This window comes from Trachemys scripta, chromosome 1, assembly GCF_013100865.1.
Source record: "Trachemys scripta elegans isolate TJP31775 chromosome 1, CAS_Tse_1.0, whole genome shotgun sequence".
Lineage (NCBI taxonomy): Eukaryota > Metazoa > Chordata > Testudines > Emydidae > Trachemys > Trachemys scripta.
In genome coordinates this window covers 90,225,791-90,297,149 of record NC_048298.1, presented here as the reverse complement: position 1 = coordinate 90,297,149, position 71,359 = coordinate 90,225,791, and the positions used below count along the sequence as shown (strand labels likewise).

General features: G+C 45.3%; 2 protein-coding genes across 3 annotated transcripts in view; one reads left to right on the top strand and one right to left on the bottom strand.

Annotated features, from left to right (window-relative positions):
• Window positions 1-16,128, bottom strand: part of ENTHD1 (ENTH domain containing 1) — a 64,601-nt gene extending 48,473 nt beyond the window's left edge. Inside the window, 2 exon segments of the mRNA XM_034757874.1 lie at window positions 10,343-10,552; window positions 15,777-16,128. Of these exon segments, the coding sequence (XP_034613765.1) occupies window positions 10,343-10,552; window positions 15,777-16,125 (559 nt within the window). The 5' untranslated portion in view covers window positions 16,126-16,128.
• A 6,221-nt stretch (window positions 16,129-22,349) lies between these two features.
• Window positions 22,350-62,130, top strand: GRAP2 (GRB2 related adaptor protein 2). Of its 2 annotated transcripts, XM_034776119.1 has the most exons (9): window positions 22,350-22,419; window positions 22,499-22,570; window positions 44,172-44,274; window positions 47,168-47,259; window positions 55,458-55,577; window positions 56,824-56,992; window positions 58,979-59,113; window positions 60,642-60,761; window positions 61,212-62,130. In XM_034776119.1, exons 3-9 carry the CDS (start codon window positions 44,197-44,199, stop codon window positions 61,389-61,391), a joined length of 894 nt encoding a protein of 297 aa, XP_034632010.1. In that variant the 5' UTR covers window positions 22,350-22,419; window positions 22,499-22,570; window positions 44,172-44,196; the 3' UTR covers window positions 61,392-62,130. The 2 variants fall into 2 exon arrangements, with proteins under 2 accessions (XP_034632010.1, XP_034632001.1); XM_034776110.1 differs by having other exon boundaries at window positions 22,374-22,570.
• Window positions 62,131-71,359: the final 9,229 nt, after the last annotated feature.

The window sequence follows — 71,359 nt, the reverse complement described above, 5'->3', positions numbered from 1 at the left end:
CTTCTTCAGATGCAAGACATCTTGCATCTGAAGAAGTGAGGTTCTTACCCACGAAAGCTTATGCTCCCAATACTTCTGTTAGTCTCAAAGGTGCCACAGGACCCTCTGTTGCTTTTTACAGATTCAGACTAACACGGCTACCCCTCTGATACTTGGCCAACCTAATCATTTCAAATGATGATTTGTGAGCAAAGTCTAAATGAGCTCTCCCTGACAGCTAATGATGAGCTGGGGGGAGAGGCTTCAGGACCAGATTGTATTTACATTCACACCTAATCTACCTCAGTATCCAGCAAACAGAGCTGTGTCGCCCAAGTGATAGATTTTGGCTGGGGTTGGGTTACAAATCATTTGAATGTGGGGTGGGGAGGGGGAAGGGGCGGGGAATGAAATGTTGTTCTTATTGTATGAGTAAAGGGTAGTAGAACTGTACCTAGCCTGTGCTGATTGAGGGCATTTAGAGAGAGGGTGGGGACCTGTCCCTCTCCACTGTTTAAAGACAGAGCTGATTAGGCTCCATAGATCGTCTTTTGTTCTGTTAAGTGACCACTGCAGCTGAAATCACTGATGATCAGGTCTAAGTGCTTAGTCCTGCTATGGGGACAGTGTTCCTCTGGGTACAGTGTTTTTGTGTAAAAGACAACCTAGACTGCACTAGCAGCGCGGTTCCCCCACTGAGAGCTCACATTGTTGCTATCTTGAGAGGTCATTATGTTGGGGAGTTTTTGTACTAAACATTTTTATTATTATAATTAATTTTTACATAAGAATGGTCATACTGGGTCAGACCAATGGTCCATATAGCCCAGTATCCTGTCTTCCAACAGTGGTCAAGGCCAGGTGCTTCAGAGGGAATGAACAGAACAGGTAATCATCAAGTGATCCATCCCCTGTTGCCCATTCCCAGCTTCTGGCAAACAGGCTAGGGACACTCAGAGCATGGTGTTGCATCCTTCCCCACCCTGGCTAATAGCCACTGATGGACCTATTCTCCAGGAATTTATCTAATTCTTTTTTAATCCTGTTATAGTTTTGGTTTTCACAGCATCCCCTGGCAAAGAGTTCCACGGGTTGACTTTATGTTGTGTGAAGAAGTACTTCCTTTTTTTTTTTTTTTTTTAAACCTGCTGTCTATTAATTTCATTGGGTGACTGCTAGTTCTTGTGTTATGTGAAGGATTAAATAACATTTCCTTATTTACTTTCTCCACACCAGTCAAGATTTTATAGACCTCTATCATATCCCCCCTTAGTCATCTCTTTTCTAAGCTGAAAATTCCCATCATTTTAATTTTTCCTCCTGTTTCATACCCCTAATCATTTTAGTTGCCCATCTCTGTACCTTTTCCATTTCCAATATATCTTTTTGGGGATGGGGTGACCAGATCTGCACACAGTATTCAAGGTGTATACGTACCATGGATTTATATAGAGGCAATATGGTATTTTCTGTCTTATTATCTATCCCTTTCTTAAAAAAGCAAAGGTTTCAGAGTAGCAGCCGTGTTAGTCTGTATCCGCAAAAAGAACAGGAGTCCTTGTAGCACCTTAGAGACTAACACATTTATTTGAGCATAAGCTTTCGTGGGCTACATCCGAAGAAGTGGGCTGTAGCCCACGAAAGCTTATGCTCAAATAAATGTGTTAGTCTCTAAGGTGCCACAAGTACTCCTGTTCTTTTTAAAAAAGCAAACAGAATGTTGGGAATCATTGACTGCCGCTGCACATGGAGTGGATGTTTTCAGAGAACTATCCACAATGACTCCAAGATCTCTTTCCAGCTAATTCAGACTCCTTCATTTTGTATGTATAGTTGAGATTGTTTTCCAATGTGTTTTACTTTGCATTTATCAACATCGAATTTCATCTGCCCTTTTTGTTGCCCAGTCACCCAATTTTGTGAGATCCCTTTGTAACTCTTCGCAGTCTGCCTGGGACTTAACTATCTTGAATAGTTTTGTATCATCTGCAAATTTTGCCACCTCACTCTTTACCCATTTTTCCAGATCATTTATGAGTATGTTGAACAGTAATGGTCCCAGTACTGACCCCTCAGGGATACCACTATTTATCTCTCTCCATTCTGAAAACTGATAATTTATTCCTACCCTTTGTTTCCAATCTTTTAACCAGTTACTGATCCATGAGAAAACGTTCCCTCTTATCCCATGATGGCTTACTTTCCAAAAGTCAATTTAAATTAAATACATTTTTTTTAATTTATCTATTTTTAGAAATCTAGATCTGTTATGTGTTTTGGTGTAACCTGCATTATCCTTGTTAAATTTGCATTATCCTAACAAAACATTTACTTTATTCATATCTCTTTTATATATCTCATCAGTCCTGACACTCACACACACCCCCGTAAATTTGGACACACCCCCTGATTTCAATTCCTGGGGAAACCACTGCATCCCAGTAATCCCTGTGCTTCTGTCTGCATTTGGCACCATCTTTCAATGGTTTGTGTACTGCACACTCTGCCTCTTTGGTCTGCAGGAATGGATCCCGCACTGTTGACCAATACGCTGCTCGCTGTGACTAACACGTCACAAGTGGCAGTGGAGTTATTCCTTAAACTACAAAGGCAAGAGGAGTGCAACATTGATCTCGCCACGCATAATAGCTACGACATGAGATTGCTTGTGGCATTCACAGAGATGCTGACCACAGTGGAACGCCCCTTTTGGGCTCGGGAAACAAGCACTGAGTGGTGGGATCACATCATCATGCATGTCTGGGATGACGAGCAGTGGCTGCAGAACTTTTGGATGAGGAAAGCCACATTCTTGGGACTGTGTGATGAGCTCGCCCCAGCCCTGCGGCGCAAGGACACAAGACTGAGAGCTGCCCTGTCGTTGGAGAAGCGCATGGCAATTGTACTGTGGAAGCTGGCTACTCCAGACTGCTACCGATCGGTCGCTAACCAGTTCGGAGGGGGAAAGTCGACCCTTTGGACTCATGTTGATGGAAATGTGCAGAGGCATTAATCACATCCTGCTCTGAAAGACCGTGACTCTGGGCAACGTGTGTGACATTGTGGATGGCTTTGCACAAATGGGCTTCCCTAAATGTGGAGGGGCAATAGATGGCACGCATATTCCAATCCTGGCACCAGACCACCTACGCTGAGTACATTAATCAGAAGGAATATTTCTCAATGGTTCTCCAGGCTCTTGTGGATCACCATGGGCATTTCATGGACATTAATGCAGGCTGGTCTGGAAAGGTGCATGACGCTAAACTAGGAGGAGTGGTAGATACGCTGGAAGGTAGGGATAGGATACAGAGAGACCTAGACAAATTGGAGGATTGGGCCAAAAGAAATTTGATGAGGTTCAACAAGGACAAGTGCAGAGTCCTGCACTTAGGATAGAAGAATCCCATGCACTGCTATAAACTAGGGACCAAATGGCTAGGCAGCAGCTCTGCAGAAAAGGACCTAGGGGTTATAATGGATGAGAAACTGGATATGAGTCAACAGTGTGCCCTTGTTGCCAAGAAGGCTAATGGCATTTTGGGTTCTATAAGTAGGGGCATTGCCAGCAGATCGAGGGATGTGATCATTCCCCTCTATTCTGCATTGGTGAGGCCTCATCAGGAGTAGTGTGTCCAGTTTTGGGCCCCACACTACAAGAAAGATGTGGAAAAATTGGAAAGAGTCCAGTGGATGGCAACAAAAATTATTAGGGGGCTGGAGCACATGACTTATGAGGAGAGGTTGAGGGAACTGGGATTGTTTAGTCTGCAAAAGAGAAGAATGAGGGGGGATTTGATAGTTGCTTTCAACTACCTGAAAGGGAGTTCCAAAGAGGATGTATCTAGACTGTTCTCAGTGGTACCAGATGACAGAACAAGAAGTAATGGTTTTAAGTTGCAGTGGGGGAGGTTTAGGTTGGATATTAGGAAAAACTTTTTCACTAGGAGGGTGGTGAAGCACCAGAATGAGTTACCTAGGGAGGTGGTGGAATCTCTTTCCTTAGAGGTTTTTAAGATCAGGCTTGACAAAGCCCTGTCTGGGATCATTTAGTTGGGGGTTGGACTAGATGACCTCCTGAGGTTCCTTCCACTCCGGATATTCTATGATTCTATGATGCACGCATCTTTTGGAACACTGGCCTGTTCAGGAGCTGCAAGCAGGGACTTTATTCCCGGACCAGAAGATCACCATAGGGGAAGTCAAAATACCCATTGTGATCCTGGGAGACCCTGCCTACCCCTTAATGCTGTGGCTTATGAAGCCATACATGGGGCACCTTGACAGCAGCAAGGAGCAGTTCAACAACAGGCTGAGCAAGTGCAGAATGGCTGCTGAGTGTGCTTTTGGCCGTTTAAAGGCCCGCTGACGCTGCCTTTATGGGAGGCTGGACCTGGCCGATGACAATATTCCTATGCTTATAGCCACATCCTGTATGCTTCATAATATTTGTGAAGGGAAGGGTGAAAGCGTCACTCAGGGCTGGACCTCTGAGGCTCAGCACCAGGAGGCTAAATTTGAACAGCCAGAGACCCGGGCTATTAGAGAGGCATAGGATCAGGGATGCCTTGAGGCAGCAATTTGAAGCTGAAAGCCACTAATATTTGCTGCTATGCTCAGGAGTGTGGTGCTTGTAATGCTAGGAGGTGATTGTGGTTGGTGTAGATGATGCACTTTGAAGGTGTAAGAAAATTGCCTGTTGCTTTGCAGGGCTCTGTTTGCTTTCAATTAATGGAATAAAGATTGCTTTCAAACCAAAACAGTTCTTTTATTAAAAAACAACTGGAGGAGAGAGACAAACAAACAAAAATATGAGTCAACAGTGTGATGCTGTTGCAAAAAAGGCAAACATGATTCTGGGATGCGTTAACAGGTGTGTTGTGAGCAAGACATGAGAAGTCATTCTTCCGCTCTACTCTGCGCTGGTTAGGCCTCAACTGGAGTATTGTGTCCAGTTCTGGGCACCACATTTCAAGAAAGATGTGGAGAAATTGGAGAGGGTCCAGAGAAGAGCAACAAGAATGATTAAAGGTCTTGAGAACATGACCTATGAAGGAAGGCTGAAAGAATTGGGTTTGTTTAGTTTGGAAAAGAGAAGACTGAGAGGGGACGTGATAGCAGTTTTCAGGTATCTAAAAGGATGTCATAAGTAGGAGGGAGAAAACTTGTTCACCTTAGCCTTTAAGGATAGAACAAGAAGCAATGGGCTTAAACTGCAGCAAGGGAGGTTTAGGTTGGACATTAGGAAAAAGTTCCTAACTGTCAGGGTGGTTAAACACTGGAATAAACTGCCTAGGGAGGTAGTGGAATCTCCATCTCTGGAGATATTTAAGAGTAGGTTAGATAAATGTCTATCCGGGATGGTCTAGACAGTATTTGGTCCTGCCATGAGGGCAGGGGACTGGACTCAATGACCTCTCGAGTCCCTTCCAGTCCTAGAATCTATGAATCTATGAAAAACACTTCTGCACTGAGGGGGATGGGGGAAGGTCAGGTCCAGGTTAAAGATTTGTGTATGTCCAGGTATCATATCCAACCTTCTATTTAGAGTACAGTGCAGTGGGTACTGTGCTTCAGCAGGGCCAAACTGCAGAGCGACAGGTGTTGAGTGCAGTGGGTACTGGGAGTCCACAGGGCTGGATTGTGATGGGGCAGGAGTGGAATGCAGCAGGTACAGACTGGAGCAGGGCCGGCTCCAGGCACCAGCTTGTCAAGCAGGTGCTTGGGGTGGCCACTCCGGAGAGGGGCGGCACGTCCAGGTATTCGGCGGCAATTCGGCGGACAGTCCCTCACTCCGCCTGGGAGCAAAGGACCTCCCACTGAATTGCCGCCGCAGATCGCGATCGCGGCTTTTTTGTTTGTTTGTTTTTTGTTTTGTTTTGGCTGCTTGGGGTGGCCAAAACCCTGGAGCCGGCCCTGGACTGGAGCCAGGAGGTTGATAAGAGTGTGTTGGTAGTGTCTAGAGGGCACATGGGAAAGAGTTTTGCAACAGCGGCTGCAGGGGAGTGTGGGCGCGGAGCTGATTGGTTTGCAGTGCTAGTAGCACCTGGAGCGTGTCCGCTTGGCACTCCATAATGTTTAAGAGCCGCTCCATGGCTTCATTCTGGTTTGCTGCGATCTCCTTTCAGTCCCTCTTCTCACTGCCCCAACATTTCTTCAATTCTAGTTTTTCAGTTGCAGAGTGCCTCGTGACCTCACACAGAAAGTCCTCTTTAGTTCCTCATGGACAATTTCTAATTCTGTGCAGCCGTTCAGCCGCCGATAACAAAAAGGGAGGCTTGGCTCCCAAGGTCATCTCTGTGAAGCCAAAATACAACATTTTACAGAAGCAGTATTGTTTGTAACACAAAGACCACTGATTTAAAACACAGCCACTGTTCACACACCTGTCACTAACTGGCTGACCCCAGACGAGCACACATGAGCCACAAGACCCCCAAAATGGTGAGTAACTGCAGGGGCAGCAGGGGAAATCAGTGTTCCAGGACTGTACTGTACACTGGGCACGTGGCTCTTGCTGAGAGCCAGCACTGTAGGGGGGGCCTGATAATCATTCCTGTCCCCACATTTTCCACATGGAAGATATCTCGCTGCTGAGGATGAGCAGGGAATCAAGGGGGAGGGTCTTCTCCAAGATTGCGGCTTCTGCCCTGGCCCTTATGCGGCTCACCTGTGTGCAGCAATGCCTCCCCTCCACCCCCCCAGTGATGGCAGACTGGCACAGGAAAGTTACCTTTAATGGGGCAAGGAACAAAGCAGCTCTGCCAAAGAACCTGCAGCAGTGGATTGCCCAGTATCTCCATGAGAGTTTCCTGAAGATCGCTGAGGCAGATTCCCGTGAAGTGAGGGAGTCAAACAACACCTTGTTCCGTCACTCAGACTAGGCATGTGGTGGTACGCACATCATACAGACACAAGCCTGCTTTCTGCAACCCTCCTGCCCCCAACAACTTGCTTCAGCGATTGCCAAAATCAAAACCACTTACCAGGGGCCTCCTCTCCTGTTTGTGCTTCACCAAGATCCAACAGCTGTGACTGGCTAGGCTCCTCCAGAGTAGAAAAGAGCTCCTGGTTGCATGCATCTCTGGCCTCCGAGTCATCCTCTGCCTATGGGTCCCCCTCCCCCTCCACATCCTTGTCCAAGACTTCCTCCTCCTAGCTCAGTCCACTCTCGACTGGCACGTGAGCCACCAAAGTATCCACAGTGGCCTTCACAGTGGAGGTGGGGTCACCATCGAGTATCACGGCCAGCTTTTTCTAGAACCGGCAGCTCATGGGCGCAGCACCGGAGTGGCGGTTTGCCTCCCATGCCTTGTGGTAGGCATTCTGCAGCTCCTTCACTTTGACTCTGCACTGCAATGTGTCCCAGTCATGGCCCCTTTCTGTCATACATCATGAAATCTGTCCATAGGTATCATCATTCCTGTGGCTGGACCACAGCTGGGACTGGACAGCCTCCTCTCTCCAAATGCTGATGGGGTCCAGCAGCTCAGCATTGCTCCAAGCAGGGGATTGCCTGGTGCATGGAGCAGACATGATTACCTGGAAAGATGGGCTGAGACCACTGCATGCAAACAGGAAGGGGACTTTCAAAATTCCCAAGGAATTTAAGGGCTGAGGATGACGGTTGGTCACCTCAGGGCAGGGCAGTAGAGTTCAAACCAATGACCAGAGAGGCCAGAACAGGCATTTTGGGACACCTCCCGAAGGCCAATCGCAGTGTTGTAATCAACCAGGGTGTCTACACTAGCACCACAGCACTATAGCCCCGGCGCAGAAAGCTCTACGCCTCTAGGGGTTTTTTTTTTACAGCGCTGCAACTACGCAGTTTCTGTGCACTAAGTGGCTTGGGAATTACAATGCAGAAAACTGCTTTACTGCACAGAAACTTACCAGTGTAGACAAGACCTACGATTTCCAAAGGGATTTGAACTTCCATGTGAAATTTTGTATAGGTCCACAAATGAAAAAAGGTTGAGAACCACTGCATTAGAACAAATGTAAGAGTGGCGTCTCCCCTTGGTAATCAGCAGCTGGACTTGCTGTGCATGTAAGTCTTTCATGTGACAGCAGAGCAATGGTTCTCATTGGGACCCTTGTTAAGGTCTCCAGGCAATAGTTGCATCAGGTGGACCAATCTGAAACTCCCATGCCCGTAGGAGCTGGTATAATCTGCTGTCTGTTGGAAGTCATTCTTTGCATAGATACCACATTACACTTTGCTTATTCCCACAGTGACCAAGAATTGTAGCACTTCTGGTCGTCTGTGGTGTATCTGGACAGCATGAGATCTTGTATATTATATAGAGTGCATGTAAAATCCTGGAAAATTTAGGATGACAAGCAGAGTGAAAGGTGAAGCAGCAGACTGAATACTGTACATCTCTTGGCTTTGGTTGGTTTTGTACTGAAACAGCTGTTTTGCGGCGTAAACACTGGGAGCTAGGGGGAAAAAGCGGGCACACCGTGCGCTCAGAGGAGGAGGTGAAGGCGGAGGTGAGCTGGATGAGGGGGCAGGGAGCTGCCGGTGGGTGCGGAGCACCCACAGAGTCAGCGCCTATGCACAGGAGAGAGTCTATTTAAACCCCTGAGAGACCCCTCCATTTTGTCTTCAGCTGGCTCAAGAGATAGCATCTCCACCCTCAAGGATACCTGAGAGAAACTGGAACAAAGGCCAGTAACTACAGGAGGTGTGAGTGATTGCTGGACCCAGACTAGAAGGGGACTAGTCTGTAAAAGGAAGCTTACTGGAACACCTCTGAGGGTGAGGTTTTATCTGTATTCAGTTTTATTACTGTATTAGGCTTAGATTTGTGTGTTTTACTTGATTTTACTTGGTAATTCACTTTGTTCTGTCTGTTGCTACTTGGAACCACTTAAATCCTACTTTCTGTATTTAATAAAATAATTTTTTACTTATTAATTAACCCAGAGTATTTATTAATACCTGGGGGGGGCAAACAGCTGTGCATATCTCTCTATCAGTGTTATAGAAGGCAAACAATTTATGAGTTTACCCTGCATAAGCTTTATACAGGGTAAAATGGATTTATTTGGGGTTTGGACCCCATTGGGAGTTGGGCATCTGAGTGTTAAAGACAGGAACACTTCTTAAGTTGCTTTCAGTTAAGTCTGCAGCTTTGGGGCACGTGGTTCAGACCTGAGTCTGTGTTGGAGCAGACTGGCGTGTCTGGCTCAGCAAGACAGGGTGCTGGAGTCCCAAGCTGGCAGTGAAAGCAGGGGCAGAAGTAGTCTTGGCACATCAGTTGGCAGCCCCAAGGGGGTTTCTGTGATACAACCCGTCACAGACTTATTTACTTGTGGATGGATAGCCTTGTTGCTTTTTAGATTCTCATATATAATATGGATAAAGGCAGGGCTCAAACCTCTGAAAATAACTGTGCCTGTAGGCCATCTTTCTCCATTTGTTGGCATAGAGCCACATTGGTTTAGTTCACACCAGGGTACAGTCACCTTATTCACATGTTATTTCACTGTGGATACCATCTGACAGTTCAATCTGAAAGGAATGATCAGCCTGAACATTGGAGAATTTTTTTTAAAACACAGCCCAATTTAAAGAATCAACTTCTTCCTTTTTCCTATATATGTTGTACAGTTTGGATGAATTTCAGTAATCTCAAAACTGAAAGACTGACAGTACTGTCTGGAGTCAAGCATAATGCCACACAGGTGGTGTACTACTACTCCCTCTCTCTCACCTCTACCAGTGTGTTTCAATACTGATCTCTACAGGATTCCTGTTTGTTCCAGTTTTGCCATCTTGACCTTGGTTCTGGTAATGTACCTAAATTCTTACTCACTGCACCCTTTCCTATTTAAGTCCCTATATCCTTGCACTGCTCTGCTTGTTCCATAACACTGACAGGCTGCATTTCTTGCTATTCCAGTATTAGTACTCTCCATACCTCTCTGCCAATGCACCTCAGTGCTGACCTACAGCACTTCCTTGCTATTCCAATTCTGGGTCCCCTATGTACTTTTATCAAATTACCACCAGTATCCCCTGCTATTTCAGTCCTGAGTAAAGATTATCAATCATACCAAGCCATGCAAAATGGGGTGGAGATTGCCTGAGAAGGAGAAATGTTCACTAGTAAATACGTTAGAATACCACAAAACCCCAAAGTCCATTTCATTTGAGATTGACAAATGAAAGGGTAATGCAGAAAGACCCATCATTTTGCTCCTGCAAATTTCTCCTCCTCTCTTGTCTCTTAAGCCCCTTGCTACATCCTGCAGTGTAATCTTTGCGGATTGTTTACTAATGCGAAGCCCCACCTGTAGAACTGGCTAAAGTATTGGCACATCTAAATATGCAGTTTAAGCCTGAGATGCTTACGTTGGAGTTTGACTGAATCAGGAAGCTCTGGTATGGGCTCAGAGGCAGACATTGTTGGTAAACAGTCCTTGGTAATGGTCTTCTTAGGCAATAGCATTGCATAGGAGGTCCGCTGCCTAGTTCTGCGTGCTATCTCACGTTGGTTATGTAGCAGTTGGTCATCTGTTAACACGGCACTGACTTGCTTAGATTTTTCTCTGACGTGATAACCTGTTGAAGTAATTGGGTTTAGTTTAAAGAAAAGAAATACTTGGTAAATGTGTTAGGACCCCACCATCCCATTCTGTAACGAGGGCCAACTGGATATATCATGGGCCCCAGCAACTACAGAAAAGTGGAGAGGCTAAGGATGCTGAGCTGTTTATAACCATAGAACAATGAGTCAAGAAACCAAGATCTCAGTAAGCAGTTGTCTTTAGTAGATTTACGTTGTAAGCAGCTGACAAGAGGTTGAGACACTGCATGTGTGGTTCATAAACTGAAGTATGTTTTTAGGTTATGGTCTTTGAGGTTTTTCCTCCCTTTATTTCTTCCAAGGACCAGCTTTGTAGCAGCCCATTATTTTGGCTGAATGCTATTAGCAGGATGTTATTCCTTTGGTCAGAGAAGTGTTCAGGCAGAATTCCTCCTTGTCTCTTTGGTGCATTAGTATATTGTCTCTGGCAGGCCTTGCCAGTCCACGAACTCTGATCCTTCAGTATGGCAGTACAAAACACTGCCACCAGTAGGCTGGCACAAGTATGTAGGGTTTTTCCATTAAAATTTGGCTATGGTTGTGTGTAGTGACAGGGAGTATTAGTGTCAATGTGAGTTACAGGGAACAAGGAAAGAGACTGAAGTGCTTTTTATCTTCAATCTCTGGAAAAGATTGTCAAGCCCAAAAATGCTAGGAAGATGTCAAGGATTAAAGATCTCTCTCAGAAGAGACACAGTTATCCTATCAAAATGAATTTGTCTAGAGAGGGGAAAAGTCACACTTTTTGATATTCTTCTAAAAAATCTACTGTGTTTAGTATGTGTGTGAAACAACATCCCCAAACCACCAGCTGTAATGGAGTCAGTTCAATAAAGCTGTTGATTCTGCTTAGGAGACTCACAGGTCTGAATTCATTGAGGGGCTGGTACAGCAATGAAACTGAAAGGCCTATCAAATTAACTGTTTGAATCAGGAAAACAAACATAGAGACGACTGTATGTCATGATGATCCTTCTTATACTGGCAGGACCCTGGGACGTGGAAAGGACAAGGGAGTGTTGCTCCTCTTTCTGGAGTTTTGAGTGGGGAACCTTAACACATGACTCAATCCCTCTGATGGCAGGTAGCAGGCATTGGTGGACCTCTGTACTCCGTATCTTCTGTGTTTCTAGATCTATCTTACTGAGGCTCACATAATTATAAGAATCCAGTGTTAAGATGTCCTACTAATGTATATTGCTCTCTCTCCCCCAATAACTGCTTCCAACATTGAATTTGATAGCTACTCTAATCTCAAAGTTGTAATAGCCACCAAGTGAATTCTGTCCTGGGATTCTCCTAAGTAGAGTGACCAGCTTTATTTAATTTATTGTATTTGCAGCTGATAGTTTCTGGATGTTGTTTCTGTTAACTGGAGTGTCCAGGCACTGCAAACTGACATTACATCAGTCAGTCAGTGACTTTCCACTGGGTTTGTTCTGCGACTTGACCTGCATATCACCACAGACTTAAACAGTGGCGAGATTGAGACACTTTCTCCTTTGTTGAGACAGCTGTGAGAGTGTCACTGCAATCCTGATTGTCATGGGACAGTTCTAGTTTTCATAAATCTGAGTCCCATGACCCTCAGATTCTTGTAGTATGATTAAGTGGTCTTGAATTTATTTAATCTCATTCTCATATCAATATGAAATGAAGCAACATCATTATGCACGGCTGCAACATCATTACATGAAAACTGAGCTATAGCAGTGTCATGATTTAGCATCATGGTGTGATTATTTTGTCCTGCAGGACAGATACAAATAGTTGGCATTTCAAAGCCAGTAGGAGCAGTATTAAGCTTTTATCAGCTGGAATTCACTTTTACATACATCACATGGGAACATGAATTGCCCAGTGTGACAGGCCCATCACTGCCAATAATTCATCTAATTTACTATGGCAAGGTGGATGCATGGTCGGGTCTCAGAGCCAACAGGCCAGTAGCTTCATCTACCAGCTCATGCTGCTCCCAGCAGTGCTGCATTCTTACTAATAATTTAATCTTGTCTTTGAAGTTCAGCTCCTAGCAGTTTGCCTCCTTTTTCTCATTTTCTTTCACTTCTATTTAAAATTATAATGGTCCATTTCAACAAAATTAACTGTAATTTCATGGATCACCACATCAGGAATAAGTTTTATACATAATACTATAATCCATGTAGTTGTTTCCCCAAAAGCTAATTGACTTGAGCAATTCTGTCTCCTGTGTAAATAACCCTGGTTCTAGTTAAGAACTGTGTTATTTCAGGGGGGTTTTTTTGGTTTTAGTATTTTCTGGCAATTTTTAGTGGGTATGGCAATTTTGTTAAACAAAATATTTACCAAATATAACATGAGGGTAATAATATAACCTAGCTTTTATATTGTACTTTTCACCAGTAGATATCAAAGTACTTTACAAAGGAGGGTAAATATCATTATCCCCTTTTCACAGATGGGGAAACTGAGGTGCCAGGAGGTGAAGTGACTTGCCCAAGGTTACCCAGCAGGACAGTGGCTGAATCAGGTCTTCTGAGTTCCAGTCCAGTGTGCTGTCCACTAGGTCAGACTGCCTCCCATAGTTAATTTCATTTACTTTTAACTAACCCCTCCCCCCATGCTTTTATCAATGTTTCATTCTACATTACAATATACTTAAACTGGCTTTATTTATTTTTTTAATTAATTTAGTCCTCATGAAAGTTTCCAGACTGATAACACAGGTAAGTCTTCTATTTATATGTACAACAGGTGCATCATGGGCAGTGACAGGACAAGACTCCTACACTGCCCCACCAATATGTCATCAGTAATACCCTGGAAAAATCACTTTTAGGGCTAGATGATGGGAAGTTCGCTTATTGTGGCCTCTATTCAGTTTCACTGTCTCCCTGTTGAGATTGCCAGCCAGTGAATCAATTAGTATGAAATGGGGTGGTTCTTTTTGTAATATGGACACTTTTCTACTATGAATTGGACTGCAACTTCTAATTTATTTTACAAAGGTCACTAAACATATATTGGATGGTAAGAACTTTCAGTTGTTACCAACCTGTCCCAGACTGACTGGAATCAGAGACCTAGAGATTATGACGATAATAAAGATATATCCCAGTTCCCAATGCCATCATATTCTCCAACTGACTTTACTTTCATTATTCCTGAGTTGGGCCAGTGTACTCAAGTTTCGATGGCAAACATCAAGTGTTTACTTTAAATATGATAAATTTCACTGGCATACTGACCTGAAATCTATTAGTCTAGCATGATCCAATCCTGCACTAATAACAAATTTAATTATATTATTGTAACCATTATTTAGTTGCTTAATAACACATAAGAACAGCCATACTGGGTTAGACCAATGGTCCATCTAGCCCAGTATCCTGTCTTCCGACAGTGGTCAATGCCAGGTGCTTCAGAGGGAATGAACAGAACAGGTAATCATCAAGTGATCCATCCCGTGTCGCCCTTCCCAACTTCTGGCAAACAGAGGCTAGGGGCACTTCGAAGCATGGTTTTGCATCCCTGCCCATCCTGGCTAATAGCCATTGATGGGCCTATCCTCCATGAACTTCTTAACCAAAGCCTTTGTTATGCCATCTCAGGGCTAGATAATGTTTTCAACTACAGGCTGTAGTTCCTTCAGCATTTGCCTCTGAGTCACAGTATACTTGGCATACTACTGAGGGTATATCTATGCAGCAGTTGGAAGTGTACTTCCTAGAGCAGGTAGACAGCCATGCATTAGCTCTGTTCAAGCTCGCACGCTAAAAATAGCTGTGAGGCTGTGGGCTAGCTGCCCAAGCACAATCCTGAATGACCCCATGGGTACATGCTCAGATGGCTAGCCTGAGTTGCCACAGCCACACTGCTGTTTTTAGCACAATAATGTGACAGTCAGGCCCTACGGCTGCAAGAGGGTCCTGGAAGGCTGATATATTAGCTCAGAATGTTAAAGGCCCTTTTCCCTACAAGCTGAGAAGGGGTTACCTCAGGTCAATTAGGGCCACCTGAATCCAATTAAGTGCTGCCTGAGGCCTTTAAAAACCTCTCCTCTGGGAAGAGAGAGACAAGCTACTGTCAGGTTGCTGGAAGCAGGGAAACAAGGTCTTCCAGGCTGAGAGGCTGTGTTTCTTCCCATAGGAGAACAGCCAAACCCGAGTGCCTGCTGGGGGAAGGACTGACACCCCAGGGCAAGCAACAGGATGATACCCTGCCCCAGCGAGGAGGCAGGGAAAGGTATCCCATTTTGTTTTGTGTTTACGAGACTGTTTCCTTTCTGTTTGGTGAAGGATCACTCCTTAGGCTCACCCTGGCACCTACCCTGAAAACACAGCCAAAGAAGCACAGAAGGGGGAAGGCAAACACTGCCCAGAGTGGGGCCCGCCATTGCCAGAGGGAGAAGTGCTAAGTCTTTCGAGACGAAGGAGGTGCCTTGCCACAATAGCTTGAGCAGAACTAGCATGTGTCTGTCTACTGACACTGGGAAGCACTCTCTCAACTGCTATGTAGACATACCCTTCATGCCTTAAGAGGCACCACACTGAGCAGACATATCAGTTACACCACAGTCGTATTAATATTCTTATCTTCTGAGGTTTGTAGCTACATCGATGCTACCTCACTCACAGTCTTCTCCCCTTAGGTTTCCATATACTGTCAAGAGAATTTCTATGTGAAGTAGTACACCCTCATGGTCTAGACAGTATTTGGACCTGCCATGAGGGCAGGGGACTGGACTTGATGACCTCTCGAGGTCCCTTCCAGTCCTTGAATATCTACAATCTAACCTATTTCAATATATATTTTATAGGCAGGCATTATGGTATACTGTTGCTTATTCTCATCTCGCCATTTTTCAGAAATGGCAACTGCATGTAAATCTTCTCCCAATGCCAAGCACTCCACCTCATCCATATTTGCATTTAAACTTCTTTCAACAGTGCATAGGCACATGGGTTAAAATTCCGGCCTCTTCAACCTCAATGGGGCTGGGATTTCACCCTTTCTTTTTATTTGTGAGAGGTGGGAGCACTTTTATGTATCCTTTTTTTCTGCTAACATGGTAAATTGCTCCTCCATATCCCCTTCCTGACTTTTCCTTCAGTGCAGCCATAATTACTTGCTATATTTCCCCCAGCAATTAGTTTAAATAATCCCCCCAAAAACCTTCTTAATTTTAATTGACAGGCCTTGGCAAGCTACATTTACCTTGATCCTTTCCAGCTTCATCTATGTAATGAAAGTCCTTTAATGTCTGAATGTTAAAGAGCCCCTCTCGACCATGCTGAATGACTTTCTTTGATCCATTCTTGATGAGATAATCCAAGAGTGTGAGGGATTTATACACATGCCTCCAGTTCTTTCCCTGGTCATTCATCCTGTGCCATATCATGTTCATAATCTCCAAAAGAGAAACTGTATTGTATGTCAGGTCACTGATCTCTAACATTAGTGAACTAGAGGGACCCCATGGGTCATTAGAGGTTGCTTCCCTGACTTTGATCTCAGAATCAGAATAATTTTTCACAAAGTTCTTCATGTGCCTCCTGAGTGCCATGGAGATGACAGGTTGTTGTTCAGTTGATAAAGTTGGTAAGAGATGCCTGTGCTGCTGTCCCTGCCTAAGTGTTTTTAGTCTCCACCTCAGCAAACCACAATGACTCTGCAAATAAAACAATACAAGGAATAGATGTAATTGTTATCAACTCAAAATTTTGGAGGAAGAGGGGAAGGCTGATATAATTCTCAGTTTCTTAACAATATGGGCCAGCCAACATTGGGAGCACTATGGCCTTGGCTACACTCGCGGATTCACAGCGAGTGTAGTCGCGCCGCCAGCGCTGCGAGAGCTCTCTGAGGGGAATAGCTTGCAGCACTGCGAGTGAGCGTGCAGCGCTGCAGGCGCTGATTAAACTGGCGCTTTACAGCGCTGCACTCGCTGCGCTCGGGGGGGGTGTTTTTTCACACCCCTGAGCGCAGCAAGTGCAGCGCTGTGAATTGCCAGTGTAGCCAAGGCCTATGATTGCAATCATAGGGCATTACCTAAGGCATTACCTTCTCGCCCTACCTAGCCCAAAAGGGAGACCCATTTTACTTTTCCTTAGCCAGAAGTATGGCAACTATGATTAATGGCCACAAGGGTGAGAATACAGTGAGAGGGATACTTAGGTTCTCCTTAGGAAAGACTGCAGTAGGGCAACAAACTGGAAGAAAGGTGACCTTTGTTCTACTAATGGCCTTGTCATTAATTTGCTGACCTTGGGCGAGTCACTTAACCACTCTGTACTTCAGTTTACTCATCTGTATAAGTGTTAAATATAGTTATTAATGATCATTATTTATTATTAGGTGTTTATCAAGAATACTAAAGTCACGGGAGGTGGAAGAAAGGATAGAATATTTCATTATCCAGCAAGTTTAATTAAATCTAGACCATACCTTCCATTGTTAAACCAGAGCTCCAGGTCGCCTGTATGGTGCTCCTGTAGTTAGTACTTTGCGCACACATACAAGAGACCCAAGTTCAAATGCCAGATTCAGACTTGGGCCTGCAGAAGCTAAATTATACTGACGGGGCAGTGTATGCGTGCAGGGAGGAAAAAAGAAAGGGTCTCATGTCACTCTGCAGCGACCCTTCTCTCTTCTGCTCCTCTAAATAGGAGAGGGAGGGGAGAGGAAGGAAGAACAGGGTTCCATTTGCCTGAGGACTGCCCTGCTAAACTGAATAGAGTTTCTCTACGGATCATCTTGGGTCTGTCAGCTTTCACAGCTGGCATACGCAACAGGGGGGTGCATTTTAGTTGAGGCAGTGATAGCATGAAAAGGGAACACAGCCTCCAAACAATTTAAACAAAGCCTGTGAATTGTCAATTCACAGCTTTATGAGATGAACCCATCCCCCTCCCTTCTTTTCATTAGTTAGCATGAGGGAGGGTAGGTCTCTGCAGTTCCCGACTGAGTCACCAGCAAAGGCTGTCATGATCATGTATCAAATTGATTTCAAGCCCTGACAAGTGCCCAGCCTCAATGAGGGAGACAATCTGTAATCAGATTTTATGTGCACAAAAGGCAAAATATTAAAATTCATAACAAATGTGTTTGTTTTCCATCTTGCTTCCCCCCCATCCACCAACACCTTTGTCCAGTCTGACCTCTATCTATTTTGATTCATTCAATGTTTGATTTTTTTTAACACAGGGATAGGGATAGGCATGAATTTGAAGCAAAACACCAAAATGTTACCTTTTCAATTTTTAAAATAAAGAAGATAATTAACCTTTTTATCAAAGTATGCACAGCTTCAAGTAAGTTGAATAGAAAATATACTGGTTTAATTAAGATATTGTAGAAAGCGATAGCTGAAAATGCTGGGAACCTGGAGAGAAAAAAAAATCTTTCTGAGGAGGGTGCTACATAGTTTACAACTCCCTGCCTCTCTTTCTTGTTTTCACTTCAAATGGAGTCAATTTTTATCTGTCTCGCTCCTGCAGAGAGAAAACTGATTTTATAATGTTTCAATGAAGCTATTAAATTTCAGTCATAGCAGGATTTCTCTTTTGCCTTTGTGTCTTTCTTTGTTTTGGTGCACTGATGCACTGTGACAGTGGTTATATAGCAGCACATATTGATCTGTTTTTTACAAGTTGATTAGATAACTCTATTAGAATCATAACCTGCTGGAGTGGAACACTTAGCACCAGTGCCTTTGTCCTCCTGGACTGGGTCCCCACTCATCTTGATTTCCGTGGGGCCGATCTGATTATCGGCATGGTGTTCTATGACTTTCAAGCTAGGCATGCAGATTTTTTTTTTTAAGTGAGTTTACTGATAGTGAAAGGTTCAAGAGTGACAGCTTGAAGTCTTCTATTCACAGAACAGGAACATCATGGGCAGCATTAGTACAAACCTAACGCTCACATTAAATGTCGAGAAATATATCGGGGATGCAAAAATCAATGCAATGTTGGGTCACGGCATCACAGTACAATGTTTGGGGGCAACAATACATAGGACTCCTTGGTCTAAATAATAAATATTATGCTTTTTAAAATACATACAATTACTTATTTACTCAATACCCTGGGTCATCTCTTAAAGAATAGTGTACCTGATTAAAACTATGTAACAATTATTTATTCATAATTAAACCCAGATCATTAACCTAAAATATATTCCTGCTAAAAATAGAAAACTTGATATGCACAATTTCATTTAAATAACATTAAAGCTAAACTATAAAGCCAGGAAATTAATAGTTAAGGACCAGGAACTGGATGTAGCTATGATTTTGTTTTTCTGTCTTTTGTTGTTGTTTGCCAGTTCATATCATAAACATAATGCTATGTAAAAAACTACCTCATAGTTAGTCTTTTGTGCTATTAATCGAAAAATCAATATTTGGTTCTCGCATCCTGTCTCTCATTCCCTGAGCCAGCCATCTCTGTGGTTAGTGTGTCTGTGCCACCACATGAAAGAGACAGATTGATTTTGTCCCAATCTGCCAGATTGCTCCCAAACTCAGCAATGGCTGGGAGTCCTAAGAGAACCGCACTTTAATCCCTGTTGGCATCTGGGAGGTTAGGCTGAATGTGGCTCTGCAATAATCTATTTGGCCAAGCTATGAGCAGTGGTGATGAGCCCTGAAAAGGGATTCCCATTTAGAAACTAGACCTGAAGCACAAGTGTGACAGTGAGTGCATGAAATCCAGAAATCTGGGGATCCCACCTCAGGAACTTTTATGATTTTATTTCAGTTTAATCAAATAATGATTTTTTGGCTTACGGTCTACAAAAAATGTACAAGTTGTAAATCCTGCTATCAAGCCAACCTCTCACTAGCAGGGAGAAACTTCTCCTTATGTCAGGTTATTCCATAAGTGCCTGCTGCAGGGTTTCTTTCACCTTCCTCTGGCACTGAAAAAGCTGGTACTAACTGCTGCCAGAGACAAGGTACTGGGCTAGGTTGACCATGGGTCTAATTATTCACTATGGCAGAAAGATCTTGGAGGCACTGTGGCTAGTTCTCTGAAAACCCACTCAATGTGCAGCGGCTGTCAAAAAAGTGAACAGAATGTTGGGAATCATTAAGAAAGGGGATAGATAATAAGACAGAAAATACCATATTGCCCCTATATAAATCCATAATACACCCACATCTTGAATACTGTGTGCATATCTGGTCGCTCCATCTCAAAAATGATATATTGGAATTGGAAAAGGTTCAGAAAAGGGCAACAAAAATTATTAGGGGTATGGAACAGCTTCTGTATGAGGAGCGATTAATAAGACTGGGACTTTTCAACTTGGAAAGGAGAGGATATGATAGAGGTCTATAAAATCATGACTGGTGTGGAGAAAGTAAATAAGGAAGTGTTATTTACTTCTCATAACAAAAGAACTAGGGTTCACCAAATGTAATTAATAGGCAGCAGGTTTAAAACAAACAAAAGAAAGTATTTTTTCACACAATGCACAGTCAACCTGTGGAACTCCTTGCCAGAGGATGTTGTGAAGGCCAAGACTACAACAGGGTTTAAAAAAAAAACTAGATAAATTCATGGAGAATAGGTCCATCTATGGCTATTAGCCAGAATGGGGGGGGGATGGTGTCCTTGGCCTCTGTTTGCCAGAAGCTTGGAATGGGCGACAGGGATGGATCACCTGATGATTACCTGTTCTGTTCATTCCTTCTGGGGCACCTGGCATTGGCCATTGTTGGAAAACAGGATACTGGGCTAGGTGGACCTTTGGGTCTGACCCAGTATGGCCATTCCTACGTTCTCAGGTAGGTTCCATACCTGCCTGTAGTAATGGTGGTTTCCAGACACGTCAGCAGGTGTCTTGCCTGGAAGTTCAGTGAGACCTAGATTTGGGTCCATTAAACCTGCCATTTAAGGCAGCCCATAGTTGACAGGACACCCCCACTTCAGGCAGATGGGTGTTACGACAGGTGACCGCTCAGCTGGAGCTGTGCCTGGCCTTGTGTGGTAGGAAAGTTGAGGGATGGGAAGGGAGGTATTGGAGGGGGGGGGGGGCTCTCCACTCCAGAAACAACCCCTGGGAGGGGCAGGTCCTCACAATCCTAAATCTGGCCCCGCTCCCTGAGGAGCATAAGGTTAGACCTGCCAGTCCTCTACCATCAGTGGCTGCTCCTGGTAACATGGCCCACTGAGGGGGTGGCTGTGAAGGCAGGGGACATCCAGGAGAGGGCAGCCACGGGGGGCTCCTGAACAGGGGATGCCCCCGCCTGTCCCCAACACACACAACTGCAGGTAAAAACAGGGCACGGCACGCGACTCTCTCTGGCCCTGGAGACGCCCCAGCAGGGGCAAGACAAGCTTTAAACAGGGAGAGGCCCCACCCCGCTCTCATTAACGAGTGGGGTTAACTGGCTGAGGGCAGCAGGGTTCGTGGGCACACACAGGCCCAAGCAGAGGCTTCACACTGCTGGGCTCGCACCCCACCTTCATTACCTGAGGAAAACTGAGCAGTAGCGACCGGTAGGCATCATTTTCCCACTTAAAATTCAAACTGCCATCAATAAGCTGCAAAGGCCCGCCTCTCCCTGTCCTCCTCCAATCAGAATGCTCGTACCCACTGTTCTCCCCTCATCTTGCATTCAAAGCAGCTGTCAATCACCTTCCAAGCCCCACCCCTTCACATCCAATCAGAATTCTAGCTACTCCTCTGCCTTACCAGCCCTGGGAATCCTGCTGAAAGGAGCAGGGAAAGCTCTGCCACATTTTGTAATGGTGGGGTGGGGAGGGGAACATTTGACTGACAGACCTTCAACCTCTGCTAGGCTCCACCCCTTAATTTCAGCAATCAGTAGATTTTCAAGTCTCCCTAATACAAGAGGAAAGCTTCCCCCTGCCTTTTTTATGGTTTTAGTTTTACAATTTTTATACTTTTTTTAATCCATAAACATTTCAGAGTCTAAACAAAAGTGAAATTCAAAGGTGCGGAGAGGTCGTAGCACCAACTTTGGACCGTCACCACTGCTGCCTCCTCCAGATCTCAATCCCCTCCTCCAGATCTCAATCCCCTCCTCCAGATCTCCAAGTTAACACAATAACCCCTCCCCCAGTGCCTGAACTGATGCATTGATAAATGAATTAACGTGTTTTCCCAACTAGACCGCCACTTACGGGAAATGAGAGCTTTGCACCCCCTTGCACGCAGCCAAAACACACATTCCAAGTCACACTCATTTCAGAGGTTGCTAAAATCTTGGTCTATAGTGCTGCTGCTTTTCCACCCACCTATCCCTCTCACAGTGGTGTGCCCCCCTTGCCTCAGAGCTGCCTGTGAGTTCTCTCACTCTCTCAACAGAGGCGCGCACACACACACACACACACACACGACGGTATCAAGTCAAAGGGGGAGTTTTGGTGGTAGACATACCCACAGATTAGAATGTTGGTGACACTGTAGCTATCACATTGCCATGTTGTTGACTTGAATGAGAGGTGATCAGGCTAAATTTTAATAGCCCCACGTGGTTCAAAAAGGAGACTCGGGACCTGTCAGTCCTAAATTCAAACCCAAAGCAGTAAGTAGGTCTTGGGGTGCACAGGAGAATGCATTAAATGCAACTAGAGCACAGAACTGCAGTAGCATTCACTAAAACTCCTATGATATCAGTTTAGTACTGGCAGTGAAAACAAAACCATACTAAGCTAGCTAAGCTCCACGCCCAGGGCTGTGAGCTGTCGTGTCTGCTAGTTCCTGCGTGGTTTGTGGTTTGCACATGACTACCTGATTGGCTGAACTTCATGGTGAAGAGAGGAGGGTGCACGGGGTGAAAGGTTTGTTGTATGGTCCTGAATGGCTCCACAAGCATCGACCCTTGGTAAGCGCTTAATCTGAAGACAAGAACCGGCTGGCTTTATGAAGTGCAGACTGTTCAATATCATTTTATTTCATCTTAGATTCTGCAAGTCTGGAATATAACAAACAGAAGCAAAGCAAAGACTCCTTCTCAGCCTTCCCTACTCTCAAAGGTATGTGACTATTACAACATTTGCTTTCAGTTCTTTAACAACAAATGGTGCCAGTTCAAGTGAGGCTGGGACCCTTTGCAACATTATGCAACTGACACCCCAGCAGTAAGGCCCAAGATTCAGTTTGTTTACGCATCTGCCACACTTGCATCAAACTTCTAACCCTGCCAGTTTGGGGAGGGATGGGAATGTGTCCAGAACTGGTGTGTGTATTTGTTGAGAGTGTTGGAAGAATAGGGGCAGGAGATTTCTCTTAAATCAGAAGGGGGAAAAAACTTCACTGTCTTTCAGTCAGGGCTGTGATAAAAGGGAAAACATTCAGATTCCCCAGGGGCTTAAAGTTATCTTGATAGCACTCTCAGTCAGCCCAAAGCAGCTATTCTCTACAAAATACTCCACTGGAGCATCCCAGCTGGGATAGGACCCTCCATGAGCTAGATGCCCCCTGCAGCCAGAGTTTTGGCACTATTGTCTGAACTGCCCCCACAAATAGAACATCCATACTTTGTAATATCCTATGTGACATGAGCTGGGGAACTCCAACTCCTACATAACAGAACCGCCATCATCATTGACAATAAGGGCCATCTCCGCAAAGAAGCCAAGGTGTGAATGGGCCATTAAAATTCCCCCCAACTTCTCGTTCCTGATTAATTAGTCAATAATTGTAAAGCATTTTGGAGATTCAAAGTGCTGTAATTGCTACATGCTGTATTTATTAAGAGGCACTGTCCCTTCAGGGCAGGGTTGAGGCACATGGTGATGGTAGTGTATGAGGAAAAAGTTCACGCTGCTTTGCCCATGTGGCATGCCCATTCTGGGAACATCTGGAGGACTTCAGTATCCAAACTTTAATCCAGCATCTCTCATCAGAAGAAAAATTAATTAAAAAAAAAAAATTCCAAACCGTCTTTCAGCACCAACGGTGGGAACAATTTTGTTATTTACATTTGTCTGGAAAAGAACATTTCCCTACTGGCCAGGTTGCTGGTAAATGAATGGTGTGGGGTACAGACGAAATGGATCACGGGCTAGGTGTGGGGAAAGCACGTTCCTTATTATTTCAATGTAGGTCCAGGGAAGCAAAGCTCGTCCCTGGCCCTCTAACGCAGACCTGAGGTTTTCATTTACACTGACTTTAATTTGCATTTCTACCTTTCTTAAATCCAGCCTTGGCAATCACACCAGGTAAGGGAATTTAGGTAGGTGTGTTACTAGAGAGACAAGGTGGGTGAGGTAATACCTTTTATTGGACCAACTTCTCTTGCTCTTCTTCAGGTCTGTGTAAGCTTGAAAGCTTGTCTCTCTCACCAACAGAAGTTGGTCCTATAAAAGATATTGCCTCACCCACCATGTCTCTCTAATACCCTGGCACCAACAGAGCTAAAACAACCCTCCATACAACTATGTGTTACTATCATTTGTGTAAGTAGCAGAACAGGAAAGATTTGGACGGGAAGGCTAGGTGGACTATAGCCCCTCTAAATCGAATAGTATTTTATCTAGATGCCCTCTAATCCTTAAAATGATTCAGTTTGAGGGATGTTCCTATGCAAGATAAAAATTGTCCCTCGCTCTGCCAATTCAAAGTTTTGAATATCTCCCAGTAGCCAGTGCCTCAGCTGCTCATCTCAGTTGTCCATCTTGCTGTTTTATTGCTTCTCTCTTTTCAGACAGTGAGAATGTCTTTTCCCCCAGCCAGCTGCTTTGTCTTGTTTTGTTACACTTTTAGCTGGAGGCAGTGTCTTCTGACTGTATTGTTATTTCTGGGCAGAATGAAAATAATTCTCCATCCCTTCTTCCCATTTCTTTCCTGTATAATGCTCCTATCCTTGAATTTTTCTGCTGGTTTAGATGTGTGTGATTCATGTCCAAATATTGATTTCCCTTATCTACCCTCATATTCCATCTCTGATGTACATAGTCACTGGAAATTTGGCACTGTTTGGGTTACTGTGGCTAATGTGTTGCCATTCACATAGTAGTATTAGCTACTTTTGATCCTTCCAGATATTTGGGATTTTTTTTAACTGTGTTAAGACTACAGTCCTCCTCTCCCATTTTTCCTTCCCTCCAGGCCTTGTTTGTGGTTTAAAAGAAACCTAACTTGGCAGCCCACTTTCAGCTGATTAAAATGGTATGAAGCATATAATCATCCTCATTTGCCTGACTGGAGGATCGTGCATGGCCGCAGACACAGTCCAATCAATTTTTGTGCAGCCCCACAAATCCCATGCTTTCTTTCAGAATCTTTAATTTTGCAGCACACTTGAGAGCTATAGAAAGGAGACTTCTTTGCTCATTCAACTTAATTTTTCGTCAGTCCTAGTAAGCGTTCATTTCCATTACCGTTACCCCTTAGTTCCAGTGGAGGCTATATTATAATAACCTTTTGTACTCACTGTGTATGCTTTTTATTCTAAAATCTCCAAGTGCTTTACAAAGGTGGGTAAATATTAATACCCCCATTTGACAGATGAGGAAACTGAGGCACACAGCAGTGAAATGGCTTGTCTAAGGACACGCGGTAGCCAGGCTGAGAAGAGAACGCAGTAGCTTGACTCCTGATCTTGTTCTTTAACAACTAGACAATACTGCCTTATTTTACATTTTATATTGGAACTTTCATTTCAAATATTTTTTTAAAAATGTATTAGGCATACATACAAATACAGATAGAATCTGCAGTGACAGTAGCTAGGTTAAACATCACAAGGGCTATTCCCCTCATAATTCAGGGCATAAACTGATCCCCCATGATATAGCTCGAGGAACATTCCAGTGTTTGATGCCTTCTTCAAATATTTCTGACTTTGGTCACTGATGGAGATAGGTTATCGGGCTAGATGGACCATCGTCTGTTCTGGTACAGTTATTGCTGTGTTCTCATTACAGCAGATGGGTAGCTGGGAGCGGGATGCATATTTTTGTTATGGCTCTAGCCCAGCTCCTTGTCTCTGAAGCAGAGTCACTGTAAACACTGTTTCTAGAAGGATGTTAAAAATAAATGAGTGAGAGAGAATGATTTTGAAAGAGTCTGATTTTGGGGGGGAAGGGGGATAAACTTTTTTTTTTTTAATTATTCTGCAGAGTAGAGGCCCATGCTGTGCACCACGTAACTACTGTCTAACTAGAGGCAGTTAACTTCCGAGGAACAGGTTTGTTAAGAATGGCAAAATTATGAGGGTATTGACCTATGAAGGTTAACTCTAAGAAATGTTATGTGATGAGAGGAAATGACCATAATGCCTAAAGTCCAAACTGAAAACCTGGTTTCACTCTCTTAGGGCTATATAGATGTGTCTCCCCCACACCTTGCGCCCCAGTGTCTTGGGCCTCTTGGCCGCACAATGAACCCCCTGCAGCCCTGCTGTCAGCACTGCCCCAACCCTACCTCCCATAACTGTAAAAATAAAAATGGGGGGGGGGGTATTTAAAATTGTCAAAATTAGAAAAAAATAAAAATCAAATTCTGCTAAGCCTAATAATAATCACTAGAGAAGCCATTTTGAGCTGGAGGATTCCCTCTGTCTCCACACTGTTGAAGAGCTTTTATAGTTTTATGCACTTTCCCAAGACTTATGGGGACATTTGGAGAGGTACCATAGTGGTAACCAACGTTTTAGCTCTTTTAGGTACATTGTGAGTTCATCAGGTAAGATCTGGTCAGTCCTTGAATGAGGAAAGATCCAAGGAAACCCAGCACTTCAGGAAATGGTGTTAATGACTTCGTGTAGTCGGCACATTTTCCTCCAAGTCACTACTGGACTGATTGCCCAAGCATCTTTCCTTCAAATGAGGGATAGAACTGAAGGTCACCCTATTATTATCAAAAGCAACAGAGGGTCCTGTGGCACCTTTGAGACTAACAGAAGTATTGGGAGCATAAGCTTTCGTGGGTAAGAACCTCACTTCTTCAGATGCAAGTGCAACCTCACTTGCATCTGAAGAAGTGAGGTTCTTACCCACGAAAAGCTTATGCTCCCAATACTTCTGTTAGTCTCAAAAGTGCCACAGGACCCTCTGTTGCTTTTTACAGATTCAGACTAACATGGCTACCCCTCTGATACTATTATTATCAAATATCCCTTAGCCCTGTACATAAGAATTAAAGTGTTAATCCGTTTTCCTGGACAGATTTCAATTTAAATAATTACATTCTGGGAATCTAAATTTTAGTTTTATATGGGCATTTGTTACTTCTGCTGTGTGCTGCTAAAGAGCTGCTGTGTTCCACCCCAGGTAAAATGATATGTGCACAGAGGGGAAAAGAGTTCGCATGCAGGATGCAACTAATGGTCTGCCAGTCACTTGCAGCCTCAGAGCGGGTGTTTTGAGGTGGAGGTAGTGGTCAGGGGACATGGCCAACATGTTGTAGCATGTATGCTGCCTGTCTCAGCTGCCCTACATCTTGGTCAGATTACTTTTAGCAGGAATAATCTTGCATAAGAGGTATTGGGAGGGTACTATTCCATGTAGGGCTGACAGGCAGCATTTGTGTGGACATTTTTCCTAAGTTTGCAGCCCATCAGTGCCACAAAAATATGTAGGGCCTGAATTTAATCCATAATTTGTAAAAACGCTTTGGGATCTGTCAGGATGAAAGGGGATTTTTCTATTATTATTACTTTATTTATTATTGCTATATCAACCCACTCGCCTCTGGATTTTTATTTAAAATGGTTTCTTTAGATTTGAGGCAGAAGGGGATTTTTACAAGGATGTTTTCTCACTCAGTGTGAACAACAGCTGAGCCCACATTTTCAAAATTGGCCACTAATTTGGGGTATCTCACGTTTTGGTGACCAGCCTTAAACACTTTGGGCTGATTTTCAGAAGGTCTGAGCACCTGCAGTTCACACTGACCATCTGGAATGGTGGTGCTCAACACTTGGGCAAAGTCCAAGTTGTCTCAGGTGGAGCAACTCAGAAATATGGTACCCAGAGTCAGTGCTTTTAGAGCTTTTGGCTTTGATATATGCTGCACAGATTGTTTATAAAAACTAATTTGAAATAGCTTCAGATTTTAAAAAATGCCTGCAATATAATCACTTATAGCATGTTATACATGATATTGAAATTGACCATTGCACCTTTCCATATTTTGTGGCAGATAGATTAGGTGAGGGTGGAAGAAATGGCATTAGAAAATAGGAGAATTGAGACCAATGTACAGTAAGAGGTTATTTTTTTCTTCTAGAATGCAGAAGTACAATACTGTATATGCTTTTAGATTTATTGCCTTTGGATGAAATTCATTCTGGTGTCAGAAACCAACATAAGTTCTATTTGCCACTGAAGTACCACTAAACCCTATTTTGAGGGTTGAAATGTCACTTAAATGGCCCATAGCCCTTGTGCTCATTCACTGCAGAAGGGTGAATTTCACCCTAGCAGCATTTCTAAGACTCACTGCTAGTCTGTTCAGAGAGCCACTTGTTTGCGGTGTTGTTGTAGTTGTGATGGTCCCACGATATTAGTGAGACAAGGTGAGTGAGATAATATCTTTTATTGGACCAACTTCTGTTGGTAAAAGACGAACTTTTGAGCTTACACAGCGCTCTTCTTCAGAGAGTCACTGGCAGCTATCCTGCTGCAGAGACCTTACCACATTTGCGATGCATCTTGAAAGGTACAGGCTGTTCAGCTTCTAAAGTTTGCAGCTCCTGAGGCTCCTTCCTGCAGACTTTGTAAACTAGATGAGATAGGGCCATCTGGTGGTGTGAAGTCAAATAGTTTCCCATACTGGATTTTCCTTTTTCTTTCAAAAACTCGTAAAAAATTCTATTTAAAAAAAAAAATGTTATATGAAAAGAGTATTAGGCATTCAAACGTCAGGGAATAGTAACGAGAACTTTAGCCTCTTGTTCATATGCTGTATAATAGCATGTAATTGTGTCATTGAAGGCTAGTGGTTTGAGCATTGGCCTGCTAAACCCAGGGTTGTGAGTTCAATCTTTGAGGGGGCCACTTAGGGATCTGGGGCATAATCAGTAGTTGGTCCTGCTAGTGAAGGCAGGGGGCTGGACTCGATGACCTTTCAAGGTCCCTTCCAGTTCTAGGAGATAGGATATCTCCATTTATTTATTTATTTATTTATAACATCATACCAGTGTTTTACAGCCTTGTAAAGTGCATCTCATAAGGTGCACACTGAAAAGAACACTTGCCTCATTTATTGATCATCTTATATATAAATAACTTTCAGGGACTCTATTTTTTTAATTTATTATTTTTATTACAGCAGCGTCTATGGACTGATCAAGAATGGGGCTCCAGTGTGCTCGACACTGAGCAAACACAGGGGCAAATCTTCAGCTGTTGTGAAGTGTCATTGCTCCATTGAGCTAGCCCCATAGAGTAGTGGACAGTCCCTGTCCCGAAGAGCTTGCTGTCTAAATAGACAAGACTAACACAGGGGAGGGGATAGGGATAGACCACGAAAGTAGAATCAATAGTGTGATGGGCTGCAAATGTCCGGTTAATTCCATGATTTGCTTTGTTTTTAATGTTTTTGTTTGGGAGGGTTGTTCGGAGGGGATTCTGGCAAACACAAAGTAGTAGAAGATGCTACGCATAAGTGATAAAAAAATGTATGATGTTTTGTTGCATTATTTGAGAACTAGTGTATGATCACCTAACTATATTGCAATTCATATGCACAAGTGACTAAAATTAAGGTCACACATGGTGAACATGTGGACAAAGACTGAATAAATGGGTTTTGCTCATATGACTGAGGGAGCTGTGGGGATGGAAACCTTACCCCATAAAGGAACTAACGCTCAGGACATGCATACAGCTGGGTCACATCAGGCTATTGCTGAGTATGTGGTAAGGTAGCAGACGTGATTCTTTGTCCTTGTGGATTTGTTCTATGGGTGTCTCTGTTGGTCATTTTCCCCCAACACACCCATTTTTGCCCCCTAAGTGTTGCCTGTGCGTTCTCATGCAAGGTGCACGTGGCTGTGTGGAGTTCCCCTCTGGGGAGACTCCACCGGTTTAATCACCAGCATGATGGAAATGCAGAGTTCCCACTGCTTTAAGGCCTTTATGTGCCTGTTGGATTTATTAATATGGCTGTGTGTTTCTCTAATTGTGATAACCTATTGGAATTGGATTTACATCTCGTTCCACTAAAGCCAATACAAGCATAGTCTTGTTGGCTGGTCTGCATTAACAATGAATTAATGTTTCTTGCTGCCACGCAAATAAATAAAAGAATATAATTTTTAGACTTTCTGAACCTGAGCTGAATGTGCCCTTTTACCAGCTTTATTTAATAGGATGCAGTCATCTTAAATTAAGCCCAATGTTTAGATGTGGGGAAAGTGGAGAATATGAAACTTAATATCAGAAGGAATGGCATGAATGTATATTTTAATTTCAATTAAAACCATTTTATTTTTGGATTTAAATATCCCCCTGCAGCACTGTGAACCCAAACAACAGCATTGGGCAAAAATGATTATAGCCAGAGTAGAGACGACCCGGCTAGTTCACTGAGCTGTTTTAATGAAATGCAGATTAAATAAACTGCAGGATTGTTGGGGGGGGGGGGAACAGTAAGACTTTTAACGATATTTAAGTCTTAACAACCAGAGATATTAGTTACCAGGAGATTTTAAAAATAACAATGTCTATCTTGACAGTGACCTTTGCCCATACAGCATGCTGCAAGTCTATTCCAGTGTCCCTGCAACCATTGCTGCCGGCACAAATACATTCTAAACTCTGTGCAAAAATTGATGTGGCTGTTTCTAGCCTGAGGCAGGATGCCAGGGTTCTGTCCAATTCTCACCACCCTTGCCCTGCCCGATCTGTTTGCGATCTAATCTCTTGGAGAATGAGTCCATGGACTTCCATTGAGGAGTTATTCTTCCCAATAATATTTTCCTTCTCTTCTTGTGACATATCCTTGATTAGACTCAAATAAGTATCTTTTTCCACTCACCTCCTCCACCCTTTGAAATTATTTCCTATGCAGCATTTCAACAAAGTCTTTATCTCCACCTTATCTATTACTTTTTAAAATTGGTACACATTCAATTTTTTTACCAGAATTTCAAACCTGGGGGCCTAAAGTTAGGTTCCTAAACCCATATTTAGGCACCTGGATAAAAGTGACCTTGATTTTTCAAAGGTGTTGAATGCCCACAGCTCCAGTGGACATCAGTGTGAGCTGCAGGGGGTCAGCACCTCGGGAAATCAAGCCACTTTGTTTTAGGAGTCTAACTATGAATGTAGGAGTCTAAATTTAGGTCAGATTTGGAAAAAAATTGGCCTTTATCCTTTCCTCAAGGGTCTTTAAATAGATTCCCATTGAATGTTCAGCTGGGACCAGATTTCAATGGGAGTTAGATGCCTAAACACCTTGGAGGATCAGGCCATAATGCCTGTATTCCTGACCATGTTAATACACACACATACATACATTCACTGTCCTCCATGTGCATGCACAGAACACAACTGCCCATGCTCATGCACACACAGGGCAATTCATATGCAAACTCTCAGACCTGTGCTTACACGTATGCAACACTTTGGCTCATAATTACTTGTGAAGTTGATTTATAAGCAAATTTACAGATGCACACTCATGCTCAGACACGCATGCATAACAGAACAGTTGCTCGCACACCCAGAGGCAACATCAAAGTCACGCACTGGCACTATCACACAAACAGATGCACTTGCAAGCTCACATTCTCACACATGCATCAAGTCATGCCTTAGTTGGTATCTCCTATGTGTCTTGCATACGTATTCTGTAACAGATAATTTCAATCTTTTTCTTCCCATTCTGTTTAACGAGCAAATGTGGTAGCACATCAAGATCAGAAATAAATGTAGTGGAATGACTTCAGTCAACCTGAAATGTCAAATGACTCATTCACACCCTTTAAGCAGAGTTCCCTCTTTTGCCACATGCATTCTATTAAATAGGACTGGAGACCTTGTGGTTCCCTGGTACAGAGCAGCAATTGATTGCTTTCTCACAGATAGGGTAAATTAGCAATTATATTTGTATGTTATGCAGGGTGTTGCAGACAAGGCTTCAGTTAAACTGGCTGCTGTGATGGTTGCAACTAGGGTGACCAGATGTTCCGATTTTATAGGGACAGTCCCGATATTTGAGGCTTTTTCTTATATAGAAGCCTATTACCCCACCCCTCACCCCCGTCCTGATTTTTCACACTTGCTGTCTGGTTGCAACATCACTGCTCACACTGTGGGAATGGGAATCATGGAATCTCCAAGGCCTGTCTCTATTCAGAAGTTGACCTGGTTTAAGGATTTATTCATATATGGAATGATTCCAGATTAACTCCACATGTGAACACTCTTATTGCTCTTTAAATTCACACTCTCCCTTAATCCAAATTAATTTTCAAGAGTAGAAAAGTTGCCTAAATCATTGCCATGCCTTTAGTTAAATTAGTGTAATTTCTGTGTGTGGACAAACCACAAGAATAGTAACAAGAAAGAATCCACGTTTACCTTCTGGTCCAAAAGAAACTGGATTCCTTCTTGGAGCTGCACCTTTAATTTAAAAAAAAATCCATTATTGTAATTAATTACTTTAAAAATCCTGCACAAGCATTCACACATGCAAAAATACTCTCACAGGGCCTGATTCTAATTTCAACATATGGCCCTGTTACACCACTCTGGCGTCGTAACAGGGCCTATACTTAAATGAGAATCAAGCCTTCAGACAAAAAGCAGTGTTAATGGAACACTGAGGTTCAGAATGTAAATATAAAAGTCAGAACGTTCATAAATTAAGGTTCCCACAGCAACATTAATTCTACCACTTGGCACATATCTATAGTAGCAGTTTTAGTTGCTGTTTTTGCAGTTCAATGTGCTCTTTTGTATACAGAGTGGATCAAATTCAGGTCTCAGAACAAATGTCACTGAGAGCAGAAATTGGCCTCGTATGTACAATGTTGCCAAGTTAAGATTGCTATTATGAATCTTAATTATGGGATTTCCTATACTTGTGCTAAATTCTCATACTTAACTTTGTATTGACCTAGGTTGTGGTATTTAATCTTAGTTTAACTTATGTTAAAGATTAAAGAAGAAAGAATAAAATATAAGGAAAAAAGGTGAAAGAAAAAGAGAAAACTATGCAGTAATAAACCACAGCTTGTACAATCCGAGGCAATTTAATGCAAAAATAGAACTACAGTTAAAAGGATAAAGGAATGCTACATTTCCTTATTGTGTTAACTGTGCTTCCACTTTGTGCAAAATTATATCTCCTGGCACAGACTGTAATTTTAGTTGCAGAGTTACAGGTTTTTCACAGTTGTCTATGTTGCCAAACTGAATCTTATGCAAAAGTAAGGAAAATAGCAGTTAACTTACTGATATTCTGCAGGCACGTGCCTGTCTATATTAGCAGACTTTCATACTACATTGTTCAGACATGTCATACTCATGCATTCCTATATATCATGCTGCAATAGAAATACAGAATTTGTCTTGCCAGATCAGACAATTGGTTTATAATGCCCAGTATTGTATTTTGTGTATGGTCCAGTACCTGAAATTTCAGAGAGAAATGAAATTCTATTTTGTACCCAGTCAGTTGTAGATGGTGACAGGAATTCTTTCCTGACCCTCATGGAGATCAACTTATGCTTTGAAAACATAAGAGATGATTATCCTTATTTTAGCATTCCTAATTACAGATATTATTATTAGTTATAAAATAGAGACACATGCACAGACACAGTAAGGATACCATCCATGCACACATTCAGTGCATATGCAGGTACAGACATATAGGCCAGAATTTTCAAAAGAGCTCAGTTCTCAGCACCAGAATAAGTGGCTATATTTTCAGAAGAGTGTAGCATGCTGAGATCTTTATCCACGAGTGTCACAATGGCAAGTACTGGGTATTGAACACTTTTGAAAATCTGTCCCATATTTAAGTGCCTAAAGAGGAGCTGAGCTCTTTTTACAATCTGGACCCAATTATATCTTTTGAAAATCTGGCCCATCGGGCCAGATCCTGAGTCCTACTCTGGCCATTACACCACACCAGCAGCAGAAAGAAGCTCTAATGTTAGTGCTTCTGGCCCCTGAAGGATTTCCTCTGGATTGGGGAATCCTTGTGAGGTGTAGCATCATCTTTGACACCCTCCATTCCAGCCTCTGATATAGGGAGCACAGGAAGAATGCTTCTATGTCCAGCTGGTCACTGGTTGCCAGAATGGCCATTTGGAGCTGCTGTTTTAGAGCAGCCCTGGGGCTGGTCTAAATGTACATTGGGCTCAAATGTACTCTGGAGACCTGATTTGTGCTAATTAGCCCCAGGATCTACAGCAATGGTGGGCAACCTGCAGCCAGCGGGCCGCAGGCGGCCCATCAGGGTAATCCGCTTGTGGGCCACCAGACTGTTTGTTTAAATTTGAATGGCCGCCTGCAACCCCCAGTGGCTCCTAGCTCTCGCCCACAGCTCTGCAAGGATGTGCTGGCCGCCACTTCCCACAGCTCCCATTGGCCGGGAACAGCGAACTGCAGCCACTAGGAGCTGCAGGCGGCTGTGCAAATGTAAACAAACTGTCTGGCAGCCTGCCAGCGGATTACCCTGATGGGCTGCATGTGGCCCGCAGGTTGCCCACCACTGATCTACAGAGTGCAAAGATGACCAAATGACACCTTTCATCCCCATATTTCAGCCTTGTGCCACAAATCAGTCAGAGCAGAGGCTATGGCCCTTAGAGTATATACACATGTATGCAAACCCATATATGCATGACGTGTATACATATGAAAGCAATCTCAGTCATACATTCATGCACTTATACAGTATTTCCTTACACATATCCATATGTACTCCGAGATATACGCAGTTTATTTCCACACTCGTGGCCTAAATGCACACTATCTAAGTGCAAACACCATACATACAAAAGCAGATTTACATGTGTGCACAGCACAAGTACAAATGCGTGCACATTCACGCACTGAAGCACATGATTGGTATTCAGCTAACACTGACTTGCATTAAAATACATACCAGACTGTACTAAAACTTACAAAGAACCATGAGAAAATTTGAGAGGCAGTTAACTAGATAAGTTATGATGAGATCAAAAAGTCTCTAGAGTACAAGGAAGTGGCTACATTTTTCATACTTTATGTATTTATGTGGGGGGGTTGTGAGGGGAGCATGTCAATTTTGCAGAAAGAGATCATTCAGAATATGTTCATATCAGACAGTATTCCTCAAGTGCCTGCTCTTTAGGAGCAGTTAGGAAAAATTCATTCTGTATGAAGTTGTTAATGGGGGCTGCATTAGCAACCCCTTATTGCTCTGTCTGATAGAGAGACAGCATGTTCGCTATTGCAATTCCAGAGCCCTGATCACTGCAGATTAGGGGCGCATTGTCTGGCTGACTTAATCAAGCGAGTTAAAATATATTTATCATGATTAAAGGGGAGAAGCAGGGTGGGGGGAGAGGAAAAGGAGGAAGACATCACCCTTCCCTTGCTTCATATGGAGGATCAACAAAGTCCAATGAATCACAGGGCACTCATCAGGGATAATTTCAATCCTGGAATGGAATGTTTGCTTGAGTGCGCTAGGCTTGGGTTCAGATCACCAAAGAAAACTGTCTCTCACTCGGTCTCTCTCCTGCAACAGCAGGGAAGAAAATCAGCCGCCCGTGCAGCACATTTTAATTTTGTACTGATGGCCATGCCGCCCCCGCTTAGCTTATCTGCAGTTCAAATTGATATCAGGGAATACTGCAGTGACAGGATCAACTATCATCATCATTGCTTGGATATATGAGTCTGTCACTGGTATTCGTTCATGTTTATCTTTCATTGCAAGCACGGGGCACCTTTTGCACCAGGCTCTGGGACTTTATAAGAGGCCTATAAAAGGGGGGGGGGGGGCTTCCTTCCTTGTCAGCAGCATCACCTCCCTCTCCCCTTCCACCCATATGCTGCAGATATTTTTCAGATTTTGAGCAGTAAATGAAAGAGTATTTTAAAACCACAGGGCCAGATCTTCAGCTGGTGTAACTCAGCATAGCCCATAGACTTCAACAGAGCTATACCAGCTAAAGATGAGGGTTTTGTTTTTTTTTAAATCAGTCTTGCTTGAATGTAGAATATGAACCTGTAAAAAATCATTAGGATTTCTGAGCAGAGCTCATACTCCAGAAGCCACAGATCCCAGTGCTGCACCAAGCTGACCTGTCTGGCATTGATATTGCATTGTAGTCAGCTAAATATTAGGACAGAGATGGAAGATTTGGTGGCATGGTGGGTATATTTCACTCATCATTTATGTAGAGAATTACCTGGCACAGCAGGCCTGGTTTGCCTGGGTGTGTTCAAAGCATTAGGCAGCACAGCTGGTGCAACATGTTTGCTTGTGTCTGGACTATTGGGCAGCAGCGGAGCAGTTCAGTAAAGCTAACAGAAATACAGAAGGATGGTTGGGAACTAAAGGATTAGGCAGAAATGGGCCAAAACATCCCATTCTTCATTGTAGTTAGTTGCTGCCTCCTCCTCAGCCGATCCCCACTCAGTTTTGCCACGGTTCCATTTTTGTGATCTTACAATTGCTGCCAAGGTGATAAATTGTGATGTCACGAGCACAGTTCAGTGTAATCACCTTACAAATGCAGGAGGAGGACATAACTGATTAGGATGGATAAAGTTGCTAGTGAAACACTAATAACTCAGTAATCTGCTGTGAGGGGAAGGGAACTGTAGAAGAGGAACTTGGCAGGATCAGAGGGATGGAGAAAAAATATTTCATCTTGTCATGTTTGTCAATGGTTTGAAATATGTTCCTCTACTTGCATTTAAAAATGAAAGTAGAGGAACATAGCAACATATTATTGCAAAACAAAAATCTCTCCAACATACCAACATGGTCTTCAATTGGAACGGCAGGGGATATCTTTTAAGGTGGATTAACAGAGGAGTGGGGAGGGGCCACACGACTGGGATAGCAAATTGCTCTGCAGTTAAGGATTAAGGCCTTGTCTACATACAAAAGTTGTACCACAGTTATACTGGTATAGTTAAAGTTCTACAACCTCCCCCCGCCCCTCGCTGTGGACGCAGTTATACTGATATAAAGGTGCTTATACAGTTATAGCTTGTTGCTGTATGGGGAGGGATGCCATGCCCCTAAACAGCATAGTTATACCGGTAACAAAGTTTTGCATAGACAAGGCCTTTGTCATATCAGCCAAACTGAATGTGGATTATGAGTGTGATGGTGATAGGTCAGGATTAGAATAGCAGGGGATGTTTGTACTTAAGAATCATGGTGCATTGACTGAGATGTTTGAGAATCCTAGGGCAGGAGTGCTTGCAGGTGAAGAATGAGGGGCAGGGCTTTTGGGGCAGAAAGAACCTAAATAGCAGGAGGTGCCACAGACCTGGACTGAAGTGTATCAGTGGAGTTCTGCAGAGGAGTTTGAATAACATCACCTGCCCTGTGCACTTGCTTCCTGACTGCAAAAATAATTGTCCATTAATGCAGACAGCCTAGCCAGCTGTCCTTGGAAAGGGAATTTGTGAAAGAGGATGAATTGCCATGTGTGGAACACATCTGACCATGGGACAGGAATAGATGGGAGATCAGGAGAAGCTGGACAGCTTCCATTCATATCTTTCAGCTCTATGTGGATTTGCAACCTGATGCTCCAGCATCCACTGCTGATGAATTATTATTCACTACAATACATGACAGCTGAGAATCCCCCTCATTTCCACTTACCTTCCTCCTCTATTTCTTGACAATGTTGCTTCCCTGAGGCTAGCTAATTAAGGATGGGGTGACCCAGTTTAGTTTAAAAGCACACAAAACCAGAACCGAACCAAACCAATTAACCTTTCCCAGAACATCAGCTAAAACCATTTGGCGTTTGGAAAAAGTGTGGGGTTTTTTTTTTTTTGTTTTTGTTTTTTTTTTACACACTGTCAAAGAAATTCTTTCATTTTTGTGATTGCTCCTGTGCTCCCTGGCTAGAAAGTGCAACTGCTGAAATGCCATGAAAAAGCTTCTTCACCTGACATTGCCATCCCATCCAGAAGCAAGAGATGATGAAAATGTTGTGAGAAAGCCTGTTCTTATGAGATTGCCAGCCCCCTTTTTGCATACTCCGTTAGTTTGGATCATTCAGATACACTTGCATCTATTTGGGTGTTTATCTGAATCATACTTTTTCAACATAGGATTTTCCAGGTGGAATCACTCCCATAATCCATCTACTCCAGTATCTTGTCTGTAACAGTGGCCAGCACCAGACGCTTCAGAGGAAGATGTAAGAACCCCACAGTAGGCAGCTGTGGGATAATCTGTCCCCCACAATAGGTATCATCCTGGTCTTCATTATTATTATTTATTTATTATTTATTTGTATTGTGATAGTGCCTGGGAGCCCTAGTTGTGGACCTCCATTAGGCAAGGCACTGTACAAATTAGCTAATCCCAGAAGAATGCAGCTTAATATCCCTTCCAAAAAAGGTTGTTATCCTTAATTATAACTCTGGATAGTCTTCATGACCTTTAAATGTTCATCTCTTTCTAGAATTAAGACCAGGACAGCTGTGATGGGAGTGTAATCCACATGGGGAAAGGTTTAACATCTCAGGACAAGGGTGGCAAACCCTAGAAGGGAGCCCTACAGTGAAGGAATCTCTAGGCGATCAGAGAGGAGAGCCGCTTCCTGTTTCTCTCCTAGTTGGGGGTTTGCCACCACAGGGTCACTTTCATTTTTATTTATGGTGTAGAAAGCCATTTTGTTTTATGGCTAAACAATAAAGACATTTGAAAGCAGGACGTTTCCATGGAGTGCTTTTGGCTGGCTAACAGGAAGCCAGACAATTTTTTACATTGCCAGACAGCTGGGGTGAGTGACTGCTCACAGCAGGTCTCTCAATGGGGCGCTCATTAGGTCCTACAGCAGTAAACATGGAGCAAACAGCTCACTCAATTTTGTAACGTATTCTCTCAATATCTCAGGCCATTCACAGGGCAGGAAAATTAATGTAGCTTAGAACAGAGAATCTGGTGACAGCAGACATGGAACCACCCCAAAAGGTGGCTTAAGCTATTGGTGATGCACAGAAATGGCCACTGGTGAGATCTTCCACAGTATGAGATGGATAGACTGGTGTGTACAGTGTGAATTCATGCACTCACCACTGCCCCCTACTTACCACATATATACCACTTCTCAGTGACCTGACCTAGGGGAGCTGCTCCTTTAGGTATGGAAGGCACTTGTACTGCCTCCACCCCGACTGGATGGAATACACTGGGCTTTCCTTAAATTATGAGAGGAAATGGTTGGTGCACATATATATATATATGACCAGAGTCCACTGCTGTATTTAATACGTTTGTGTGTTTATCCATTTGTAATGAACATGCCTTGTAGTGGCTGGAGGCACTAGCACCTCTGACAGTTAATGGAGCTGTTCTATTAATGCACTGGTGAGAGGCTTGCATTTTTGGAACAGAATACTTCCCAGTGCCTCTTGGATGTGGTTTAGCTGGTGACAACAATGACTGTATATATCATTGCTCATTCTAGATAATTGGCCCCTACTCATACAGTTCACCTCTCATTCCTGTACAGATGTTGAATATTGGACTCCATCCCTACTCACCATCAAACCTACACGTGGGCAGAGGGGGGCAGGGTTCTGAGGTGTCACCAAGTGTCCTCCCTCTCAGCTGCTTGGCTGGCTGGTTCTTGCTCACATGCTCAAGGTTTAACTGATCGCCATCTGTGGGACCGGGAAGGAATTTCCCCCCAGGTCAGATTGGCAGTAACCTTAGGGGATTTTCACCTTCCACTGCAGCATATGCATGCAGGTCATTTGCCAGGACTATCCAGGTATATCTCACTTAATCATTTCCCTGCTTTGAACGTTGGTGCACCTCACACTTTTAGTCTCTGTCTGTCGCATATAATAGACTAGTGTCCCATGGGTTGTAATATTTTGCTCTCTTTTTAGTTGTTGGGTTTAGTGTGTGGGTTGTGTTGGTGGCCTGTAATACAGGAGGTCAGACCAGATCAGTGATATGCAGACCTCAGTGGTTCAGGAGCCAAATTAGCAATCAACATTACCCAAAAGAGCCACAATAGTGTGAATTCATTGATTCATTTACTATATATTAGTCATGTTTAAATAGTATGACCGGAAATATTTTGTTTACATGTGTGTATATATGGAAATTTCCATGGAAATGTCCTGCTTTGAAATGTCTTTATTGTCTAGCCATAAAACAAAATGGCTTTCTACGCCATAAATAAAAATGAAAATGAGCCGCTGGTGGCAAACCCCCAACCAGGAAAGAGACCGGAAGCGGCTTTCCTCTCTGGTTGCCTAGAAATTCCTTCACTGTAGGGCTCCCTTCTAGGGTTTGCCACCCTTGTCCTGAGATGTTAACCCTTTCCCCATGTGGATTACACTCCCATCACAGCTGTCTTTGTCTTAATTCTAGAGAAAGATGAACATTTTATATCTATATATAGATATATAGTTCTCACAGCCAATAAGTTAATAACTTAGTGCAAATTGATAACTTAATTGGTTAATAACATAGTAAAAGCATCCTGATTGGTTAATAATTGTAACATCATGTGCTGCAAAGAGCCACAGGAGACCCATTAAAGAGCCACTTGCACCTCACGAGCCTATCTGAATACCACTGGACTAGATGATCTAGTGGCCCCTTCTGACTTTAAACTCTGACACCTGCAGTACCCAAAAAGGCAGAGCAGAACATGCCATTTCACATCTATTGATGAAAGCTCACTGGTTGAAGCTGTGGGTCTGATTTATATAAGTCACAGGCTTGAAAATCAAGTTCTTGTTAAGGTCGTCATCTTTGAATATGCACCCTGCTTGCAGCCATGGCCCATGCCATGCTGTGATCTTATCACACTCAAGGAAACAAAGTTGAGCTTAGACAATAAATAAATGAAAGGCTGCCATAGAAAACCCCAGTGATGCAGACAGTGGTGTTGGTGTCTTAGTAGGTGGTGTTCTTCCTCTTGAGTCATTACTACCGAGCCAACACCCCAGCAAGGGGTTAGGAGGGATGTTCTATTATTGGAGTGCTGTATTTCAGATGAGATGAGATTTATCATCTGATCACTTGTGGTCATTAAATAGCCCCTGTCACGTTTCATAAATGTGGAGGTGTTAACCTCAGTGTCCTGGCTGAATTCCAACTCACGGAATTACGTATTCTACTGACCTAAAATATGTCCTGTGTAGTTTCAAATGGTGAAGTTAGTTTTCACTTCCCCTCCTTTCACTCTGGTGTAGCATTGATAGCACAGAATGGCACCTGCATTCTAGCCTAGATGCGTCGGCAGTTCAGTGATATAGGGGGTGATCACTAAAAGTAAAATTCATGTCTCTGCAGAAAGCCAGCACTAGATAATTCACATTCATGCCTTAAATAGGAGTTAAGCAAACATAAGAACGGCCACACTGGGTCAGATCAATGGTCCATCTAGACCAGTATCCTGTCTTCTGACAGCAGCCAATGTCAGATGCTTCAAAGGGAATGAACAAAACAGGGCAATCGTCAAGCAATCCATCCCCTGTCATCCAGTCCCAGCTTCTAGCAGTCAGAGGCCTTAGTGGGACTAAGTGATGCATAGGCCTTGAGCTTGCCCTCTGTACTGGGGTGATTTTCACCCAATACAGTATATACAGAACTAAATTCTACCTTCAGTTCCACTATAGCTAATGGAGTTGTGCTGTGTAACTGAAGGCAGAATTTGGCTCACAGTCTGTAAAGTGTTCTGATATTCTTTAGGAGAAACGATGCCTGAGAAATGTAAGTAATGACAAAAAATCAAACATCTCTCTGTCACACAGGTGCTGATGGAAGTCATACACATGTAGAGAGGAAGAATGAGCACCTAGTGGAAAAGCTTTCTTAAAAAGCCCAGCACTGACCTGAACAGTATAAGGAAACTGGAGATACAAGAGAAGGGAGGAATAGGATCAGAGATGCAGGGCTGGTTTGAAGTTCAGGTGCTGAAAAATGCTAGGCTGGGGTTCAAAGACAGGATTATTGACCAGTGGTGCTTTAGTAGTTGGTGGGGAAAGAGTTTAAGGCCATGGTATTACTGCAGTATTGATTTATCAACCTAGCCAACACTGTGTATGGTATTTGAGTCACTCCTAAATCCAGCCTCTGGCAATGAAAAATACATTTAATCCATCTGTTAGATTGTTTGAAGAGGTGTCTGTGTCTCGGTCACTGCCCAAGGTTGGAATTGCTGGAATTGAAAATAAGTGAGAGATGAGCCTTTAACTATTTCCCCAACACTGCTCTTTTTTTGGGGGGGGGGGGGAGGGAGGTGTCAAATATCACATTTAACTGTCTGGTAGTTGAAAAATGAAATGAACACTCTCCCTCTTCATAGAAAGAATCACTGAGATCTCTAATTCCACCAAAGGGCAAAAATCAAAGCAAGGCTTTGTATTCCAAGAGGTTGTTATTTTTAACTGGTTGTCTCAAACTGAGATTATTGCTCTGCACTTAGGAGTTTGAGGATGTATTCACCCGGCCGTCTGTGATCTTTATAGAGCAGCCCAGTGCCTCAAGGTAAAACACTGAAAAACATGCCGTACTAAAGCAACTCTTCTTTGGTTGCTAGCATTTTCTTTAGTTCTCTCCCCATCATTCTAAGTAATCATTATTAATAAGGGATGTTTACATGAAAACAAAATCTTTGTTTTTATGGTTCACACAATGGTTAACCTGCTGCTCCCCCATTTGAAATCCTAATCCTTCCCTTGTGACCTACCAATCATCGTCACCACATGCAGCTGTGTGACATTACAGGCTGAAGATAAGGAACTCCAGTGGCTAAAATAGCAAGGGGTGCTGCAGGTCAAGGCTGAGTTGCATGAGCAGAGCTATATTGGGGACCCAAGAATAGCATGGGACAATTGTAGCTCAGCATTGAGGTGCAATGGCAGATCGGTGTGAGGACCTGGGACTGGGAGAAGACAATTCTCAAAATCAATCTCTAGTGGCCCATCAATTTTAAACATGACATTTTTCTTGCATAATTCTGGGTCTTGTTCAGAGCTAACACTTTTTGGTCTTTCTCAGTTCTGCTAGGAAAGGCAGCTCAATAAACTAAAGTTTCTCTAGAGAAACTGTTGGTGAGGTTTTTTTTCTGAGGTCCTCTGGATAATAGCTTTTCAGGTAAAGCAAGTTGGAGAGGCTTCCCTGCATGTACAGACTGGATGCCTTGGGGGAGTGAAGATGGGCTATGGAGCCTTTAACTTCCAGGTCATGATTGCAGTCCAGCCTGGGTTAGAAGTGCTGAAAGTTATTCCCATATGAGAGCTGTTTGGTGGCCTTTGTGAATGCACTTCCAGGATTATCTCCCCCTGGTTTCTGGCAGGACATGTACCTACAGCATAAAAAACACTAATGCAATTGACACTAATTGAGCCACTTCCTACTCTGCCATTGGCAGCCTCAGCAGGCAGGTCAGAGATTCAGTGAGCCATGGGAACCGAGCATTCCTTTGGATCCTAAAAATGGTCCTTCCAGCCCACATCTCAGTTACGTTAGCAAGAAGCGTTGATTAAGTGAAGCTTGCACCGCTACTTCCCATGCTACAAAAAGGAAGACTTTGGTTTGCAGAGCTGTTGATGATGGTGTGGTACCTTTCACCGCCACTAAACACATGTAAGATGTGAATTCAGGCTCCAGAAATCTGGACTCTTTGGACACATATGTCGTACTCATGTGGCTTAAGCAGTAAGTACTACAATTTGGTTTTCTGCCACCTCCAAAACAGGGAGTACAACCTCTCTGTACACAAGTTCTTTCCCTCACTGGAAATCAAGGCTATCCATGCCGAAAAGCTTTTGTAGAGGAAGGTCTTTCTTTCATTCTTCAACATGGTGCTCACCGTCCAAAAAATATTTTTTTTATTGTAAGATCCTCCTTTTGCCCATAGTTTGTATCTCTCACAAGGATAATAAGTAGGCCACTGTGGAGGATGAGTGCCTTCTTCTGCTGGGTGAGGGGGTCACTTACATCACAGGAAATAGTTAACAGAACAACACTGTTATCACTTACACTGAGGTCATCCCTATTATCAGCCTGCTTGGGCGTGGGGTGCACATTTTCATCATTAGATTATTGGGTGGAGACAATGGCCTGTGGGAAACAGCGTCTGCATTGGTATGTTTTGAGCCCTCTTGATGAAAAGTGAACCACTAATCTGAGTCTAGTTCCGATGCCCATCAGCTATGCAAGTTAATGGGGTCGTTCCCAGCTGGTAACTTCATTCAATCCAATAATGGTTTGTGGGCCTGAGCAAGAGATCACAACATTGGATACAGGCCAACTGCCCCTAGCAAGGGACTATTACAGATTAACCAACAGGCTGGTCTCAATGCCCCTGGTACCCTGAGTGAGAAGAGATCACAGACCCAATGAATAGTTCACAGTGTCCTTAGCAAGAGGAGATAACAACCCCTTCTATGAGCTAGATTCAGAGGTCACAGCTCCTCCCAGACATTGACATACTTGTATCTCTTCCAGCTTTGCCCTGTCACCAAGGCACAGTATGGAAGCCATTGCCAAATTTGATTTCAATGCTTCTGGAGAGGATGAACTGAGTTTCCGTACCGGGGACATACTGAAGGTAAGTGCAGCCCGAGGCCCCACCAAAGGAGGACTGTTTAACCATGTGACTCCTGCCAGATCCCACTGCACCAGTGCCTCCCTCCATAACATAGGCCATCCTAGATGTTCACAGACTGTGGTCCAGACGCCACCAGTGTTCCATGGATGGCTTGCTGGAGGTTCATGGAGAACTGGCTAGTCACAAAGTGCTTGCCATCCTCCTTATTTCCAGCTGTTAGATTGCTATAGAAGATGGCTAAAGTACATTAAGTGACTTTCCTGATATTACTGTTCCCTGTAAGGAATTACTGTAGTTGCCACAGGAATATTATATAATTGCTAATGGAGGGGAAGTATCCACAAGATAATTTCTGTATGAAAAAGTATGAAAAATTTTGAGAACCCCTGAGCTAGTATAATACACAACACCCCCTTCAGAAATGAAGAAGCAGAGGAATGCTAGAGCGGGAGTAGGAAGAAGTGGCGGGCAAACGTCAGACATATAGAATGTGAAACACAGACTATTTAATCTTTGTGTTTGTTATGGTAGAATTGTTCTTGTTATCAGCAATGAGGATGAATCCACACAACCCCACATAATATTTTTTACCCAATTCCTCAAACACCGTGCATCATAGTCACTCTGCTACAGCTGAAGATGCCTGAACATGACTCACATTGGCACTCACTGACTATACCCCTTAATTGGCCAAAAGGAGCATTGTTGAGTAGTGATGGCCCGGGCACCTCTGTCTTGGCCTGCAGCACCCCCTGTTATTCCAATTAATTATAATCTATTAATTCTCCCCTCTCAGCTTTCCTTAGGTCCAGACCCCCATTTTTCACTTTACCTTCCCTGCCATCTGTTCTTGGGACTTAGGGCAAACGTGGCTCAATCCAAAACCCACCAAGGTCAAAGACCTTTCCAGAGTGACATGAGAGGTGCTATAGACAAATCCCCCTTCTCCCCTTTAGGATGGTTGAGCACTTGCCCTACACAGCACTCCTGATGCTTCCTCAGCTCAAACTCCGTCCCCATGCCCCTGCTGCCTCCACCTCTGCACTGGGTTGACTGTATCTCTCTACTCACTTGTTTATTGTCACTGGGAATTCACAACGAGAAAGCCAGAGATTGTCCTCTCATTAGATCTCTTTCTCTTTGAGGCAACGCAACTCCCTAGCAGCCAAGAGTCAAAGATCTGACAAATCGAAGCGTGTAGCATCACACGCACGCACACATACACATACCCCCAGCTGTCCTCCCTACCCGGTCTGTGCAACCTGCTGGGGTTTATCTTAACTGATTGGTGAAGGAGATAAGGTAAACAGTATTGATGTGGAGATTAAATGAACAGGAAGTGTGAGGCCCTGAACCAGCAGTGACAGGAGGAAATCCACCTCCCCACCACCCCTGCTGTGAGAGACTGACATGGGGACCTGCCCTCTGCGCACCAAGAGCTTGCAGGTGGATTGTGCCGGAAACCTAGCTGCTAGCAGAGCAGTCTCCAGGCAGGAGGGGAGCAAGGGTTGCTGATATGCAGTCATACCCTGTGTAGGCGTTGAGCCATAGAGGAGAAAAGAGTTGTATCCCATTTGGTTTGCTTGGAGCAGCACAAAGGGACCTCAAATCAGGCCCACTGTACAGGGGAATCAACTGGCAATAAGCCGGGGAATCCTCAGCTACCCATTCAGAAATCCTCAGCTGCCCATTCCCTCCCTGTGCATGGGTGTAAGGGCTACACAAGGGGCAAGGTAGTGGAGAATGAGTCCCAGAGGTCTCAGTACTGTCAACCCCGAATGTTTCAAAACAAGGCTTAACCCTTTTTTTATAATTACATATTTTGGAAACTTTTTTTTTTTTTTTTTTTTTTGCCTTCTGTTTCCTGAGCCCCTAGGGGTCATACTTCAAGCTTTTCAACCATAAGGGCTAGAAACTTCCTTTTAAAAAAAATGAAAGCTGAGATTCTCATGGATTCACTTGCCTCCTGGAACTGGAATTTAAAAAAAAAAACACCATATACCACAAAGCTTGCAATAAAATCATAGCCGCTGGCAACACAGGTAGCTATATGCCACCTGTTCCCTCACCTCCGTCTTCGGGCCATGTCAGGGGCACAATGGGGTAGAGGCAGAGCATAATTCAGTCCAGCAATCCTTGATCAGTGGAATGACCCTAATAGCGATAGTAGGCGTAGCCCTGAGGCTACTCCAGTTTGCATTACTGCTGAGGCTGGCCCCCTGCAACCTCCAGGATCTAGGGAGGCAGAAAACTAGCTTTGAACCAACTTTGCCTCCTCCCTTCAACTGCCCTGGTGTGAGCTCTGCACAGCTGAAGATTCAGCCCCCTAATTCTAGCACATGCAATGATACCCAGTAACACACAGTGAATCACAAACACACACATTCCTACATAGCAGAGTTTTTCAGAGCTTTTTCATCTCTTGTCAAATTGGGACACGCCAGGGCAAACTATTAAAAACAACACACAGAACTCCTTAAACCCCCACTAAGTCCTTCATAGCGAACTCCTCCATAACGAAGGCATTAGAGCTGTGCAGCATACGTTTCCCAGCCTCCTGGACATTTATCCAGGAATACAGATAAAACTAACAAGCAGTCCCTCTAATTCCTCCGTATCTTCCTCATTGCTTTATTTGCACTGAACTGGCCTTCAGCTACCAGCCTTGCTGCAGTGTGTGTATGTGGGGGGAAGAAAATGGGGGTGCCATGGGATTCCAGGGCTCTCAGCACCAGCAAACCCAATCTAGTCTGCTTTTATCCTTCCAAATAATTCCAAACTCTTTTTCTTTCTTTTGCCAGTAACTTCTCCTTCTGGTTACCTTGCCTTTCCTAAGGAGGTTTGTTCATTCATTAATTTATTCATTTATTCTTTCATTCTGTCTCTGCTGCAGATTTTAAGCTCCCAGGAAGAGTGGTACAAGGCTGAGCTGAGAAGTCATGAAGGATATGTCCCCAAGAACTTCATAGATATTCACATTCCCATGTAAGTACAACTGGGATCAGGTGCATTTCCCTTGAAAATTTCAGAGAGTTTTGTCGTGTGTGTAAGTCTACACTTATGACAGCATGTACAGACACTGCACACCCAGCTAGCACAGGGATAAAGAGCAATGTAGAGGGTGAGACATGGCTTTGGTGAGGAGAGGAGAGTGTCCTACACGCCTGAACCTCCAGGGTGTATACCCTACATGGGCTCTCTACATAGGGTTACCATATTTCAAGTCCCTCAAATAGAGAATACTGCCAGGATCTAGGGTGGGGTACAGCTGCCACCGCTCTTCAGCCATCCTGCTATGAAGGCAGCGCCACCACCACCACCACCACAAAAGTAAGGGTGGCAATACCATACTATGCCACCCTCTCTTCTGCGCTGCCGCTGGCAGCGACACTGCCTTCAGAGCTGGGCACCCAGCCAGCAGCTGCCGCTCTCTGGCTGCCTAGCTCAAAATCACAGACATTTGTTCAGATTTCCAAAAATTTGCCTGGGCAGAGATTGGAGAACCAAAAAAGAGGTCCTATCCAGGAAAACCTGGACGTATGGTAACCCTATCTCTACACGCCCAAGCAGTGCCTCCCATATCTACACTGCTGTTTTTTACCAGTGTAGTGTCCTGTTGCGTCCCGCGTGCCAAAGCCTTTCCCATAGGACATAAGAACAGCCATACCAGACCAATAGTCCATCTAGCCCATTGTCCTATCTTCCAACAGTGGCCAATGCCAGGTACTTCAGAGGGAATGAACAGAACAGGCAACCATTGAATGATTCATCCCGTCATCCATTCCCAGCTTCTGGCAAACAGAGGGTAGGGACACTCAGAGCATAGTGTTGCATCCCTGCCCATCCTGGCTAAAGCCATTGATGGACCTATCCTCCATGAAATTATCTAGCTCTTTTTTGAACCCTGTTATAGTTTTGGCCTTCACAGCATCCCCTGACAGAGTTCCATAGATTCACTGTGCACATAGGCGCCAACTTCTCCTGACGCCAGTGGGAGCTCGCATCTCCCTGCCCCCAGACCTGCCCCACCCCCATTCCAACCCCTTTCCTAAAGTCCCTGCCACTATTGGACTCCTTCCCCAAATCCCTGCCCCGGCCCCGCCTCCTGCCCTGAGCACATTGTATTCCTGCTCTTCCCCCTCCCTCCCACAGCTTGTTACGCCACGAAACAGCTGTTTTGCGGCAACAAGCGCTGGGAAGAGAAGCGAGGACAGCGCGCTCAGGGGAGGAGGCAGAGGTGAGGTGGGGTTGGGCGGGGAGCTTGGCTGCCCGTGGGTGCAGAGCACCCACCAATTTTTCCCCGTGGGTGCTCCAGCCCCAGAGCACCCACGGAGTCGGCACCTATGACTGTGCATTTTGTGAAGTACTTCTTTTTGTTTGTTTTAAACCTGCTGCCTATTAATTTCACTGGATAACCCCTAGTTTTTGTATTATGTGAAGGAATAAACAACATTTCTTTATTCACTTTCTCCACACCAGTCAAGATTTCATAGATCTCTGTCATATCCCCCCTTAGCAGTCTCTCTTCCAAGCTGAAAAGTCAGTCTTTTTAATCTCTTCTTATAGGGAAGCTGTTCCATACCCTTAATTATTTTTGTTGCCCTTCTCTGTACCTTTTCCAATTCCAATATATCTTTTTTGAGATGGAGCAACCAAAAATGCATGCAATATTCAAGGTGAGGGTGTACCATGGATTTATATAGAGGCAATATGATATTTTCTGTCTTGTTATCTATCCCTTTCCTAATGGTTCCCAACATTCTGTTAGCCTTTTTGTCTGCCGCTGCACATTGAGCGGATGTTTTAGAGAACTATCCACAATGACTCCAAGATCTTTCTTGAGTGGTAACAGCTAATTTAGATCCATCATTTTGTATGAATAGTTGGGATTATGTTTTCCAATGTATATTACTTTGTATTTATCAACATTGAATTTCATCTGCCATTTTGTTGCCCAGTCACCCAGTCCCTGTTTCCTTCCCCCTTGCTGGAGCCTTTCACTGCAGTGTGCACCTACACACTGACAAGTGGTGTAGATGTGGACTGCTTTTCATGTGGCGTGCAGTTACCCTTGTAGTGCCTGTACTCTACATGCTGCCATAAGTATAGAGATTGGTCAGCACTTCCTCTCTCATGCTTTCTTAGAGCACGGTACAGTTTAATGCAGACAGGGGCTGTGGCAAAACTCCACACGTCAGCCTGTCAGTGCACATTAGTCCTGCCCTGTAGCCAGGGCCGGTGCAAGGATATTTTGTGCCCTAGGCGAAACTTCCACCTTGCGCCCTCCCTCCCCCAAATAAATCACATACATTATACACAATACACGGTCACAGAGTAACATGTTATAATTTAGAATTTATGTTTCCGCGCTTTAAGTTTAGCAAATTTAGCAACCAGTTCCTCCAAGTCAATGCTGTGAGCAATGTCATCTTCCAGGGCCGCACAGAGGATTCAGGAGGCCTGGGGCAAAGCAATTTCGGGGGCCCCTTTCATCAAAAAAAGTTGCAATACTATAGTAACGTATTTGGAAATGTAAAAAATAACTAGTGAAATACATTAAAAAATTAATTTGTAATCATTTGAAAATACACTAAATACATTATTTAAAAACATTAAAAGCAGTAATGGTATGTATACATTTGCAATTACATAATGGGCTGTTGTTGGGTGATGGTGATGGTTGGTGCCAATGGGCTGTCGCTGCCTGGGGGTGGTGTTGCTGTTGCCCAGGGCTGGGTGGGGAGCTGGGCTCTGGGTTCGGGGGTGCCCGGCTCACAGGGGCTGGGCTCAGGGATGTGGGGAGGGGCTGTGGGGGGGATGGGGTCGGGAGGTGCCCGGCTCAGAGGGGCTGGGCTCGGAGCTGGGGTCAGGGCTGTGGGGGGATGAGGTCGGGGGGGTTCTGGCTCAGAAGGGCTGGGCTCGGAGCTGGGGGTCAGGGCTGTGGGGGATGGGGTCAGGGGGGTGCCCGGCCCCGGCCCCTTACCATGCCGCTTACCCCCTCTCCCAGGAGCCTCCGACATACTCGTGGGGCAAGGGGAGCCTCCAACATACGCGTGGGAGCCCCTACAGGGCCCAGGGCATAGGGCAAATTGCCCCACTTGCCCCCCACCGTCCCCGGGCGGCTGTGAACTCAGATACCGGGCATGATAGAGGCTGGAGCAGGGAGAGGGTGGCACTGGGGCAGCTCAGCTCTGCAGGCTGCCATCCTCTCCAGCCGCCCACACACAAGGGGAGCAGGAGCAGGGACCAGCCAAGGACCAAGGGGGCAGGAGCACAGGCGCCTGAGGCCGCGCTTACCTTGTCCAAGGCACAGGCGTCGGGGTCCTCTTTCTTCCTCCGCTCCACCAGACTGCCGCCTGAGGCTCTTTTCTTCTCCGTGCCCCCCGTTGAGGCTGACCGTGGAGGCTGAGCCAGGAGGCAGCCGCCCCTTTCCTCCAGAAGCCCTGCTGTTGCGCCTGTCGCCAGGCTTGTGCCACGTGCGCTAAGCACAGCTGTGGAGCTCTGCCCAGCCACTGGCGCCCCCACCGGCAATGAGAAGAATCGCATGGGATGGAGCAGCCGATGCGCTGGGAGGGAGAGGGAGTCTGAGCTGCTGGCAGGCAGCCCAGGAGTTCCCCTATGTCTGCACGCCACCGGCAGCCCAGGGGTTTCCCTGTGTCCACGTGCGTAAAATGTAAAAAAAAAAAAAAATTGGGGGCACTGCTTTTTGGTGCCCCCAAATCTTGGCACCCTAGGCAACCACCTAGTTGGCCTAAATGGTAGCACCGGCCCTGCCTGTAGCACCCCATGCTATTTTAGTCCTGACAGCCCCAAAACTCCTGTCACTCTCAAGTGATTCCCTTGTTACTGTTGCTAGGATGTGGTAGGAGCTACATCAGAGGTGTGCAAAGTACGGCCCGCAGGCCACATCCGGCCCGCGGGACTGTCCTGCCCAGTCCCTGAGCTCCCAGCCGGGGAAGCTAGCCCCGGCCCCTCCCCCGCTGTTCCCCCTCCCCCACAGCCTCAGCTCACTGTGCCGCCGGGCAGCTCAGCACTGGCACACCCCCCGTGGGGGGGGGGGGGGCGCTGGGGAGAGCAGCCTCAAGGGAGCAGGTGGGAGGTGCGGGCGACAGGAGTGCAGTGAGCACAGGCCGGAGGAGGGATGGAGGGAGGGATAGCTCAGTGGTTTGAGCATTGGCCTGCTAAACTCAGAGTTGTGAGTTCAATCCTTGTATGGGCCATTTAGGGATCTGGGGCAAAAAATCGGTCTGGGGATTGGTCCTGCTTGGAGCAGCGGGTTGGACTAGATGACCTCCTGAGGTCCCTTCCAACCCTGATATTCTATGATTCTATGACTCAGGAGGAGCACCGGGCGGCCACGCAGCCAGCCGGAGAGAAGCGGCGCTTTGAAGGGGAAACCGCCGCTTCTCTCCAGCTGTGCGGCTGCCCTTGCTCTTCCTGAGTTCTCCGGCCATGTTCGCAGGGCCACATTCCGAAAGCGGCTGGGGGTGGGTTGGATAGGGGGTGCGGTCCCAGGGGACGGGAGGGGGGTTGGATAGGGGTGGGGTCCCGGGGGGCAGTTAGAGGCAGGAGGTCCCAGGAGGGGGCGGTCAGGGGACAGGGAGGGGGGGTCCTGGGGGGCCTGTCAAGGGGCAGGGTGTGGATGGGTCAGAGCAGTCAGGGGACTGGGAGCAGGGGGGTTGGATGGGTTGGGGGTCCTGAGGGGGACAGTCAGGGGGCAGGAAAGTGGGAGGGGGTGGATAGGGGGCGGGGGGCAGGCTGTTTGGGGAGGCACAGCCTTCCCTACCTGGTCCTCCATACAGTTTCGCAACCCCAATGTGGCCCTCAGGCCAAAAAGTTTACCCACCCCTGAGCTACATCTTGCTGTTCTTGGACAGGAGAGTTGTTAATGATATAGGGTCTTGACAGTGACAAAGGCCAGGTAGAAGAGGAAGACTAGGGGCTTTCTCTCTCTAAATAGGGTATAGAAAGGTAAAAGCCCTCCCTCTAAGCCAGGGGCAGGCAAACTTTTTGGCCTGAGGACCGCATTGGGTTTTGTAAATTGTATGGAGGGCCGGTTAGGGGAGGAGGTCATAGCCCAGCCCCCACCTCCTATCCCCCCCCCCCCCCCAATCCCCCCCCCCCTTCCTGCCCCCCCCCCCCCCCCGGGACCCCTGCCCCATCCAACCACACCTTCTCCCTGTTCCCCCCCCCCACTGCCCCGACCCCTATCCACACCCCCACCCCCTGACCACCACCCCAAATTCCCCTGCCCTCTATCCAACCCCCCCCTGCTCCCTTCCCGCGCTGCCTGGAGCACCGGTGGCTGGTGGCATAACAGCCATGCTGCCCAGCTGGAGCCGGGTCATGCTGCTGCCGCCGCCACCGCGCAGCACAGAGACCGGGTCAGGCCAGGCTCTGCAGCTGCGCTGCCCCAGGAGCTCACAGCCCCGCTGCCCAGAGCATTGCGCCGGTGGCGGAGCAAGCAAGCTGAGGCTGTGGGGTAGGGGAGACAGCAAGGGAGGAGCCGGGGGCGAGCCTCCTGGGCCAGGAACTCAGGGGGCACGGCAGGACAGTCCCGCGGGCCAGATGTGGCCCGCGGGCCATAGTTTGCCCACCCCTGCTCTAAGCCCTGTTGTTAATACCCAGCCCCCACCTCCCACATATGTGAGTTTCATTCTATCCACTAGAGGTCAGTGTGATGCTATATGAAAAGCAATGTCTATTGTCTAAACCTTGATTGTCAGTGATGATAGGCCAGGCACATGTCATCCCTGCCTTGTCAACTCTTCCTGCTCCTTTGAAGACCCCTGCTTGCTCTAGATCACTGAGGGAGAGGTCTTTCCCACATTGCTCTCCACTGTGATTCATAGTATGTCAGGGTTGGAAGGGACCTCAGGAGGTCATCTAGTCCAACCTGCTGCTCAAGGCAGGACTAATCCCCAGACAGATTTTTACCCCAGTTCCCTAAATGAGCCCCTCAAGGATTGAACTCACAACCCTAGGTTTAGCAGGCCAATGCTCAAACCACTGATGCTACAGCAAATTGAAGAGGAGCAGGATGGAGAGGACTGCAGTTGAGGAAGGATTTCTGTGAATCTAAATGCATAGCAAAATGCACTAGCCTGACATGCTAAATACTACTGTGTAACGGATTTACAATCCTTCTCTTTAGATTCACAGAAATCCCCCCTGAAGCTACAGGCCCCCCATCCCTCCTTCTTCAAAAGTGCTGCAGCAGCATTGCAGGAGAGAGGATGCTGGGGGCTTTTCCCTACACTGCCAAGTGTATTGCCAACTAAGATTTTTTTTATTATTATTATTTGCAGGGTCGGCTTTAAGCCGATTCACCCAATTCCTCAGAATCGGGCCCCGCGCCTAACAGTGCCCTGCTCCGGGGGTCTTCGGTGGCATTTCGGCAGCAGGGGGTCCTTCGGTACCCCCCGCCGCGAAGTGCCGCTGAAGACCCGGACCGCCACCGGATATTGGAATCGGGCCCCGTGGGTCATAAAGCCGGCCCTGATTATTTGCATATTATTACCCTAGGGCAGATGTTAGAAGAGCTGCTCCTGTAGGTACTGGAGGGATTGTTCTCTCTGGGAATGCCTGTGTGCCACTGCCCTCTGTTGGATGGAATTTAGAAGACCTGCAGTATTGCCAGTCTCAAGAGAAAAATCACGAGTCAGATCCCTCCAAAAATCATGAGATTGGCCCAAAAGTTGTGTGTTTTGGTCTGTCTTTGATTTCTGAACTCCCCCTGCCCATCCCCAGGGTGTGTGAGACAATTAATGTTGCCCATGCTCCCAAATGGATTAGATAAGGTGATTTTGGCCCTGCTGCAGGAGCTCTCACCTCCATATCTGCCCATCCACTGCCCAGCAATTCCGTCCCCACCCCCATCAATTCAGATCTCCTCTGTTCAGCCCCTCCAGACCCACACCTTGTCAGGTCAGCCCCCCAGCCTCACTTCTTCTCCTCCTGGTGTTCTTCGCCCCCTTCTCCCAGGTCTGGGGGTCTGCCGCGGGGTTGTCGCTCCCCTATGCCCTTTCTGCTGCTACCAGGCTGGCGGTGGCAGGGGAAACGGGGGAGGAGCAGAAGCGCTATCCTGTGCCAGTTGCTTACAGGAGGGCTGGGAAGAGGAAGGAGTGGCACCATCCGGAACTCCTGGGGGCTTCTGCTCAGGGCCGGCTCCAGCGTTTTCCCCGCCCCAAGCAGCAGGGACAAAAAAAGGCGCGATCGGCGGCACTTCGGCGGCAGCTCTACCCTGCCGCTTCATTCTTCGGTGGCAGGTCCTTCCCTCTGAGAGGGACTGAGGGACTCGCCGCCAAATTGCCACCGAAGAGCCAGACGTGCCGCCCCTTTCCGTTGGCCGCCCCAAGCACCTGCTTGCTGCACTGGTGCCAGAAGCCGGCCCTGCTTCTGCTCCCTCCTCTCCCCTCCCCTCCTGTGAGAATGGCTTCATATTGCTATGGGGTGGGGGGTAGCTCTTCCTGTAGTAGCCAGTTGGAGGGCTTAAATTCACGCAAGGTCATTGCCAGACTGACTCCTCCAGCCCCAGACAAAATTATGTCGCTGGTGGAAAAAATCCTGAGAGTTGGTGATAATGTATGTATGTCATTATGTGTGAATTCCATCTACTGGCTGAGCTGTGGGACTTGCTTTGTTAGCTCAACAAGCAAATACAGGCCTGTATTTTTGGCGCCAAAGTTCTCTCCTTCCATGCTGCATGTACAGGGTTTGCTGAGGTGCCCCCAGGGTGTTACGCTATTAGCTTTTCCCTGGCACACTTGGAGCAGTGGAATCAGCCCATTCATTATGCATCTCACATAGGAATTACGTCTTCACTAACCTTTCCCTCTCACACACACAGAGTATGTAATAGCTGGGCTGAAACATTTCCACTTTGATCCTTTTCTGAGCAGCAGCAGCTCCTCATTTTGAAAGTTGTTCAGGCTGGACACTGGAAAGGGGAAGGGGGAAGGAACTTGGTCTTCATAAAGGGCCATTTTCTCCATCTCTGTTTCTATACACCATACTTCGAGAACATGCATTGTTAGCAGGAGACAATCCTACCGAACCCTCTAGTCCCTTTCCCTTCTCCTTCCCCTACCTCTGCTCATTCCCAACCCTCCTCTCATCTCTTCCCTTCTTTTTCTCTAATCCATTTCCTTATTCACATGCATGTGATTTATTCCCCTTGACAGCTGGTTTAATGAAGGGATATCCCGCCATGAGGCAGAGAACTTACTCATGAGCAAGGAAGTCGGCTCTTTCATCATCCGAGCCAGCCAGAACTCCCCTGGTGACTTCTCCATCTCTGTCAGGTACCTGCTACTTACAGTATCTTTCTGCTGTTTCTGCTTAATGCTGCTGTCCTTAGCCTCCCCTTGACAGGATGGCAGTGCCTTGGGAAGCTTGCGTGGTGCCAGTCAATGGAAACAAGTGAGGCATCTGCTTCTTGTATGTTTCTTTTTCCATTAAAGTGACACAGCAAATACCCCATCCCAAAATCACAACCCCAGCTGTCCTGCTCCTTTTGAAGCAGAGCAGAGCGCATTCTGTGGGCCATCTCCCACCATGCAAAACGTGTGCCTTTCAGGTATGGGGTTTTTTTGTTTTTTTTTGCCTAATGGCTTTAGTTACTGGCCAAGAATGCTGTTTAATATCCATTAGGAGGTGACTTGCACCATTAATTTATTTCACATAGGCCACTGAGCAGCCACCAGACGGGAATGGCTTTCAATCGCTGTTGACCAAATTGCACAGGAACCAGCAGCTTAACAATTATGATAATAAAAATCCTTAGCATTTATGTAGCACTTTGAATACTGAAATGCTGTATGAACATTGATTAATAAATCAAAAAGACTCCATTTCCCAGCCCCCTGGGCCTCTTACTCCCTATGCTTGTTTCCCTTTTCAGCCACTTATTCTAGTCCAGCCATTCTCAGCCTTTGTTTCAAACCCAACACTGCCCCCTCCTGCGTGAACCCAGCATGGCCCTGCATGGCACTGGGACTGCAGACGGTTCTTCAGAGGGAATCCGTTGTTCCATTGGGCGCTGGTGGACGTTATGCAACAAGTATGAAGGGGTAAATCTCAGTCCTTTGCCCCATCTTGTCTAGGGATTAACTTGAGGAAAAATACCTCAGGTAAGGTTATAATCTGGTGGCGCTCTTTGCTTAGAGCCAACACAGGTCCACTTGTTAACGGGCACCGTGCTGCTGCCTTGCCCTCTTTTAAATAAGGTGCAGAATGAAGCTTCTAACCATTCGTGGTCATAAAAGATCCCATGACCCTTATTTTGAAAGTAAAGGTCTGAGCCCCAGTGCCCTGTACTGATTCTCCCATTTGGCCATGCATCCTCAAGGCAGCTGCATTTTTCTGGTTGGTGAGTGATTCCTTTACATACAGGGTTACGTTCAGATCCAGTGTATCCAGGTGCAATGCCACTGACTTCACTTTCCACGAGTCCAAATTTGGTCCAGAGTCTGCAAAGGGCTTTTGGATTAAAGGTATATGAGGAAAGTAAAATTATCGTCTGATGTTCATTTCTCCACTTGATCACAGGCATGAGGATGATGTCCAGCACTTCAGGGTGATGAGGGATACAAAGGGCAACTACTACTTATGGACAGAGAAATTCCAGTCACTAAACAAATTGGTGGAGTACTATAAGACCTCCTCTATCTCCAGGCAGAAGCTGATATTCCTGAGAGATGGGAGCCAAGAAGAGAAGGTATGCCCAGGGTTCTCAAACCATCCCTGAAAAACACAAGTGGAGAAAGCCATCTCATGGGATGAATTTAGTGCTAGAATGTTGCTTCTGGAGACCTTCAGTAGAATCCCAGTCAGGTCTCTAGATTGGAGGGCCTCTCAGCCTAGATTTTTGATTGATTGCATCATAAACACATTATGTAACTTAATGAGATTCGCTGTCTCCATTTACGACAAGCTGAAGTCTGCAGCAAGGAATGCTGCAAATCAGGACTGAGAGGCTTTGCCAGAGCTGTGTAGGGGCCCAAGGACTGGAACTGCAGGACATGCTGCAGGTCAGGATTGAGGTGCATCAGCATGAATAAGGGGAGCCAGGTCTAGCTTTAGGAAGGGGTGGTACAGAGTAGCTGCAGGAACACTGATGTGTTTAGGGGCTCAGGGATACAACAGGAAGGGGATCACAGGGCAAACTGAGTTTATTGGCAGAATTAAGAGCAAAAATTGAATTTGGTTTCTTTCCCTCCTTGAATGGACTTTGGGTGCTGCCACTGTTATAGCTGAACGTTTGACTGCATTGAGGAATTGCTTCTCTCTTATTAGTTACAGAACATAGCAGGGTATTGTGGAGGAATTGGGGACAGGATGTAGAAGGGGTGGCAAAAAAGGGGCATAAAGTTGTCCCAGAATTCCAGAGATGTGAGCACAGTTTGTGAGTTCAAGGAAGAAGCAACAAAAGATGTTTGTGGAAGCAGGGAAATCCCTGTTCACCGAATGCCCATTTGGTGGTTCTGTGCCAGGAAAATGAGGGAATGACGCAGCACAGGCTGCCAGCCATTGCACACACAATGCTGAGAAAGAGAGAGAAAACACATGGTAACTACAGTAACGGAAGCACTGCTTAACCAGGAAGCGGACTCTGGCATTAAATTACCAGGATGTGTGGTTAGAGACAAGGCAGAAAACACATGACTTGTTCATTGTGGCAATAAAGTTTTATCAGCTCCATGTGGGACATTCTTTTCAGCTCCAAAAGGGCCATAGGGTTTTTCAATCTGATAAAGGGTTCTGTGTTGTTGACTCCTTCTAGACCACTTATCTGGCTTTTTTTAAAAGCATTACCTAGCTGTAAGGGAGGCCACATATAGGAGAGAGCTGACAGCAGAGGAAGTCTGCACAGGGCAGGAGATATTGTATTAGTAAAACAATCTGTTGAAGGTGGCTCAGAGCAGGGAGAGGGAGGAAGGGGGATGATATTTGTGCCAAGATGTAGACAGGTAAATGAAAGAATAGGGGAGGGGAGGTTGCAGCCAATGCTCCATTGCTGTGGTGATAAGGGTTTGTACAGCGCCTAGCACCATGGGGTCTTGGGCCACGACTGGGGCTCATAGGTACTACAGCAATGATAATAATAATTAATAAGTAGAGCCAGGTGCAGAGACAAATTAAGTCTGAGGCCAGAGTTTTCAAAAGAGGTCAGCCCTTGGGGTGCATGTTGGATCCTGAGCTCTACTGAAAATCTGGCTTCATTGTGGGTGCTGAGCCCTTGAAAGTCTGGGTCTGGGCAGTTAACCAAACACAAGGCCTCACAACCACTTTTATTTACAGTGGGTAAATAGGCCCCAGGCATGCTCTTCTCTTTCTATAAAATGCCTCAGCCACACATGATTGTTTACTGGAGGGAACACTGGGGCCCAACTCACCTTGTGTGTGTAGTGAGGGGACAAATGCAGGCTCCAAACCCATCCATGTATTTGGGCTCACAGCCCCAAATCCCCACTTGCACTTCTGAGGGGGAGTGGCTGTGGTGAAGAGACAGAATCCAGGATCCCAGATTTGTCAATTTGTTCAGAGGAGCAGAAGTCCTCTTTTGCATAGGCCCTAGGATTAGGGAGAGTAGTGGGACAGAGATCTGGGTAGGGAAAGGGACAGAGTACTGATTGCCAGAATACCAGCAAGGGCATTGTGGAAAGCAGACCTGGCCCAACCTTTATCATTCTCCCCCCCCAAGGAGAGGCGTGGTGGGAGCCTGGAACGGGGGGCACAAGAAGGACTCCGCCTGAGTGGAGCAGCTGGAGAAATCCGAGCATCAATGTCCAAGAGATATGCAGATCCCTCACCACCCCTGCAGCAGCAGCAGCAACAGGTATCACTGGGAAAGAGGAGTTAGCTGGGATGAGCCTGGGCTGCAGAACATGCTGGTCTCTGCTCACTAGGAGCCGGGCTGTTTATCTAATTGTTTAAGTGCATCGCCATGACTGCTTCTTCACATTGTGATGTAGCATCAATGTATAGTGTCAGCATGGTGACATCTGGTGGACTGAAATAAATATGTGAACTTCTATTTTGTCCTCTAATATCAGAGTTTATGGGATGGACCTGCAAAAATCCTAACTCAACAGGCAAGTGACACTCTAACTGGAGGGCTGGGAACAGCAAACCCAGTCTTGCAAGAATGGCCAAGTATGGCAAAATGTTGAGCTTGGGACAAGACTGAAAGTCATATTGGGAGCACAGACCAACACTCACCCACACACGTATCTAGGAAAGCCTCTGAAGTCTCTAGGACAAGCCCAACTGTGCAGCCCGTTTCTTTTGCTGTGTTGTGGTGATAAGATTCGGCACCATGGTGCATGTTGGGAATGGGAAATGAGTTGATTACCATTGGGAAAGTTTGGTTTCTTTGAGCACATTCCACATGCTCCCTGTTTCTGATGTGAGTCCTGGGTTCTCTCTTTCTCTGCTGGGAGTTCCCGGTGTGTCATCCTTCAGTCCTGGGGCTGGGCAGAGATGGTGAAGGTGCATGCAAAAAATGCTCTTATTGTAGGGATGGGAGGAAAGAGCAGTGCATGGTGCTGCCTCTACAATTGTTCCATATTAATTTGGGTGGGAAATGGCTACCATGGGGAGGAGGGGCTGCCTCCTGTCTGTAGCAGGAGATGCTGCAACAATATTGGCCTTATCTGAGGAGAAGACTGTTCCCGCTAGGGGAAGAGATCCAAAACCAAGCCTCATAGGGCAAGAGAGTCCCAATAGAGGAGGGCCAAGGACACTCTGGGAGAGGCCAGTTCTATACCCCATCATTCAGGAGCAACGTTATATAAGAAGTGGACTGTTGGTAGAATAATACAACTTGTCACAAGATTGGAGCCTGGGCCCTTTGAGACAAATCTTCCATGAGTCATATTTGATACAGAGCAGAAATACTTGTAAGAGAAAAGTATACCAAAAAAAAAAAAATGAATCCTGGGTCTCTGAGTTTGACTCACTCTGACACTTCCAGACAGGGACAATTGACATGCAAAGTTGGATCCAGTCACACTGACCTTTTAGGCTGACTAAGGTGTAGGCATGACCAAAGGGGCATTTGAAATGCTAGGTACTGAGAAAGGAAATTGGGAAGCTGTACCCAACTGCCCAGCTTGAGATTCTTGGCCTAAACCAAAGGGCACAGACTAAGGAGTCCTTTCCTGTTAGGTGTGTTGCTTGCAGCCCAATGAACACCTGGGAAACAAAGACCTAATAAATGGAGACAAGAAATTACTCGGCGGCATTATGCACATAATGCACTGGCTAGATCCTGAAACCCTGGTACCCAGTAACTGAATCCCCACCCCAGTCCAGTTGCACATCGGAGTATATTAATGGCTCTTCTCTTGCACCTCACTTTCTAGGACAGAGGTGGTGGGAGCCTGGACAGGAAGGATGGGCTTCATCGCCTCAGAGACCATGGAGAAGGGAGTGCAGCATCCATGTACCGGAGACAAACCGAACCATCATTTCAACAATCACAGGTAGGTGGTTTGCATTATATGCCTCTGTCATCTACCTGATCCCTTCTCTCAAGGAAACCACTATAGAGGCTAGGAGGTTTACTATTCTCTGGGAGAGGTCAGGAGGAGGAACAGTGTATTATACCTGATGTGATGTCGCACATCCCTGTCACTTTCGAAGAAGTTTCCGTGGCATGTGCTCCATTCCTGTATGCCCCAGCCACTTGAGTTCTACTTTGGGGAGTGAATATATTGAGAGGGATACTGGGGATTCCTGATAACTTGAACCTACCCTCAGGTGTCTCTCTTATTCAGGCTCTACTTTCTGGGGTCCTGATGGCTCTTCCACTGAATTCCATACTGGTATCATGGTTTCATATCCCAGCGTTGCATTTCTTGCTCTTTTTGGTTCGTGTTGTGTGGGAGATTTATAAGAATTGTGTCTGACCTCTCCTGTCTCCTCCTCCTCAGCAAACACTATGGGTCCAAGCCCTGTATGACTTTGAGGCATTGGAGTGTGATGAGCTAGGATTCCGCAGTGGAGACATCGTAGAAGTCCTGGACAACTCTAACCCGTGTTGGTGGAAAGGGCGCCTGCGTGGCAAATTGGGTCTCTTCCCTTCCAACTATGTTACACCAGTGACCCGGTGATTCTGCAGCATTCCAAGATGCGTTGGGATGGAGTTGCTCTGGCGTGTCGGGGGCAGAGAGAGCATCTTCCATGCAACCAGAACATACCACGTTTTTATTACAATAATAATTTATTGGCAGCTGATCCATTGATTAGTTAATATTAAAGGGATCTCTGGAGAGCGGTGGGGGTTTTCTCTCCTTTTACACTCCAGTGTTAGAGGAAGCAAGAATCCTGGATCATCCATGAGGTCTTGCTGGATCCTGCCTGCACTGCCATCATTTTGGCAAAATGTTGCTAACTCAGACTTTGCTAAATTAGATAAGTCACATGGGAACCCACCTCAAGCAAGCCAGGTTTCAGCTTGTAGGCAGCCCCACCTCCTCCAACATCTGAGCACTACCTTTTGGACCTTGCGACATGCCATCTAGCAGAGGAAGGGATATGGTCCTGTAAACTGGTGTACAGAGCAATCCAATGTGGAACCAATATGTGGGGGGAGAGAGAAACCAAGTTCTTTGCAGCTTCTTATAGACCTGCCCTCATGCACTCCTGCCCATACCACATGTACTCCTGTCCACTGTCCAAGCTGCCTTCCAAGATATGCTGCACTTTCCATTAAACAGTCCTGTAAGGGGGGCCTGGCTTTTCAGACAAACCAATAGTCACCAGCTGGAAATATGGTGGAAGTCACCAATAGTTTTGTTAAATTGGATTTTTTTTTGTGGTATGTTGCTGCCTAAAAATCTTCCTCCTATATTTTTGGGAATCTGGAATCCCTGTTTATATAACCTTGAGTTGCTGGTAACATGCATCATCCACCTCTGTGTATCTATGTGAACACACACACACACACACAAACGAATATACATACACACACTCTCCTGCAAAGGTATTTGATCATTGCGGGGTGGGCAGAAGACAACCATATATGGTTGTGTAGCACCGTGCTGTCTTTAGAAATTGTCCCAATTTCACATCCCTGATTTTCCACCCGCCCCTCTCATGGCCTCCAGCTTCCCCATACCTAGTTTCTTTTTCACCTCTCCTGAGTATCCATCTCTTGGGTCTCTTGTTATGAATATTACTATAGTGCCAGAAGCAATCTCTAGCTAGCACTATTTTGATGCCAGATTCCAGGCAGGGCTACTACTCTACTTGTGGGAATGCAGTGAATAAAGTTGCAATCAAGAACAGTCTCCTCTATATACCTGTTTCCTTTGAACTAAATAAGGTAAATGCCCAACACATTGGAAACAAGATTGAAATTTTAAAAAAGGAGAGAGTTGTACAAATCACCAATTGTGATATAAATGAATTGCAAATGCACATTTAAAATGATCAAAATCTTGAGCGAGAGCAGTGAGTAACTGCTACTCATGCAAGTTGAAATTTAGCAAGCTGCCTGAATAAAATAGTTTCCTACCATGTTTAAGACCTCAGGAGTCAGCAAGGAAGTGCTGATTTCAGTTTATTTGGCATGAAAGAAAACACAAACCAGACCCATCAGTAAAAATGGACTTGATAAAGGATAAAACCAATGGGGGGAAAAAGAAAAGAGGAGCCAGGCTGAATGCCATCTAATGACATGGCATAAATACCATTGTCACAAGATGTGCAACATTTGCTGTTCTTGAGCAGTAAGGAGCTTTTCTGGAATGCTTGAGGGAACTGGAACAAATGAAGTACAGTTTAAAAAATATAAATATAAAGAAGAATATTGCTTATAAAGGCAGGAATAGGTATTGAGAGCTTAACAGGAATTTGGTCAGGGGCATCATTTAGGTAGGGTGGGGAGATGGGGGAGGGAGAGTTGAAATGTGTGAGCAGTTACCACGTGTGAACAACTCAGACACCAGATCCAGAGACCAGCTCTGCTCTCTGAAACCTTTGGTGTTTGGAGCCCCATGGGCAACCTGAAGCCTCCACTCCCCAACCAACGCAGCCCAGCTGCAGGGACCCACCTGTCTGACTGCAGCTCTGCTCCAACCTCATTCCCTGCCACACTCCATTGCCACTGACTGGCCCCAGCACTTGGGGCCAGAAGCTGTGACTTGCAAATTTGTGGCCAGAAGTATAGGTTGCTAGGGAATCAATGAAGCAGGTGATCTGACATGGATCTTCTGTCTCACGTGTGACAAGTGGAAAGTGCTCAGTTTAATGGATGTAGGCAGAACTCCTCTGTTGTGGGCATGGTGAGAGGGCTGGCTCAGGGTACCGTGGCTGAGAGGAGCCCAATCACCTCCATAAACAAAGCCAACATTTCCCTTGCACCCTGCAGATTATAGGGCATGACTGGTCCCAGCCCTCCTGTGCTGCACTGCAATGCTCCAGCCCAGTAGTGGATTGGGGGCTGATGTCTTCTACTACAGAGTGTCAGCTTTTTTAGGAAAAGGACAATGAGGTCTCTCCCATCTGTGAAGGGGACAGTCTAATTATGGATTTTTACATTTTATCCAAGAGTTTCGAGGGAACTAAGCAGTCCCTTGACCCCCACTGAAAGTTGCCCCCTCCCCTACTGAAATCTGAAATGAAGCCCCTGAATTTGGTTACCCAGGTTTAGAACAATGAGTTTCCGGAAACAGCAGGACAAGGTGGGTGAGGTAATATCTTTTATTGGACCAACTTCTGTTGGTGAGAGAGACCAGCTTTATCCAGTAAAAGAGATTACTTCACTCACCTTTTATCTCTAATATCCTGGGACTGATATAGCTACAACACTGCAGGAAACAGAGGGACATGCTAAAATCTGTTGAGTGAAATTCAGCTGTGGTACAAATGGTTGCATTTCCGTTTTCCTCAATTACCTTGTGCTATATCTGGGCTGGCTTTGGTCCTGGTGGTTCTATATGGGCTAGATTCTGACACCCCTATGCAGAGTAATCCTTTCTCTCTGAGCAGCCCCCTAGAAAATCAATGGGACTGTTCATGGAGTGAGGTATCCTGTTCAACGGAAGGGTGTCAGAATCTAACCCTAAGTGACTCCACAGCTTCACAGGGTAGGGACACCCAGAGGATTCAGGGGGCCTGGGGTCTTCGGCGGCAGGGGGCCCCCGCCGCCAAACTGCCGCCGAAGACCCAGAGCGGAAGAAGCTCGGGGGGCCCGGGCCCCGCGAGACTTTTCTGGGGCCCCCAGAGCGAGTGAAGGACCCTGCTCCAGGGGCCCTGAAAAACTCTCGTGGGGGCCCCCTGCAGGGCCCAGGGCCTGGGGCAAATTACCCCACTTGCCCCCCCGCTCCCCCGCGGCCCTGTCACAAGGTTCTTTTTAAGACAAGGATTGGATTTGGAAGAGGGAAGGTTTAAGATCAAGAAAGAGAAAAGAACAAGGCAGAGGAAGATAAAAGAAAAAAATCAAAGACCAATAAAAGTAAGGAAGCAATTTCAGATTTGGAACTGCCTGAAGAGGATAAAATGGTTCTCTCAGATTTATCTCCACCATGTTGTATTATTTTTCAATTAATTGTTGTGTTTACATTTATTTTTAAAATTTAAACTGAGGATTTTTTCCCCTTTGCTCAGCCTCCTAAAGACTGTGTAGGTAATGAAGAAGTGGTTGCAAACAAATTAGATTGAGGATCATGTGCTTAGCACTCAAATAGCACTTTACATAGTTAAAGTCCCTTTACAAAGATTAACTAATTAATACTGGGCGGTAAATTGGAAGCACTCCAGGGTCAAGTGATTTCTTGTGTAAGAGAAACTCCACGTGTTTTTTAAATTGATGTTTCAAGAAATAATATGTAAGGCAATGAAATCAAAGGGATTATGCACATGCATGTCTTAGAATCTCATATGCTACATCTTCCTGGTGTTTGTCAATATTTTATAAACTAATAATCCAGGAATACAGTATGCTCCCAGTACTTCTGTTAGTCTCAAAGGTGCCACAGGACCCTCTGTTGCTTTTTACAGTCTGGATGATATCCTACTGTGAAGCTGAAAGAGGGGGAAAAAATCCAGTTAAGTATTTGGTTTAGTATTTTTCACAGGCAAAAATGACAGCATACAAGAAAATAGATTATAAACAAGAACAGGAGCAGTGAAAGTGCGTGGAAAAGCACGACCATTTTTTAAGCAAATGATACTGAAGAAGCTGGATTGCATTTGGAGGGATAACAGAAGTGCAAGTTATTAAGCATAGCTCAGCTGGGTTCACTTTGATGGCTGAACTAGCTTTTTGTCCTCAGTATGGTGAAAATCCATATTTTATTTACAATGTCTCAGTGGTTAATAAGAATGAGTAAACACAATACATGAAAAGCTTTAACACAAAAACCAGAACACAGTGTTCTGTGTTACAGAGAGAGAGAGAGAGTGTGTGTGTGTGTGTGTGTGTGTGTGTACACGTACACACACATAACCGATTCACTCACAATATAATGCATTAGAAACAACAGAATACAGATGGTTACATTCTGGCAGCTGCTAGAGGAAGGGCGCACAGGGAGACTGTGCTTGCCATTGCCCCTAGAGTCACCTGTGCAGAATGCCAGGACTAACTCGTCCTAAGTGTAACCTCTGAGAGGTGTACCATGGGCTTAAGTGACCAGATCTCCCTTTTTCCCCCCCAGTATCCAGTGGTGTTGTAGCCATGTTGGTCCCAAGGTATTAGAGAGACAAGGTGGGGAAGTAATATCTTTTATTGGACCAACTTCTGTTGGTGAGAGACAAGCTTTCAAGCTTAGACAGAGCTCTTCTTCAGGCCTGGGAAATGTACTCAGAGGGTATGTCTACACTGCTATTAAACACCCGTGCCTGGCCCATCTCAGCTGCCTCAGGTTTGCAGGGCTCGGGCTATGGGGCTGTTTAATTGCGGCATAGAAGTTCAGGCTCTAGCAGGAGCCCGGGTTCTGGGACCCTACCCCTGTGTGGATTGTGAAGGGGTTTAATTTGCATGAAGCATGAAAGAAGTCACTTGCAGAAGCAGAACTAACAGTAGGAAAAGGTTGTGGACTTAGTTGTCAGCTATGGGCCTGGAGAGAAACAGACAAATGGGTAAAAAATGTGCACTGACCTAAGTGCAGAAGAGAGATTCAAAGCACATTTTATATTTTCATCAGTGGTTCTCAAACTTTTGTACTGGTGAGCCCTTTCACATAGCAAGCTTCTGAGTGCGACCCCCCCCTTATAAATTAAAAACACTTATTTATATATTTAACACCATTATAAATGCTGGAGGCAAAGTGGGGTTTGGGGTGGAGGCTGACCGCTTGCAACCCCCCACATAATAACCTCACGACTCCCTGAGGGGTCCCGACCCCCAGTTTGAGAACCCCTGGTTTTCATTGTGCAAACAAAAGCCACTCGGCTGACGTAGCATGTGCTAGTATGAAAATGGAAAATTTCACAAATGGCAGGAGGCTAAGGACGTTGGCTGGAAATGCAAACAGAAGAGCAGCCTGGGTAATAAAGGGGATGTCTCGAAAAGAAGGAAAAACCAAAAAAATTTATGCAAAAAACAAAGTAACTTAAAAGCAAAAATAAAAGATATCAAAATATCTAACAGAGACTACAGTCAAACACATCACTGGGATAAGCAGGTGGAACTCCACCACAGTCTATGAAGACGTGGCCACAGTGAATTTGGCCCTGCAAATGAAAGTGAAGACAACTCTGTGAAGAAAGCGGTTGAGAACAGATGAGTTAGCTGTACATTTGAAGCATGTAAAACAGTAAGAACATTCTGAACTCATAACTGAAGTTCAAAGCCCTATTTAAAAAGCACTTCTAAGAAGATTTTCAATGAACCAGCCAAAGACAAATACAGTTTAAAAAAAAAATAGACACCTGCCTGATTGCTCTAAAGGTTGTTCAGCCGGTGTATATTCTATGTCTATACTGTAGTGAATGTCTCTGACTCAGGCAAGCTCTTTGGAGTAGGGATCATGCCACCCTCTCTGTTTGTCATTGCTCGAATATTTACAAGTAATTATAAATGGTGAGAACTAGTCCATGGTAATGGAATTGGAAATGAACCTTGGCATGAGCTAATGTTTTTAGACGTTGCAGTACTGATTAGGCTATGCAATGTTGAATTAGAAGCAGAACATAATTCAACAATTTTGTACATGAAAACTGGATAAAAACCACAAATAAAATCACTTTGGCATAGACTCCTGAGGCCAGATTCTCCACTGCTGTGTGAGCCTTGTGCAGTCATTTTCACTAGTGCAGAGTGGATATAAAGTGCTGCAGCTGGTTGCTTCTTACACCCACTTTGCGCTTGTTTATATCGGTATACCATAGGGTGCCATTTTGGTGCCAGCTGTTTTCCTGTCATTGATGAACAAAGTCTACTAGTGCAACACTATGTCAATGACGTAACAATGACTAGGACAAATGAAGAACACTACCAGAATTTGAGGGATGGCTCAAAACATTTAGATGTATAGGAATAACATTTGAGAAGTCCAAGGATTTTGCTTAATAAAACTCTTCACTGATGATGTTGAATTTGCTGTAAATGCTGAATCAAAGAATCCACCCAACATCTCAGCAGTAGAAGCTGTGGTGAAAACTTGTCCATTAAAAGACAAATATGAAAGAGCTACAATCATTTCTTTTACTGGAATTTACTACAAGAAAAAGAACTATTTCTAGCATGTTCACACTGGTAAATCTCCTGAAGAAGCTATTATCAAAGAATGTTACCTAGGAGGTAAATTCAACATGCCCAAAAGTTTTCAGAAGAATTAATTAATAGCCAGAAATTTCTTGATGTCCTGTGACACAGCTAAATTAGTAACTCTTGCTGTTGATGTGGCTTCTTTTGAGTTGGGTGCAGCTATCGTTTGTGTCAATCGGGTTTGGGAGCACACCAGTGCTAACACATTAAAATCTTTAACATCAGCTGACCAATTACAGCTAGAGCTTCTCCTTTGAACGTGCACAATTTTCGGAGTGCCGATGTTTCATACATACTTATAGAGCAGAAAATGGACACTAGCACTGATCACACACCTCTCTCTGATTTGAGGACAGAAAAAAAAAGATTCTAGTTACAGCACCATCAAGACACAGACATGGGCTGTCCAAGTTGAAGCTACACTAGAAATAAGGCGCACTTTTTTTTTAGATCAGTGAGGGAAATTAACCATTGGAACAATTTAGAAACAAGAAACGTGGTGGATTCTGCACTGCTAGGATTATTAAAGCCAGACTGGAAGATGTGCTCTAGTTCCACCACATTGGGCCTTTGTTCTGCGAGAGGTCAGCTGAGATGTGCATAATAGTCCCTGCTGACCTTAAAAACTTCTGAAGCTATCTGCAAATTGCAGCCCTATTAGTGCGATATTAAATAACCCTCGTTAACACAAAATACTCATGCTGGAGTTTGCCCTTAGAGGAATACATTTAAAGCAGTATTTTGTACTGGTGCTCTCTTTCACATAGCAAGCCTCTGACCCCCCCTTATACATTAAAAACAGATTTTTATATATTTAACACTATTATAAATGCTGGAGGCAAAGCGGGGTTTGGGGTGGTGGTTGACAGCTCGCGACCTCTATGTAATAACCTCACAACCCCCTAAGGGGTCCTGACCCCCAGCTTGAGAACCCCTGATTTAAAGGTAAGTGGCCTAGTTTTTTGAAGTGCTGAGCACCCACAGCTCTAGATGAAGCCATCTCACACCAGGCCCCTTTTATGTAGGTGCCTAACAGTGAATTTACCTGCCCAGCTATAGGCACAACCAGGTTTGAAACGTGGGCATTGTGTCCTGAAGGGCCATTGGGCCAGATCCCCAGTTAGTGTAAACAGGTGTCGCTCTAACTAAGTCAGTGGAGCTATGCTGAGAATCTTGTCTATTGTTCCAGAAAGGCGTCATCTAGTTTGATAAGATCTTCAGGTAAAGAGGCAAAGAGTGTGTGTAGCGCTTTACTCCTCTGTCATTTCAAATAAATTACACACTTTATTTAAAGATCCTTATGCATGTGTGTAGAAGACTGTTTAAAAGGGCCATATCCTGAGTGTTTTACTCTGTCATTACTCAGGCAAAACTGTCCATGCCACCAAAACTCTCATCTAGGCCCTCATCATCTCGTGCCTGGACTATTGTTCCCTCCTCCTCACTAGCTTTGACTTCTGCATCTTTGCTCCCTCAAGTTCATTCAAAATGCTACTGCTACAATCTTTTCCCACCATGGCTGCACTGGGAAAATGCAGCATATTAGAAAACATGTTAACTAATGTATTTTAAATAATATGATGGTCAACACACCTTAGCACCTAGTGTAGACAGGGATCAGCCATGTTCAAACATGTTAACCATGATTAATTAACTATGACACATTTTTAACACAACTGACTTTGTCCACACTAAGGGCAAAACTGTGCTGAACATCATGTTAGTTAAAATGTGTGTGTGAACATATTTTCCAATATGATGCATTTTCCTAGCGTAGCCAAGGCCTCGCTGGATCATCACTATGACCACATTAGCCCCCTCTCTGAGTCCCTCCACTGGCTCCCCCTTCACCACTGTTTGAAACAAAAGGGCTTTATGGCCCTTCACAACATAGCCTGACCTACCTCATGTCTCTAGTAACTTAGCACAATGTTGACTTCCATCTGCAACTACCTAGGCATGACCACCTACCAGTCAGCTTCTCCCTCAAACACCTTTGGGCTTTCTTTTACTATTATTATTTGTATTATCATAGCGCTAGGAGCCCTTGTCATAGAATCATAGAAATGTAGTCCTGGAAGGGACCTTGTGATGGAGTGTATTAAGCACAGAGGCCCCCTGCTGGAGGCCTCCCAGTCCTACCACACCCCGTCCCAGAAAGGGTAGTAGAGGAGAGTCCTCCAAGCTCTTCTTGAGCAGCTGCATGGGAGAGGCTGCCAATTGGAGAGGCTGCAAGGAGCAGCCAATCAGGGCCCAGCAGGCTTATATAAAAGGAGCTGTAGAACCAGAGTCAGTTGCTGCCTGGAGGAGTGTGGATGGTGTTCCTGGCTAGATGAAGGAGCTACAGGACTGTGGACAGAGCAGTTGCTGTCAGGAAGCAGAGAAGGTGCTCCTGGCTGGCTGCTGGGACTGAGAAAAGCAGTTCCTGGCAGGGACCAGGGGAGCAAGAAGGTGATTCTGGCTGACTGCTGGGACTGAAGCAAGAAGAATTCTCAGTTGCCAACAGGGACCCAGGGAGCAGAGAAGGAGCTTCTGGCTAGCTGCTGGGACTGAAACAAGCCGTTGTTCAGAGACTTCAGCCCTATGATAAGGGTGAAGCGTTTGTGAAGGTGCTTGGGCCACAGAGAAGTGGCCCAGGGAATCATAGCAGTGATGCAGTCTAGTTAAAGGAATGCAGCAGTCAGCTGCTATTCGTAGGGTCACTGGGCTGGGACCTGGAGTAGTGGGCGAGCCCCGGTCTCCCCACCAGCCACTAGGGAAGTAGCATAAGCCCCAAAGAATCAGGCCCAGAGAAGAGGTCTGAATTTTAGATGGTGACACCCCACCCTCCCCATGGAAGGGGACCTGAACTGTTTAGTGGCCCAGCTGGAGAGTTGGGGCCAGAAAGGCCCAATGAGGTGAATAGTCTCCAGGGAGGAAGCCCTGGAAGCACGGCCCCATACCAGGGTAAAGGGACTATTTGAAGGCTAGCCCAGAGTGGCTGTGGGGCTGTTAAAGACCGAGCCTGGGGAGGGCTACAAAGACGTTCCAATGGAGGGGGTACTGAGATAGGCCCTTGTTTGACTGTTTACCCAGAAGGGGTTTGTTTGTGTTTCACACACAGATTGTGTTTGACTTGACCAGAGGGCTGAGTTCCTGAAGACCTGCTGCAATCACAGAGAGAGAGTGTATGCACATGCACTTGACCAGGGGGCACTTGTGCAGGTGGGTGCCATCCCGTTACAGACCTCAAAAGCTCATCTAGTTCAGCCCGCTGCACTCAGGCATGGACCAGGACCCGATTGTGATAGACACTGTACAAACACAGGACAAAAAGGGAATTCCTGACCCAAAGAATTTACAAACAAAGTATAAGACAAGCTA

Bases quoted from the DNA above. Each gene is read 5' to 3' on its own strand.
- GRAP2 (XM_034776119.1), top strand. From the start codon at position 44,197: ATGGAAGCCATTGCCAAATTTGATTTCAATGCTTCTGGAGAGGATGAA. The intron at 47,260-55,457 runs GTAAGTACAACT...TCCCCTTGACAG, and splicing joins ATAGATATTCACATTCCCAT to CTGGTTTAATGAAGGGATAT. The intron at 55,578-56,823 runs GTACCTGCTACT...ACTTGATCACAG, and splicing joins GACTTCTCCATCTCTGTCAG to GCATGAGGATGATGTCCAGC.